The following is a 71,623-nucleotide window of genomic DNA, read 5'->3' as shown; positions in this document are numbered from 1 at the left end:
TGTGAGAAAATGTTCCACCGTAAGGATCACTTAAAGAATCACCTACATACTCATGACCCACACAAGGAGGCATTCACTTGTCAAGAGTGTGGCAAGAGCTACAACACCAAGCTGGGTTTCAAACGACACCTTGCCCTCCATGCTGCCAACAGCGGAGACCTTACCTGCCAAGTGTGCCTGCAGCCATTCCCCAGCACTGGGGTTCTCCTGGAACACCTCAAAACACATGCTGGCAAGTCCTCTGGCGGGACCAAAGAGAAAAAACATCGTTGTGAACATTGCGAACGGCGATTTTACACCCGTAAAGATGTGCGACGTCACATGGTAGTGCACACCGGACGCAAAGACTTCCTTTGTCAGTACTGTGCCCAGCGCTTTGGAAGGAAGGACCATCTAACACGTCACATGAAAAAGAGCCATGCTCGGGAGCTGCTGAGGGTGAAAACTGAGCCAGGTGATTTGCTGGAGCCTGTTGTTTACGACTTGGCATCTGGGAGTGTAAAGGGTGAGCTCCCCGGAATGCTGTCGCCAAGACCACACCAGCTCAACATGTACACAGGCCCCATCCTGGACAGAGAACCCTTCCCCAGCGCCGCACATCCTCTTCCTTTAAAGTACCCACTGGGCTCCAACTTTACCTCATACACCGTCTCCTCACAGGAGCGGGAGCAGAATCTTAAGGGAGAACTGGAGACCTACCTGATGGAGCTTCAGAGCAGCATGCCATCCTCGGCCTCTGAAATCCAAGAACCCCAACTCTCCTCTTCCAAACTTGAGTTGATGCCTCAAGTGGGTGTGCTGGAGGAAGTGAACGAGGAGGTGTCCCTGTCCAAAATGTCCACATCGGTAGCAGCGACCGCAGGAGACTCTCTGGCCTCAGCTTCCTCGCTAATGGATTTTTCACAACTTTTCAACTTCCTGCCACTCAATGGTCCTCCATACAATCAAGTAGGGGGCAGTGGGGGGCAGGGTGTCACTTTTCTACCCAATGAAGAGCCCACATCTCTAGTCCAGCTGCCCCCTCAGGCTCCCACAGGCCCAGAGGCTGCTGAGAGTCCACTTCAAGGGCTCCCCTCCTCCTTCATATCCAACCTGAGTACACCCACCACACTGCCCCGCTTCCACCAAGCTTTTCAATGACCCCAGTGTGTAATGCATCTGGCACATGTCATTCAGACATATACACCATGACACACGTGTAGAGCTGCATGCCCACATGAGATGCCAGTAACCCATGTTTAGAGATATAGGCACTTCTCTCCATTTAATGTAGTATCAGCACACACTAACCCTGCAGGAGACATATGAGCAGCACTGACAACATCATATACACACCTCAAAACAAGGTCTAATGACAAGCTTTTTTGTTTTTTTCTATGCCACCACTGTTCTTTAATGACATATAGATGGGGAAAATTGTCTTCTAGACTTGCCCTGTGCAAGTTGATGGCTTTTAATTTTTTATATATATATATATATAAAAATTTAAAACCATCATCTGTTTTAGATGAGCAAGAACATGATGCATGCTTGTTACTATATTTGTGTGAATCAAAAGCCTCCAGCCACATACTCACTCACAGTGAAATAAATTTAAGTGAAGCCATTCACTATGCATTGCAGTAATAAACCCATAACGTGAACATGGACTGCTGACACAGTCTTTAGTCTTTTGGGAGTTAGTTTTTATCCATGTGAAAATTTGCTAAGTCGAGTAATTTGATTGCAGTGGCATTTGCTTTACGTAAGCCCAGTGCTTTAGCATAGATTGACTTTCATATGCAATTTTTACATTGTGTATACAGTGGGGTTTTTTGATATAGCACTTTGAATTTTATGATGTTGCCAGCTAGTCTTTGTTAATGATCTTTATATGTGATAGGGTTTTAAAGGACCAATCTGTAGTTTTAGGATGTTTCCATCCATTTTTGTTTGTTAAAAGTAATTTCTAAGGAGCCATTTTCCAAAGTATAAAATACTGTTCCTGGCAGCAATTACATTTTAATCAGAGTAGAAATGAACTTGCTTGAGTCTAGTAACCCATTTGTGATCACATGTTCCTGTGTCGCTTTTTTTTTTTTAATTTATTTTTTACACAGTTGCCACACAAACCCCAGTTTCAGCCACAGACTAAATAAAACATGGACATAGCTTTCAGGTCTGAAAAGTGAAGCCAGTGTGGAAGTGCCTTAAACCTGCAATTTTTTTTTTTTTTAAGTGACCAACAGATAGTGATAGCTGTTGCACTAAGACTTCCCGTTCTATAGAAGTGAAATGGGGAAAAACCTCACTCTGATTTCACATCTGTAAAAACTTTCCTTCTCAGTTTATGTGCTCAGCTACTCATTTTAGGTCATTTTGAATAAAAAATGAAGTCAGATTTGTAAATCATGACCATACTATATTTCAAAATGGATAATTATTTGTGATATGCTCATTGGCTTGTTTTTCACAGTCAAATCTGCCCCTCTTGTCCAGTCTTTGAAACCAAGCTGGTGAGGGTAGCTATGTCCACCTTTTATACTGTCTATCATTTCAGTGCTTACCAAGTTTATTTTCAACATATTGTGAAGTTATGGTAATCAGTGGTCTCTTGGAAGGTGGGGGAAAACATCTCAAATTTTGAGAATAATTTATTCTCAGATTTATTTATCAGGAAGTTGGTAGAAAGCTAAAAGGCTAAAACATTGGTGTGGCGCTTTTGATTGAACCATAAAGTGGTGGTTCATTCACATTTTTATAGACATAGGAAAAAGTTGGAACTGCTGAGCAACAGTATTACAATTTTACAGTTAAATTTAGGGTTTCGTGTTACCTAAATTTTGCAGAAAAAAATTCTTTCTCACTGAGTTTCAGAGTTAATCCCCAAACCAAAGTATACCAAACAGGTCAGTATGGCTGCTAGCTGCTGAAATACCTTCAGCACCTACCTAGTGAGAGAGCAAAGATACGTCATTTATCTATGTAAACAATCAGCATTTCCTTGAGTTATCATTAAAATAGCTGTAGTCACTTGTTGACCTACCTTGCATAGACCTTTTTGACATAAAAAAAAAATATTTTTTCATTATTAATCTACTTCATTGATAAATTCAGAGTCTGACTACAGATTTCTGTGGACACTGGTGCATCTTAAAGGACTCAGGACTGGGAATGATGGCTCATTTTGCATTTCTAAGCCATGACCTGTTACGCATTTATATACAGAAAGTTTGTAAATCTTTTGGAATTACCAGGATTTCTGCATTGTTTACCTGTAATGTGGCCTGGTCGAAATTTCAGCACAACACAATCTCACTAAACCAATAACACCAGAAACTGCTGGAAAATTAAAAATCACTACCAATGACCACTGCTGAATAGGACACTTGTCCATCAATAAGTTGGAATTTTGAGTGAATTGGGATGGCATTCCCTATTAGAAAAATAGCCAAGAATACTGACACAGTAACCATGGTTTAACATGCCATCAATCCTCTGTCAGAGGCTACGTTCACACTGCAGCCTGAAGTGACCCAATTCCGATTTTTTGTGAAATCCGATTTTTTTGCATGGTCATTCACATTTCCAAATATATGCGACTTGGATGTGATCTGTGTGTGAACAGCAGACGAACCTGAAAGTGTCCCGCATGCGCAGTAGAGGACGTGCTAACGTCACATGTAGCGAGCGCGCTCAATGTTTGCGGAAGTTACGCGTTTTCCTTCCCACGTCCGCGTAACGTGACGCAGAATAGTGACGTTTGTCGAGTATCAATGACGTGCCGGTCGGATGAATGCGACCTGGCCGTACATACTCTGGTCGCATTTGAAAAGATCGGATACTTATCGGATTTAGGACCGCATATCCAAGTGGCCTGGGTCGCATTTGAAAAAATCCGATCTGTGTTGTTCGGACTGGCATGAAAAGATCGGATACAGGTCGCAACCAGGGAGAAAAAATCGTATTTGGGTCACTTCAGGCTGCAGTGTGAATGTAGCCTCTAACTGTGCTATCTTTGCTGGGATCTGTGGTGCTATTGTTACAGACTACTTTAGATTGTCTGAAAGGTGACCTGTCCAGGGTGTACCTGCCTCTTGCCTAAAGCCAGCTAGGATAGGCTTCAGTCCCCTGCAATCCTGATTGGATAAGTGGAAGTAAATGGATGGATGGATGGATAGATAGAGGGGGGGCTACTGGCCGTTGTGCACAAATAGGGTATTTAGTGGTGGAAATTTAGTAAAGTAGCCACTGTAAATGTTACTGGCACTTATGTACATTTAATAGATGCTTGAAGACGTTCAGTTTTCACAAATGCTCCCCAATGGAATGTGTCGTAGATGTTGTATCCAGCCCTTCAGTTGTCACTGTATGAAGATTTTTTTTTTTTTTTTTTAATGGATTTCCAACCTGACACTAGGCTGTGAAATTGTGATCTTTCCCTCAGTGATGGTTATCAAGGACCTAATTTAGCAAAGCAGCCCTAAACCATGATGATATGTCACTGAGGTATTTTCTGCAGCTCCTATATTTTCCAAAGGGTTGCCACAGCGGATGGATCCACATGTTTGATTTGAGACAAATTTTATGCTGCATCCATTTCTTGATGCAACCTATCCATTTATCTGGGGTTGGGACTGGTACTAGTGGTACACAACTGGTGACCCCCAGAGGCTGGATTTGTGTCTTCCCCAGTCTCAACCCAGGGATCTTTCACATGTAAGGAGAATGCGTTAACATGATTTGTCCATAATTATGATTTAAATAAGAGCTCAGACCACATTTTCAGTATTCAACACAGAAATTCTGCTAATACCAAATGCTACCATTGTATTTTATGTATCATAAAATAAAAAGTATATATGTACGACTGATATTTTTAAAAAAAACAGTGTAGACCTAATAATTTTGCTTTTAAAAAGATGGGAGTTTTTTTTGCTTATTAAATATTTTTTCACTGGAACGTCTCCCTTTGACAAAAATAGACAATATTCTTCCCAATATCTTAAAAATAATAAGGGATTAACAATTAAAGGTCCAATAAAGTCATTTAACATTTAAAACATCAATCTTTACACTGTGCACAATTTGTGGACACATTAAAGTGAAATTAGAAATTCCAGGATTAAATTGAAAGCTCTTTTTAATCAAGTAATCCAGCTTTCATTTTTGAACTATGAGCTAAACACAGGCTGTGTGTGTATATTGTGTGTTTATACGTATAAATATGTGTATGTGTGTGTATACTAGGGATGCAACGGTTCCTCGAATAACTAAAATAATTAGATTGCTTTTATTTTTTAAATATTCTACACAAATTGGTTCCTTTGATGCTTTGTTTAAACTCTGCAGGTCAGGTGTGTCCGCATAAATGCAGCATTTCACCCACATTAGTAGCATTTAAGCTCTCCGTCACTGCGATGGAGAGCTTTACACTGAGTGGATCATTGCTGACACATTTTTCCATGACTCCACTGCTCTCTGCACTCACATCTGTGCGCGTGTGTGTGTGTGTGTGTGTTTGTGTGTGTGTGTGTGTGTGTATAAATACACACACACAAACCCTCTGGTAGTGCAATCTCATCAGTTCTGACTACCTTTATTTGACTACCATTATTTGTTACCGTCTGACTACACTTCTCCAATCCGAATGACCTTCGGTGTGGATCAGTGAATTGATATCTCGTTCACTCCTGGAATACAGCTTGATGTCATCCATGTAGAGGAGATGGCTGATGGTTGCTCCATTTGTAGTCGGTATCTGTAGCCAGTCTTGTTGATGATCTGGCTGAGGGGGTTCTGGCCTATGTAGAACAGCATCTCCTTGGTAAATCCCACACTTGATGGTGACTTGTGCAATTTGCTTGAAGTTGGCCTCTAGTGGTGTTCTCTACATTCCCATTGAGTTCTTGATGAAGACTCTTAGGGTCCTGTTGATCTTATATAGTTCTAGGCATTCCAGGATCTGTGTCTGCAGCATCAAGTCATAGGCTTTCCTGTAATCTATCCAGGCAGTGCACAGGTTGGTCAGTCTCGAGTGACTGCTCTATCTACAAGTAGCTGGTGTTTTGCTCCCCTTGTATCGCTGCCAATTCCTTGCTGGGCCTCGCTCATGTATTGTGCCACATGCCTCCTCATCTTAGCTGCTATGATGCCTGACAGGAGTTTCCATGTTGTGCTGAGGCAGGTAGTTGGATTGGACCGGTCCCTTCTGGGGGTCCTTGGAGATCAGGACTGTTTGGCCTTTGGTCAGCCATTCTGGGTGTGTCTTAGCCTCTAGCAGCTGGTTCGTTTGTGCTGCCAGGTGCTTATGGAGTGCAGTTAGCTTCACTCTGCATATGATATGAATATGAATTGTCTGAGCATTAAAACACAACATGCTGGTAGACAGGACTGTGTTTACTATTACACAATATGTGAAAATGAAGCAATAATTATAATACTGTTTATAAGTGCAAAGGAAACTGTTTAGTAGTATTTCACTTTTATGCATAAAGGTAAAGAAGATGTAGTGCTTAATTCGTTAAACACTTGAAATCCAAAAACTTAGCAATTCTGTAGCATAGCAGTGCTTCCATGCAGTTTTAGGTATCAACAAAATGTTAAAAAATGCAGCCTAAAAATATATAATAATGTTCAGTACCATTCCTATTTAAAATTAAAGGATAATCTTACAGCACTGGTCTTTGCAGCCTAGACTGTGATAGGAAAATTTGTGTAAAAACACAAGCATGTAATACTTCCTGAACATAAATCCATAAAAATATAAATGGTTTTCATTTACACTATATTGCCAAATGTATTCACTCGTCTGCCTGCACATGAATATAAACTTGAGTGACATCCCATTCTTAATCTATAGGGTTTAATATGATGTTGTCCCACCCTTGGCACCTATAACAGCTTAAATTCTTCTGGGGAGACTTTCCACAATGTTTAGAAGTGTGTTTATAGTCATTTTTGACTAAGTTCTTCCACACCAAACTCAATCATACATGTCTTGATGGACCTGCTTTGTGCACTGGTCCACAGTCATGTTGGAAGGAACAGGAAGGGGCCATCCACAAACTTTTCCCACAGAGTTGGGAGCATGAAAATTGTCTAAAATATCTTGGTATCCTGAAGCATTAATTCAATTAAATTCTATTTATATAGCGCCAAATCACAACAAATAGTCGCCTCGAGGTGCTTTGTATTGTGGGTAAAGACCCTACAATAATACAGAGAAAACTCAACAGTCAAAACGACCCCCTATGAGCAAGCAAGAGTTCCTTTGACTGGAACTAAGGGACTGAGACCAACTCCTGAAAAACAACCCCACACCATAATCCCCCTCCACCAAACTTTACACTTGGCACAATTTTCAGTCAGTATTGTTCTCCTCGTAACTGCCAAACCCAGACTCATCCATTGGCTTGTCAGATGGAGAAGCGTGATTGGTTACTCCAGAGAACACATCTCCACTTCTCTAGAGTCCAGTGGCAGTGTGCTTTACACCACTGAATATGGCACTTTGCATTGCATTAAGGCTTGGATGCAGCTACTCGGCCATGGAAACCCATTCCACGAAGATGTCTGCACACTGTTCTTGAGCTAATCTGAATGCCACGAGAAGTTTGGAGATCTGTAGCGAGTGACTGCAGAAAGTTGGTGACCTCCGCTCACAATGCGCCTCAGCATTTGCTGACCCTGCTCTGATTTTATGTGGTCTGCCACTTCATGGCTGAGTTGCTGTCCCAATTGCTTCCACTTTGTTATAATACCAAAGCCAATACAGAACTGCTGCCTGTGGAATTTTTAGTAGTGAGGAAATTTCACAGCTGGACTTGTTGCACAGGTGTCATCCTATCACAGTACCACAGTGGAATTCACTGAGCACCTGAGAGCGACCCATTCTTTCACAAATGTTTATAGAAGCAGTCTGCATGCCTAGATGCTTGATCTTATAGACCTGTGGTCATGGAACTAATTGAATCACCTGAATTCAATGATTTGGATGGGTGAGTGAATACTTTTGGCAATGTATGTAGAAACCTCAAATGTTGGACAAATGAAACCCAAATTATCTTGAGGGGTACAGGTGACAGTACAGGTGAAACAATGTGTTTTTTTGATCTTTTATTTTAAAAAAATACAAAATTAAGAGCCTTTTTTTTTTTATAAAGGTCATCATGCGTTATTCAAATTCTGTGTTGTTTATTCATATTATTTCTGCTGCTTCCACCTCCAGGGTTGCTTCTCAAAGAACCTTGTCTGATAGTTGACTGATAACTAGGTGTGTAGTTGATGTTTGCTCAGAAGTAATGAAGGGAATCCGTGAATAGCAACTACACTTCACCTCAGACAGTTCCAGACAATGCTGAGTCCCATTGCCTGAATCAGGCCCCACAGATAACAATGCACCTTTAAAACCTTGTTCTTTATCAGCATGACATCCACATGCACTCAAGAAGTGTTCCAGTCATATAAATTAAACAGAAGTGATGCGTTATTGTTCATGCAGTACTTTAACATATTAACTGTTTGCTCTCGTTAATTATTACAATGACATCCACTAGCATCACTTTTCACTTAAAAACTTTTATATTTAATGAGTCCAAATTATAAAAAGATAAATGATGAAAAGATATTTGAATTAATTTGAATTTTCACCTTAATTTCTTGATAACCAGTAAAAAGCTTGTGTGTTTTGAGTATTAGACTGTAAATATTTTGCACCTTCAGCAAAACATGCCATCAGCAACTACCATTACCTCTGTTGGCTGTGTTGTATATTAAGATTTTCTATATTTGGTTGTGCTGCATTGAATACTGTCATTACTACAGCTGTTGCTGCTCAGTAATCACCTAGCTAGGGTTAGTCTCACATGTGGCCTTAGTACTCTGTTGCCTGTAGTAGCATTATCTTTGCATACATTAGAGGCAAATGTTCTTATTCTGGGCTAATAGAAAACATCTAAAAATCTGTTCTCCATATTAGTGGAAAAATCTCAATGTAAGAATTCTCCATAGAAGCTTGTGTGGCATATCAGAGTAGCAGAAATTTTGAGGTTAGATGGCAGCCTTTTTTTTTCTTTTTCTTTTTCTTTTTTTTTTTGTTTGATTGATTGTTTTTTGTCTTTTGCACCTTTTGCAATCTTATTATTGTAGTCTCTTTTCTTCACATTAGTGAAGAAAAGAGACTACTGTCCAAGAAAGCAGGGCTGGATAGTGACTGAAATTTTCAATTCAATTCAATTTTATTTATATAGCACCAAATCACAACAAACAGTCGCCTCAAGGCGCTTTGTATTGTGGGTAAAGACCCTACAATAATACAGAGAAAACCCAACAGTCAAAACGACCCCCTATGAGCAGCACTTGGCGACAGTGGAAAGGAAAAACTCCCTTTTAACAGGAAGAAACCAGAACCAGGCTCAGGGAGGGGCAGTCATCTGCCGCGACCGGTTGGACTGAGGGGAGAGAAAGACATGCTGTGGAAGAGAGCCAGAGATTAATATCAATTAATGATTAAATGCAGAGTGGAGTATAAACAAAGTAAATAAGGTGAATGAGAAACAGTGCATTATGGGAACCCCCCAGCAGACTAGGCCTATAGCAGCATAACTAAGGGATGGTTCAGAAATGAAACCTGAAATCTATACAAGCAGGTGACATAAAATGTCTGGGCAGATTTATAATCATATTTGACCTGTAATTCCTTATCTAATTAAGGAATAATTAATGTGTTACAAGAACTGTAAGAAAATGTATCTTGCATTAGAGATTTGCTGGCTGCAGGCATACATAAGAAACCTTTAGTTGAGATTGTTTTGTTAAACTGCAGTTCCCAAGGTCGGTAATGATGATTCCTGCTCATCATGTGAATAAATGATGAGCAGGAATCATTTTGTAAATTAAAAAGTATATAATCTGTAGTTTGATATTTTTCATAGCTGGATATGACTGGCTTCACATTTTTGTTCCTTTTTTTTTTTTTTTTTTAATTCTTATCCAAATTTTGGTATCAAATTGACACATTGAGAATTTCTAGTTACTACCCAGTCAACCAGCACCAACATAAGTGAAGAAAGAAATGTCCCAAAGGTGATGTTAGCTGGTGTATTTAATTCCATAAACCAGTGGTTCAAAAATGCATTAAGCATTCACAAGCTTAAAAAAAAGTCTATCACACCCCACTCATGAAAATGATTTAAACAGGGTCATCATTGAAGTTTAGTTACAAGTTTAAACAATGGTCATTGCAATAGCATCACTAAATTCTTGTTTAGTTTCATTGATTCAACTCAGTTTCACTCTGTATTTACTCACTCCTTATTCATGCCCCACCTGCAGTGGTTCTGCAACCCAACAGAGGACATGCTCCACAGTTTGAGAACCACTGCTATAAACAAAGATTACATATTTCATCCACTGAACAAACATCATTTTGGACACTTGCCTTTTGTTACTCTTTCAAGAGCTATTGGACTGCACACTATACAAAAAAATGTGAACTTTACAGCCTGCAGAACTTAAGTTTTCCCTTTCAACACATTACGTTATAACACCTTTTCCACACATCAAGTTCCATGACTTGTTTGATACATGTATAACCCAATAGTGTTATCATTTACCTCACTCTTATTGTGTTCTCTAAGATTCTGAAAATAATGAGAATAAGAAGTTCCCTTTTTCCTTCCTGAATGACAGGAGTTAACATGATGAAACATGAATGGAAACAGTATATTTTTTTTAGGTTATGTGAAATGTAGAACTGAATGTTTAATGTTTCAGAACCTTTATGGAAGTTTGCTATTTGAATCTTGTGAAGGTTTGTGGTTTTACAAGAAATGTTAGCAAGCCGCTATTTTTATTAGCACTTTTTGTAAATTGAATGTGTTTATTTCCTCCAATATCTTTTGCTTAAAACTTTTATCACAAATGTGTAGATGATATATTTAGCTCTTTTAGAGATCAGTAACATGTACATACAATATGAAATGTTTTATTTTTGCAGGTACAATTTTTTGACAGTGTTTTTCCTATAAAAGTGTCATTTTTGCTTTACTTGCACAATTGCTCTGTGTTTCTCATTGAGGGGTCTTTTAAAAAGTGATTTACCTTAAGTACAGATTTTTATGGATTTGACAATTCAGAAGGTCTTCTTTGATTGTTTATCCACTGGTTTACATGGGAGTACACCATAATGAAGCCGAAATGGAGTTGCATAGCACTTAAGGATATCACTGTGCCAAGATAGTGTATGTCCATGGGCGGGCTTGTTCTCTATCATTCTTTGATTTCAGTGTGATATTATGAAAGGGTGTGTGTGTGTGTGTGTGTGTATGTATGTATGTGTATATATATATATATATATATATATATATATATATATGCTTGACATATTGGAGAGTAGTTGAGGAGACCCAGCTAGTATGATAGACTAATTTCCTATCTCTAAACTGTCCTGTCATGGTGATGCAGGAGATGTTCTTCAATGAGAGGCACAGAACTTTAGCAATTCATGTCAAACTTCTTTATAAGCTTCAGTGGTACCAGTGAACTTTATTGAATGTTTATGAAAAAACACTGCAATACTGCAATATATTTTGGTATTGGATCAAGCTGCTAACATACTTCTAAAGCTCCTTAAGGTGCTACAGACCTCTTTTCTAGTTCTTAAATGTATCGTCTGTACAAAGTATCCTGTTTAGCTGAACAGTTGGCATGTGTGTGCCTGGTTGTACTATATAGCTACATATATTTTTATTGTACTGTGACTTTTGTAGTCTTTTTACAGACTTGCTTGTACTATAGTGCCCCACCCCCACCTGCCTTCACACTCACACCTGAGTGTGATGATATCGGGAAACTTTTTCTGATGTTGAGAAACACAACTCCATGTGATACCATTGAAAATGAGCTGAGGAAGTTCTGAACTGAACTGCATTCCAGCCATGTTAATTTTGTTATACATTGCATTTCAACAATGCCATTTGCATTTCCAATGCAATGGACTCATTGCAAATTTTTAATATTCTTAATTTTACTTATTTTCAAATTTATCTTACAAACTACTGTTATATTTGTATAAATATAGACAAAGTATCACTTAACACACACATACACACATATAAAAAATGAGTGTGTGTATATGTTTATAGGTTGTGTAAAATAAATATTAATGCTGCAGCTTTTAGCCATTTTTGAAAATTTGACATCATCCAAAGAAGCAGATTATTTATTGCCTGGCAGAATAACCTGGTTAGATTCACATATGTTGCTGCTATAAAAGAGAAGAGCTGCAGTCGACAACTCCAATGTTTTATTCAATGTAATAAAAAGAAATCAGTAAATATATGAGAAGGATCTAGTTTGTCTTTTTTTTTTTTACTATGTGATTCTGTATGCATGTTGTGCGTTTCACATTTAGTTTCACTTTTATTACTGTAAGGGATCGGGGACATATGCATTATAACTCAATACAATTCCTAAAATTTTTATTTTATCCAAACATTAATGTTGCTGTTAAACCAATTATGTTGTCCTCATGGTATGATGCGTGATGATGTGAGCCATCAAAATGGTGAAGCCTTTTTCACTGTTTCTCTAAAGCACTGCTGAAGATCTCTTTCAACATGACAAGTAGCTGCCCCTGTCTCTGCCCCTGATCATTTTCACATTGTTGGCTAACTAATTCTCATTCCTGCTCTCACTGTTCACTTTGTGTCTTTATATGCTTCTTCCACTGTTTCTATAACTTAAGATATTAATGGTGTCCAGGGGCTTCTCCCCCTGGTAGGGTCTCCCATGGCAAATTGGTGAAGAGCCAGACAAAGAGCGATTCCTAAGACCCCTATGGAAGAGTCACCAAGGGAACTGTTTACCCTGCCCAGGATAGGGTTACCGGGGCCCCACCCTGGAACCAGGCTTGGAGAGGGAGTTCAAGGGAAAGCATTTGGTGGCCAGGCATTAGCCCCTGGTGCCCGGCCAGGTGCAGCCCAAATAAAAGACGTGGGCCTGGCGTCCTTATAGGCCCACCACTGGCCGAAGGCATTGTAGGGGTCAGGTGCATTGTGTGTCGGAAGGTGGCCAATGGCGGAGGCCCTGGTGGACTAATCCCCGGCTATCAAGACTGGCTATTGGGACATAGAATGTCACCTCTTGTTCTAAGCTAAACCTGCATCCTGGAATAGTGCCATGAGAGCAGAAGTTCAAGAGTTTTGTTAGGTGAAAGGCAAGCACATTGATGAGCTTTCAGATGCAAAGTGGAAGGTAGATCATGTATTTGCTGTTGGCTGTCCTTCACATTTCCACCTGAGCCTAATTTTAATGCACTTGTTCAAGCCCAAAACTGACTAGAAGAAGAAACTGAAGAAGAAACATTAACAGAAAAACTGCCAATGAAGTAATTAAACTAAGCAAAATAGTAAAAGCAAATTGTATAAAGTCAAAAGTCTTAAAATCTTGCAAAAACATGCAGTTTTGTTCACAATTGTTTTTTGAGAATGTTCATAAATAGTGATAAAATGTTAGGCATAGTAAAAATGCCATTTCACATTTTCATTGCCTAAATGCAACCTCTACTCTTACCAGTAGCAGTTTATAAAGAGATAAAACTAATATTGAGCAGAATGAAGTTCAGCTTAGTTGTGCGCTCCCTCACAAAATTCCCAGTTTCTCAGGTGGGCCTTTGGGAAAATTAATTGCCCACCCCTAATCAAGCTGTTTCAAAAACCCAAAATTCAGAGTTCAACCTGACTGAAATGCTATGTGCCCAAACAAATGCTTACAAACCTTAATGCTGTAAAAAAGAATAGGCCAAAATTCCTTCACAACGATGTGAAAGACCAAGCCAGACAGAAAACCATTGTTTCTAGTTATTGCCGCTAAAGGTGGTTCTACGTGCTATTGAATCATTAGGTATACTTAGTTTTTTACAGGATTGCATAGGGTACTGTGCAATTTTTTTCACACAACTCCTTCATGTGAAATGAAAATGTAACCGTAGCAAAATTACCACCATGTTCCCAAGCTGTTCAAATCACAGAAAAAGACAAGAAATGGAGAGAAATCAGTAATTGCTCAATCTGCTTGCAACGCAGTGCAGAGAAGACTCAGTAAGCAGCAGTAAGCAGTTAAATTACTGTACATAACTTTACTACTGTTGCTTAACCTGCTTAACACAAGTATTGTACTTAATTGTTGTTAGGAGCACTGTCAGTGTTGTTTGAAAAAAAAATGTAACTGCAGGACTGAAATGAATCCTGCTAAACAGATTTCACGTCAACTGTGTTCCCTTAAAAACACTGAATGCATTATGCCACTGCCTACAGCATAATGTAATACATGGACCAGATCTTTTTACATACATCATCACCAGTTACACTGAACAAGCTGAATATGAGCATCTGTTTTTGCATGCTGGAAAAATCTCAGTGTGAGAAAGAATGAAAAGGACAGGCTGTAAGCTGAGTTCCATGCTCCTCAGTGGAGCTCCCTCCCCCAGTCTCACACGCCATCTACCATGTCAGTTCAGGCAGCGTTCACTATCCGAAGCATTAAACACTGCGCACTGATTACCAGTTAACACTGGGTAGCCGTGACATACACACAGCTACCCATAAATGTTACTGTGCTTTACTAACGCTGAATTAAAAAAAGAAATAAATAAATCATCGTTTTACCCTGGTGTCCCCTACGGTACAGAGTAAACTGAGTTGAACTATCGACATAAACCCATTGACCCCAAACAGAAAGTATTACATACTCCACAACACTAAGTGGCAGTGTGGCTCCCTATGTGTGTGTGAATGACAGGGAGAGCTGAAAACCTAGAGACCACAGAGGAGCTGTTCAGTCGGCAGCAACCTCAAGGTGTCGTAGAGGTGTTCTCCACAGGATGCCATGCCTTCTCCTATTCCGGTGACCCGACTGCTGCCTAAAGACCTCTGTCCCTCTCTGGACACAGGGACCTGCAGTAGCCCGCTGACTAAGCATTCATACGGCTCTACCTTACAAGTCCCCGCTCAGCGGCTCCGTGGCAAAGTCGCCGTTCGCCTGTGGTCCTCGGTTATCCACTGGAAGCATCTGTGCTCTGTCCAGCCTGTGGGCTCGGGAGGCTTTGGTTCAGTCTACAAGGCGGAGTACTTTGGGGAGACCGTAGCTCTGAAGAAGGTCAAGAAGTGCACTAAGAATAAACTGGCATCCCAGCAGAGCTTCTGGGCCGAGCTGAATTCAGCGCACCTCCGTCACAAAAATATAGTGCGCGTCATAGCCGCCACCACCTGCGTGCCAGCAGATTTTGGAGATGAAGGCAGCATCGGGACAATACTGATGGAGTTTGTGGGAAGAAGAAATCTGCAGCAGATCATTTATGGAGGAGCGGAAGCGCTGGGAGAGGACAGGTGGGTCAGGTACTCCTCGGACATTGTACACGGCTTGAGGTTTCTGCACTCCCACAGCGTTGTGCATCTGGACATAAAACCAGCTAACGTCTTGGTGACCAGTGAAGACGTCTGCAAAATTGCGGACTTCGGCTGTTCCCTCAAATTGGACCCTGGCTATGAGGTAAGCGCCATCAGGCACCAGCCGCTCGTGGGCGGCACGTACACCCACAGAGCCCCGGAGCTGCTCAAAGGCGAGGGGGTGTCTCCTAAAGCGGATATATTTTCTTTCGGAATCACTCTGTGGCAGCTGCTCACCAGAGAGCCGCCCTACACCGGCGACAGGGAGCACGTCCTCTATGCTGTGGTGGCATACAATCTGCGGCCTTCTGTTCAGGACCATCCGGTGTTCCGGTCGGAGTCCGGGAGACAGTTTAGGGGTCTCCTGAGCCAGTGCTGGAGCGGAGAGCCCCACTGCAGACCTAGTGCCCAGGAGCTCTTGTCTTACCTGGAGCAGCTGCGATCGAAGATCTGATTTGATTTTATAAGCTCGTGCACAGGTGTACTGACAGTCTGAGTTTTAGGAATATCTTATATGTTCTCTTCTGCAGTGGCAGTTTTACGGAACCAAGTACTGGATTTGATCACCTTCGTACCCAGTGTCAGTTCAAAAATAAGTAAACCATCAAGTGCCTTTCTTCATAACGATATTTATGTTTCTGGACTTCTGTGTAGAGCGGCTGTATTCTGTTCCTATTGTTCAGGTCATCTGAGATGATGCAAACGTCTGTAGCGAAATGTCAATTTTTACATACAGTACGAAAAACGATTACAAAGTAATTAGATTGTTGCATTAAAACCAAATGTATTCTTCCTTTTAGTTGTGACCTTTTCTATTGCAGAGTAATTGTATATTTCTGCCTGATGGGCAGATCAGTCCTGTAGGATCAAGAACAAAAGCTGGTTTTGATGGATGTGTAAGTTATCTCACTAGAAGTTCCTGTCGGGAGGCAGAGCACCCATGCTGTTAGCAACAGTCCACTGTGAGAGTTCTGACATTATTTTAAAATGTTTCTTAAATGTTTTGCAAATCTGTTTTGTGTACTACATCAATACTGTAATATGTTTAAGTGTGATGGGTTTTCATTAAAAAAATTTTTTTATGCTATATGTTTCTCAGCTCTTCATAACAGAGGTTGCCAGCTTGTTGAAGGCTTAGCATCTTATAGATAATCAAGATTCCAACAAATTAAATGTGCAGCAAAGAGGAAATGGACTACTACTTATATGGTAACCCTTAAGTTCTCAAACCACTTTTTACTACAAGCCTCATTCACCCAATCACACAAATATGCTGTGTGCACACATACTTCCATAGAAGGACCCTTTAACATGCAGTCTGGACAACCTGGGAAGTGAACCACCAGCCTTCCCATTGATAGGAGACACATTCTACTTTGACAGTCACCCCATTTAAAAAAAATATGTTTGTGTGAAATAAATTTTGGACTTCTTACTAAAGTTGGGAGGTACTCTAAAAATTTTGATTGCCATGCAAACTATTCAGGTTACCAGTCTTGCATTAATCATGTGAAAGACAAATATACACAGCTTTACTTCAATGCAATGTTCACATTTTCCTTGCTATGTAAAGATTGTGAGTATAAATGAAAACTAAAGATTGTTTTATGGCCTTATGTGATAGTCCTTGTGCATTCCTTTCACTTTTCTGTACCAAACAATGTTAACTTATTTCAAGCAGTTACTCTACCTGATAATCATCTTTTTACATCTTTAATAGCTTTAAAAACAACTGAGTGCACAAGCTTGAATTTATTTAGGAGTTTACACACCCAACTAATATTTGGTTAAATGTACCTTAGCAAGTTGCACCTTGATCAGAGGTGGGCATCGACTAACTTTTGGCATAGTTCTTCTTGGCAGAACTGGTAGAGTTCTTTTAAATGAGTTGGTTGCCTGATTCAAACCCAGCATTTAAGCACAGTCCAGAAATGTCCATTAAGGGTAAGGTCGGGGCTTTGAGAAGTCCATTCCAGAAGCTTAATAGGCCATTTCTAAACAGCTGCAGATTCCTAGCTCATCAGTTCAAACATTTGCACGTAAGTTATTCAAATGTGTCACCACTGTCCACAGTGAAACAACTTTGACATCATCACGGACTGAGAGAGTGATGACCAAGAAAGAAGCCCCTGCTCCAAAATCCATGCCTTCAAGCTTGACTGAAATTTGCAGCTGCCCACATGGACAATCCAAATGCTTTCTGGAGAAAAGTGTTATGGTCAGACAAGACAAACATTGAGCTATGTGGCCACACTGTCGAGGTTTGGAAGAGTAAAGCTGAGGCTTTCAAACCTAAAAACACTGGACCAGCTGTCAGGTATGGCGGTGATAGCATCATGCTCTGGGGCTGTTTTGCTGTCAGTGGTACTGATATATTGCACAAAGTGGTTAGAATAATGTCACCTCATCTCAACAGCTAGACATTTGAAACTTAGACACAACTGGGTGTCAGTTTTTGAGTTGCACATTTCTTAGGAGACCTACAGGAAAATGATCTCAAACACATCAAAACTGGTTTTGGAATGGATAAAACAGGCGAGCATTAAGCAGATGGAAAGGCCTTCTTAAAGCAGCTTATTTTGTCTTAAAGACAAAATAAGATGCTATAAGTGGATCCAAGGATGTAGCTGGGAAATGACCAGAGCCGAACTGAAGACACACATTTAAGCGACACATTCTTTCACTAATGTATGTAGAAGCAGTCTGCATGCCTAGGTGCTTGGTTTATACACCTGTGGCCATGGAAGTGATTGGAAAACTGGAATTCAATGAGATGCGTGAGGGAATACCTTTGGCAATACAGTGTATTTGAGACAGTCTGCCCGTTTATTTACTCATCAGATTTGCAAATCATAAAAATAACTTGGATCCTGCTGAAGCTGTTTGGGAGCTGCTTAACATTTTTAGATGTTTTTGCTGAGACCTGTAAGGATAAAGGATTCGGAGCTTGCGTGTAGAAATGATGAGATTCTGATCAAAATTGTGATTTTTACCTAAAACTCATCAGACTTACTTGTTTGGCTCATAAGCCAAAGTTTATTTTGAGAATACTCTGAAGTTACCAACAAGTTGGCTTAGGTCAGCATTTGATAGAGTATACATTTTTCAGAGGGAATAATTAGATTTTGTGCAAATATTAAGTGATCATTTCTTCTTTTCTACACTTCCAAAAACACATTATTTTCCATTTTAATATCATAACTTTCGTCCATGATTAATCGGCCCCATTCTCTAATGGTGTACATGTCCTTAATTCTTACAGTAACGCTGTAATGCAAACTACCTCACAAACTCAATGAAATATAGACAGAGGGAACATTTTCTGATCCCAGCTTTCATTCAGACAGCAGAGGTCACTGCTGCTTCAACAATCAGGGAATCCTTTATCACTTAACAACAGCTGAAGGTAATCTGCTGCAGATTAGACGTGTGAAACAGGCTGTGTGGGCCTATTCACTGTATAAAAATACAAAATAGATACTATAAACTAACAGTGTGAAATTGGAAAAAAGCACAGCTGTCACAAGAATAAATCTATTAAGCTGCACACATGTTCCAGTGCCGTGTTATGTAATGATCTTTTTAGCTCACATTCATGTTAAATGTTAAATGACAAAAAATACTGTCATAATAGTTTGTAAAAGAAGAAAATCTTTAATTCATAATCAAAGCCTTAGATTGTATTGCAGAGGTAAATGCAGTACTCAGTAGTGGTGGTACTGTACTATAATCAGAACAGACAGAAAAGGACGACACAGACACACTGCAGAGTCAACACGTGAAGCATTTCATAATTACTGTCACAACAGTATTTAAAATGATATTTTCCTGCAAAATTGTCAAAGATACTACAGTTCAGACTCTTACCTTTATACAGATGAAAAGATCACCCCGAGAATGCCTCATTTTAAAACTGACCTGCATACTATCAAAGTTATTTGCCATGTGACATCCTCTTTAGGGCCACAGAAGATGACAAAAGGCTTTTCTCAGAGGGTTTTTTTACCGTTATCAGTAAAATTGGAGTTCCCCTTTAAAGTAATGAAGAAAACACAGAGGAATTGAGTATTGATGAAATACTACAGGAAAAACATCAACTGGTATCATTTTAACAAACAGATCACACCATAGTGAACAGCAACACGTACACAGGTACATAATTAACCTGTCAGCAGAAACTGGTTACAGTAACCAAGAATATATGTCCTTTTAATTAGAATCACAAGAATAAACAGTCTTCATTTGTTTCAATAACACAGCTAACTGTAGCAATAAAGGAGCAGGCAGTTGATCACATGATAGTGACTCTCTCAGGTGAAATGTGGGCAGCTGAGCCCACTGGCTCCATGCGCTTGCACTTATACTGACTGCTTTCCTGGCCCCTGTGGATCTGGTGGAGCTTGCGGGACACACAGGGGAGCAGCATCAGCACCTTTCCCATTATGACGCACACCGGGAGTGCCAAGGCCACAACAAAGCTGGGGGGCAGGTAGAAACGATAGGCCTCCTCCTCAAAGGCTCGTTTCCAGCCAAACAACAGCCCATGTAAGGTTGCGATGAGCAGGGCAATGTAGCCCAGAGTGGACTGAAGTAAAGACAGAAACACTCATCATCTTACATACAGTGACTTGTTGTGATCACATAACATGACAGCAAAACCAATGAGTCAGACACACAACTGTCCTTAACTTTTTCATGTTCAATAGTGTGCAGAAGACACCACCTGCTACCACCTGTGTGTTTTTAAGTAAAGACACTGTGTGAGGTGAAAGGGACTCATGAATGCTGGTGTTCTAGAAGTTTGTGCAGTTTGGCTGCTGCTTTTACTTACTCACAATTGTGGCCACCCGCTGTGGCTATAACACACAGTCACTGCTGCTGTGTAGAGGCGATTAAGGACAATACAAGAGCTTGAAAAACAAAAAACAAAAAATGCCACTTTAACAGGGCAGCGGCACATCTGCACCTAAAGGATAAAGTCACTCTTTTGAGGATGCCAAAGTTCACATTTTGGACCAAAAAGACAGATCGTTTTGAAACAATAGTAACCGTCTATGTCCACTGTGAACGACCATCATTGAACAGAGGTGGTGGCTTGTGACACCAGCTGTCAGCCACCTGCAATGCAGTCTTGAGATCCCTTTCCAGGCACCTCAACCCCCACTCACACCTTACTTCACATGATCTCAATAGGTCGCATGATAAGGTCGGCCAAGGTCTCACACCCCTGGTGTTTTTTTGTTTTGTTTTGGGTTTTTTTCACATTTTAGCTCATGTGATGACATAATTAATAGTGGGTCAACGACCACCTCCAAAGGGGACAACCCCCACTAGGGTTTAAATACCTGGGACTCTCCACCATTTGGTTTTAGAACTAAAGAAGCCTCTTGGATGACAGGTGAAGCATCTTCAAAAAGGTTAAACAAGTCCAATCACCTTTCTTTTCAAGCTCTTCAAATCTGCCACGCAATCAAAGAAATAAATTCAGTGCATCCGCTGTTGTCCAAACAGGACTGATGTTATTTATGGCTCTGAAGTGTGTGATGAAGAAATGGTTTCCTCAGGGCAATCAAGAGCCACTGAACATGATCAATAAAGCATTATCAATGTTCATACAACTTGAATGAAACTGTTACAATATTTTGCTGAGAATTTTTTTCATTTACCCTTCTACAATGGATCATCTTTTCAGATGTGAGTAAATTAGCCGTTCCCATAAAGGAATGGTTAATCACCACATCTGGTGATTTGGCTCCTTGTGATATTTTGCTTAAAGCACTTGTCTACATGTGGCCATAAAGGTCAGAGTAACTTGATTATTTCTTAGGTTAGCTTCTCCAGTGTGAACTTGAATGGCATCTCTATTACTTCACACCTGCCCATCTGAGCTAGATGGGCAGGTGTGAAGTCATATAAAAGACACGCTGCTTGAGAATAACTTTAAATACACCTTTACAACACATTTATCCATGTTTAACCTTTTTCTCCTAAAACCAAGACTACAACATAAAACATTTACGCATGTCTGAGTCTTTTAGGGTGAATTTACAGTGAACTCTGATTGTCAAAGAAAGCGACGAGCATTATTCGGCTCACATTCATGATGTATCTTAATCTTAATCTGTGTACTTTTCTACTGAAAACTGCTGTTGGGTCCCTGATGACCCTTGATATTAGTCTGACACAGATGTTGATGTTTGCTCTCTGATTGAGGATCATGGTGAAGTCAGGAGTGCCAGGAGTGATGACACTATTCTCAACAAGACTACCTTAGAAGTCACAGCAGGCCGGCGGGTTTCAGGTACACCTCTAGACTTTTATAGGTGCAATCACAGGGTGTTTGATCACACCTTGTTTCATTACACACCACAACTTTTGTGTATACTAGGCTGCTCTGTCCTTAGTCAGCATCTTCTCCAAAGAGGAGAGGAGGAAAGGCACACTATCTGACTTGAAAAGCTCATGGATTGTGTTGGTACCTGTATGAAGCTGAATTCTCTCCAGCTGAGTGTGCTGTGGACAGAGGGGATGGAGGTGAGGGCCAGGAGAGACAGTAGCCCAAGACTCATGATCCCAAAGGACACATACATCTCCACCCTCCACACCTCCTCTTCATTCCATGTATTCTCCATGTTAGAGTGGACCTGTCATCACAGAAGAAGATGGAATCCATCCGTTATTATAATTCAGTTCTAACACTAACTCTGACCTCTATGTTTGATTTGCAAGAAGAGCCGCAGCAAATCTGATGCCTGACCCATATTTGCTGTCTGGTCATTTGAATAAACACAATCATTTGAAATATGCAACAAAAATGATATAGTAATACAATCAAAGAGCTGTAATAAAACCTGACCCAGCTTAAAGCATGCATAATGCCAGTGCACTGTATATAATATGCTTTGAAGTTTATATTCTCAGTAGTAACAGCAGCATACGTAATGCAGTTATGTATATGACTATGACTATATGGTTAAAGTCATATCTGCTGACACCCTGTGTAATGTCTGTCGATTATGTTCAGTATGTGTCTATTTTGGAGTTTTGGGCTATTTTTAGTGATTCACCAGCCACATGACATGTAAGCCTTTTTACATTGTTGCCAATCAGCTATCAGATTTGAAAAAATGGTTCCAATACAGTGCATGCACTAAAAAGTGAGCCTGGCATTTTATACATTAGTACATTCTGGCTCTCCATTAACGATGGATATCAGTCTCTGATCATTTTGTATCAGTTTAATAGAGAGGTTAGACACCTTAGACCTCTGCCAAGCATCTTTTCTTATTGTGTACACAAATGGAAATGTTAAAATCAAACCTCACATATTTTTTAGACTAACTCAGATGCAGGAAACATTTCCTGACAACACTGTGCCAACATCCACCTCATACTTCAGTGCTGCTGGTTACAGTGCAGGATGCTGGTGAGAATAGGCTTTAGTTTCATGTTTCAAACTTTACTGTGGTGATAAGAATCTAGCTGTGTCCTTCTCAGCTTTAAAGTATATTTGAAGGTAAGACTTTTCTGATGATGCCAGTCTTTTGCTAACATATGACTATAAAATCAAAGGCAAAATATGATATTAATCTTTTCTTTATAACAGTGCCAAACTACTCTTTTAATGTTGATTAAAACTATGTGTGGAAAGCCAGATTTGTCCCACTGACCTGTTGATAGGCAGTGTTAAGCAGCAGGTACCTCTCAGATCTTCTCAGGGGCAGGCAGACACTGTAGAGAACATGGATAGCAGCCAGGAAAAAACTGAGGAGACCCAGCTGTTTCCGGCTCTGCAGCCAGCCTTCCAGCCAGTGTGGGAAATGCCTGTACTTGGTACCATAGTAGAGTTGGTGTGCAGCTGCTAACTGCCCTGCCAGGTACACCAGGGCCAAGAGAGTGATGGCAACAGTAGGCAGTGTCCGATTCACTATCTCTATTGGGATCTTGTAAAAGTCACTCTGCTTGTATTTCACATATGGGTGAATTATATCTCTAACAAAAGAGTAAGCAAAAAAGAAGATGGAGAGGGCCACAGCAGCAAGGACAGGGCCCTTCCAGCCAGGGAATAATTGGATAGGTATGTTCTCAATATCACGGGAAGACGACAGAGTGCCCATATCCACTGGCTGGAAGTTGAGCTGCCGGGCTAATTCCACAATCAGCTGTCTGGCTTCTACTGAGTCACTGCAGATGAACACCTATAGGAGAAAGTGAAGGACTGATTAGAAGTGTGGTGAAAACAACAAGGATTGAGTGAACAGCACGGGGATGGGTGAAACATATCAGTGTGATTCTGTGTGGAATATTCTGTAAGATGAATGTTTTGATTGCAGCCCCAGAATTGCATGTTTTCTTATATCTCAGGAGTATCAGTAATAGTTTCATCAGAAAAGCTAGATATGCAAGAGTGATATAATGTTTTTATGTCTTCTTACACTGAATGCTTTAATGCATTTTTCTCCTCACTGAGTAAGTCATCCCATGAAGGCTATTCGGAATGCTGCCACTAGACTACGTCCCGAGTCAAACGGTTATTTATGTCTCTTCACTGATTTACTGTCATGTTCAGGTTTAAATTACATACAGAATATAATACAGTCAGGTTTATGTGCATGTGGCTGATGATCTCTTTCTTTCACCATATTACTATAGCTTGCTTGCTTAGGTTTAACACACTACCCCAAGAACATGCAGTGACAGCTTGTCAGTTTGTGGTACCTGACCTGTGGATAATTTTAAAAGTTAGCGAAAGTCACACGTTTTGAGACACAGATTTTGTTGATATTAATACGCCACATCTTCCTTTTGTAATTTACATTTGAAGTCTGAATCCTTGCACTGCTTTAACCCCAGTAAAAGTAGTTCACTATGTATTTTGCAGTTTTTATTGCAAAATCTGTTTTTCCTTTTAATTCTCTTTTAATTTATTTTTTTAAAGCCTGTCATGGCTGGCAGTTTTTGCAATCAGAATCATGATCCAAATGCACTGTTGTGCCAAACATATTTGCTTGTAATTTCTCGATTCCTTTAATTCCACTTTTCTTTCACGTTTTGGTCTGTGTTAAATTTATGTGCTTTTGTTTCTCAGTCGTTTATTTCATGGTAGTTTCAAGAACTTGACAAAGGCGACTAGACTTTTTTCAAGACATTTCACCTCTCATCCTAGAGACTTCTGCAGTTCTAAACCCAAAAGGGGGAGAGTCCCAGGTATATAAACCCTAGTCGGGGTTTTCCCCTTTGGAAGTGGTCTTTGGTTCAATATTAATCTATTAATCATGTGCATCATCACATGAGCCAAGGTATGAAAAAAAGACGTGGATTTCATCCAGGGGTTTGGGTGAAACCATGCAGCCTATTGAGGTGACCTGAAGTAAATTGTGAGTAGGAGTTAAAGTGCCTGGGAAGGGATCTCAAGACTTCATTGTAGGTGGCTGACAGTTGGTTCAATGATGGTTGTTTGCAGTGGATACAGATGGCTTCTTGTACTCTTTACTTTTTAGGAGAATTTTCTCCAAGCATGAGATCCCAGTATAGTTCAGACCGAGTCACAGTCTGAGACAAAAACTGGTTCATCCCAATGACAAAATTCCCAAGCACAAGCTGAGCAACATAATGTATGCTGTGGAGTGCAGTGAGGAGCATTAGAACCTCTCCACTGGAGAAACCAAACAGCCACTCTACCACGGCATGTTGCAACATAGAAGAGCCAACTCAGCAGGACAAGACTCAGCTGTACATGTGCACCTAAAGGATAAAGGACGTTCTTTCAAGGATGCCACAAAAAACAAGTTCAGTTGCTTTTTTCAAGCTCTTGAGACTTTTCTTTCAAACTACCCTGTCACTTAAATTATTGACATAATAGGTGGATATAAAACAATACCATCAGTTTGAGATTAGTCATGTGTGTGAAGTGCAGTGTACTTTGCTGTGGTCTGATGGGGGAGCAGCGTTGGAGTTGGTGACACCAACAGATTGGATCCAATTATTTGAAAGGCTGGCTCTTTGATGCTGCAAAGTGGACACTGAGACTATAAAGCAGAGAGGTGGTCAATGAACAGACTGTTCTCTCATGCTAACCATTTATTTCAACTTGTACTATTACACATTTAACACACATTAAGCTACTTTGTTACACTGCAATATCCACAACACTTTGCACTGTTACACTTAGCCACTACATTTAGCAAGCCATTCGAAATACTGTTTTTACTTTATTAATGTTGGAATATTTTATATAGGGTACAAATGTGGATTAGCCCTTTAAGCTTGTTACCAAGCCATGCCTCCTTGGAACAATGTGTCACAGTTTGTTTATGAGCTGGGAACAGTTAAATAATGAAAGAGATACTGCCCTCTCAGTCGTACAAAGAAGATGGAACTTCCGCTAGCAGATAGCTGGGGGATTATTTCTGGAATTATTTTAGTCAGGAGCTCTATTGTTTCTGTGTGAAAATTAATTTGCTCTGGCCAGCTCACTAGGATTTTTTCATCTTCCTGTTGGAAAGCACAGTGCACACAACAATCTAGCATACTCTAAGTGACAACATTTGAACATGAATGTTCATTCTTGACCTTTGGTCCAGAAATTTGAGCCAATAATTTTAACTCAGCACTGAACTGCAGCCTTTTTTGGAATTTTTGAGGCCTTAATCAGTGGAAGAGTTTGCTCCATCATCACAGCAGAAGTTTCACATCTGGACCTTCACTAACATGACCACATGTGGTAGTATATGTGTGTGGCTGTTCAGAAATGCCCTCTAGTGTCAGGTATGAATGTGAAAGTTAGAGATATTTTGGTCTAATTTTCTGACACCTGGTGCTCTCCTTCATCCTGTATCCTTGCTGTCTTACAGACAAGACTCCTGTCACCCCTTCTACCCACAGGCTCTCAGACATACACACTGTTTGTTTTTTAAGTTTGCCAAAAGCCAGTAAAGTCTCCAAAAATGCAGGCATTGTTTCAGTTTTTGTTTTATTGTACCTGTGTGCTGGCATCTTTAGGGCAGCTTTGTTGCATGGCCCAGGCTGAAATGACATTGAAGCCTTTGACCACAATGGAGTCTGGCAGTAGTGAAGCCAGATATTCAGCGTTGGACTCTGGATACTGGTTCACTCGCTTATTGTTACTCACATCCACCAGGATCTTCCCTGCAAAACGAACAGACATCAGACAAACCAAAGACCATCCTGCACTGGTGATAATGCCAGTGATTTCTTGGTGTGCTGCTACTAGACTGTGATTCACCGTTATATTTATACCATTAGGCAGAATGACACCTGTCCTGCTGTGACTGGTCATTACATGATCTTTATAAAAACTCACCCATCCACCTAAATATTTCACTGTCTGGAAATTTGCTTTTTTAAATTTTGGGCTATAGCTAGTCGCCATTTAAAAATACAAAAAATGTCTAATCTCAGATTGGGCACAAGCAGAGAGCTCTGCCAAGATCATCATGATTCAGTTCACCTCTTGTTGCTAATTAGTGATTTTGTCATTTAGAATTAGCAACTTGAAAATTTGCTAATCCCAAGTTTCTCTTTTCTTTTCTTGCCAAAGCCTGGAATCCACAAAATAATCACAGAAAGTAACTGCTCTGCAACAGAGCACAGCAACTGCACAACATGGAGAACCAGGAACAAATCTGTTGCTTCAACAGGACTGATGCAGTCCTGTGAAAAATTAAGTGTACCCTTACAGCTTTCATTGGAATTCAGACTGTAAGTAGCATCCAGGTGCTGCTAATCAAATCCAGTTAATTAGCAAGTGTGACCACCTCTTTACAAGCAGAAATTTTAGCGGTTTGCAGCTCTGGAGCATTTAGGTACGTGTTAACATAAAGCCCCAATCCTTCCAATAGGTAAAGACTGGATGATCTGTTATGGCAGGCAAAAATTCTTACTGTGTGAATGCAGCATTCACACAGTGGTTCCATGCCCAGCCCTTCCAGTCTGCATGTGTGTGTGCACTTAGATTGTGCCTCATGTATCAACTGAAATGTGAGTGTGTGTGATAGTTAGAAAGTTAGAAAGAAATAAAGTGCTGTGTGTGCGTGTGAATGAGTGAAAAAGTGTTTGTTGTAAAAAAGTACTCCGAGTGCTGAGTTAGACTAGAAAAGCTCTATATAAGTACCAGTGCATTTACCCTTTAATGTGTAAGAATTGCACCAGCCTCTCAGACTACACTGTCCTTTAAAAGACTATTCTTAAATTTGAGCCCTTTTAATAATAATCCCGCCGGCCACCTTCCTGTTTTGTGCAATAATACAATGATCTCGAGATAAAAAGGTGCTGCATGTTGCCACTCAAGTGCACGATTATATGAAGGGTGAAAGTGATGTGTAAGGAAGTTCTTGTTTGTGTATGTGTGATATGTACCTTCCAGTAGGTGTTTGAGGTCCCACAGAACAGAATAGTGCTCACGGCGGATTGCCAGGAACACAATGCTAGCTTTACTGACTGCGTCTTCATGGTGTGTCACATCCACCACATGTGGAAATGAATGGGCAGCTACTTTGGGATGGCGGCTGCCCACCACCACATGGAAGCCACAGCGTAGCAGGCGAATGGTCAGGCACTTGGAGAAGTCACCTGATCCCAGGATGGCCACAGTGGGCTGAGCAGGCAGACAGCAACTTCCTGCATCTGCAAATCGATTCTTCATACCATTGGCCAGCAAGTGGGCCTGGGCATGGTGGAGGTGTTGAGAGGATGAAGAGGCTGTTAGGAACAGAGGGCTCCTGTTTCCACCCATCATAGAGATAGAGTCCATCCTTTCTCCCTGACACTTCTGCAGTTTTCTGCTTATAATGTTTTCAGTTGGCCTAAAGGAAATAAGCAGGAGCAAAGCTAATGAGGGTTATTGCTACATATTACTGCACCACAATTTCTAAGATCTATCTTAAAACAGTCAGATGTCCCCTTAAACACTAAATGGATGTGGATTCCGTCACTCACTGCATACACCTGAGGATCCTAAGTACAATTTTTAATACATTTAGCACATTTGTCCCACATTTTTTTGGGGGGGCTAAAGAAAAGCTCGGGGTTTCCAAGCCGTCAACATCAGAGCAGCCATTAATTGTTTTCTATCGTTTCAGCAGCAGGATATTTAATTTCCCGTGTAACATATTCATTCATGAATGCATAGGCTCATATATGTGCGTCTGTATGTTGACGATATGGAGAACTGTTAAGTTCGAGCCCTGTGCTGACCTACACCAGCTACCCCGTTATCTGTTATAACTGCGCGCTGAACCGATCAGAGAACATCAAGTCTTCTCGCGACCTTCTGTCTGCAAAGACAGTGGTCTCGTGAAGGACGCGGTCGCGCGTGGGCTCGTGCAGCAGCCCGTGTGCACCTGTAGCGTTGCAGCATTCTACCAAGACATCATGGAACACACGCTGCATGATAACATGTTACCTACTTACCATCGAGACTCGCAGGGTGACGCTGTTGAAGGAGGGAGACCAGCTGCTAGCTGTCCATCCTGAGCCTACTGCTGCTCAACCTCTGCTGCCTCAGTATATGCTGCCTTCACGTCCACTGGCGAAGTTAGGATATACCAGCTTCCGTCCTAAAATGTGTAGTTTGCAGACTTCAGTGTGCCTTTTTTTAATGTTGTCTTTAATAAAAATAAATAAATAAATAAAACACAGAGCAGTTCCTTTTTATTTACATTGCACCAATTCACAACAGAAATCTCTGAGATAAAGAGAACAGCTCTGATCTGCCTGTCAATCTCCCACTCCTTTCTCCCGTCACTTGTGAAGAAGACCCTGAGATACTTAAAATCCTCTGCCTGGGTCAGCAACTCATCCCTGAGCTGGAGTGGGCACTCTACCCATTTCTGGCTGAGGACCATGGCCTCAGGTGCTAACTCCAGCCATTTCAGCTGGAGGCCACCACCTGATGAAGCCAACAGGACCACATCATCCACAAAAAGCAGATGAGAGGCCACCAAGGTGGATGCCTTCCGCCACTTGGCTATGCCTAAAAATTCTGTCCATAAAAATTAAGAACAGAATCAGTGACAAAGGGCAGCCCTGGTGGAGTCCAACTCCTACTGGAAATGAGTCCGACTTATTGCAGGCTATACGGCTCAAGCTCTTGCTGCGGTTGCACAGGGTCTCCCTTCTGAAAGATGGGTACCACCACCCCAGTCTGTGAATCCAGTAATACCGACCCAGATCTCCATGCAATATTGCAGCAGTGTCAACCAAGACAGCCCTACAACACCCAGGATGGTCAGGATTCTCATACAGTCCAGGGACCCTGCCACCAAGGAGTTGTTTAACACCTCGGTGACCTCACTCCCAGTGATGGGTGAATCATCCCCCTCATCCCTAGACTCTGCTGTTTGAAACTCTTTTTCCATGGCCTCACCTACAGGCAATTGATTCTAAATTGACAGTAGGTGTGAATATTTAGTCTGTCTCTCTGTGTTAGCCCTGTGACAGATTGGCAACCAGTCCAGGATGTACTCTGACTCTCGCCCTGTGAAGCTGGGATATGTTTCCCAGCTCCCTCATCCTGAATTAGGGAATTCAGAAATCTTAATTTCTAGACTAAATAGGAACTAATGTTGTCAGATAAACAGTGAAATAAAAGTTGGCTACAATATTTCCTCTGTAATATGGAGTAGGAGTACAATATTGTCTGAAAAGACTCGACTAAAGTTTAAGTAGGCTACCTCCATACTTGAGCAAATGTAGGCTACTTAGTCACATTCCACCACTGAACGTGTTAGAGTGTTAAAAGTCAAAAATCACTATCCAAATCAAACAACAGTGTGACACAGTAGGGACTTGGTGTGAAGAACACAAAAAACAGAAGAACAGTCATAGAATTAGCTCCTAATCTGAGCTGAAATAAGCCTTCTTTTTCTTTAACCTTGGTCTTCTAATGTTAAAAAAAAAAAAAAAAAAAAAAGAATTAGTGGTCATGGTTTTTAAGAATATTCTTACTAAAAACATGAAAGTAATGTCAATATTTATGTTTGGATAGTTTCCTGATTTCTCTGTAATTTAGTATAAGTAATCATCCATAGTATAGTATATCATCCTACCAACATATATATCAAATACATGGACTACTTACTGGGTTCTCTGGGAACCCCAAGAATAATTTACCACAAGAAGCAATTATAATAGAAAACTACTAATAGCAAAATGTATTTCTTCTCAAACCATTATTAATTATGTAATTCGTATAATCTAAAGAAAAAAATAGATATTCTTATCATTTTTGTAGAGTTACAATTAATTTGCATATTTTGTAAAAGGAAAACCTATAATTTTCTTAATAAAACACATCGTGCTTTTATTATGCAGCTTTTATCCCAAGTACAATCTATATTTTCACCTAATTAAGTATATTGCACTACAGTTAATGACACGTGTAATGCAGGAATTCTTAATTCATGTAAATGAAGCATCAACATAACAAGTTGAGAAGGAATTGCAAAACCAAAAACTGATGTTAAATGTAGCAAATTTGAACACCAAGTGTTCTTTTAACCCTCCTTGTCCATCTATAGCAGGAGGCTTAAGCTCAAGTGGAGGCTCTGCCTAACAGCCTGAACTCAGGGCTTTACTCTGTAAGTTACTGCGACAAATTTTGGTCCTACAGAGCTACCGTAGTCATCATGATGTTGCTGTTGGGAGCAGCGTTAACTGCTTTACCTCTATGTTTAGTTTTCATAATTCGCCTGTATATTGTTCTGAAGACGGGACCTAACCACAAGCCTGGAGCCAAAGGTCCGGTCGCTGTTCTCGTAGTTGCAGGATCAGGTAACAGAACGAACTTAAATCCACTGACTACGGTACTGCTGCTATAAGCTGTGTTCAGCTGTCATTGCAAAGCGTTACCTCAGTCATGTTCTCATTACATTAACAAATATTAGACTAAATATTTCGCACCAGTCCGAACACACTGAATACCGTTTGAAGTCCAGCCCTTGAGTAAGTCAGAGTCGCGTCATCTCCGTTCATGGACAATTTTTTTATTTACGGGAAAAGTGGATCAGGGAGCCTTCTTGGAAGTTAGCAGTATATGCTAGCCGCCCCTTAGAGGTATAAAAGCACACAAAGTTTGAGTTTTTTTTTTTTTTTTTTTTTAAATGGTAAGACGTTGAAAAACAACACTATGTTTTCAGCATAACTAAGATTATGCAGAAGAGCACCTTTCAACACAACACATCTATGGGCTCCAGCAGCAGAGGACCATATTGGGTGTCATTGTTGTCAGCGAAGAACAGGAAACTGAGGCTACATGTCACACATACTCACGAAAAATGGACATTTGAGTTGTGACATTTAGACTGTAGGGTCAGAATTTGGCATAAATGTTAACTTCTTATATAGCGCTTTTCGACTCTATTTGAGCACTCAAAGCGCATATATAACACGTTTTCATTTACCCCATTCACACACAAGCATTTCCATGATTAACTAAGCTAAGTGCTTTTATTATCTAACAGTCAAACACATTCATACTCCAACGCTTGCGTCGGAGAGCAACTTAGGGTTAAGTATCTTGCCCAAGGATACATTGGCATGCAGCCTGGAGTAGGCAGGAATTTAACTGCTGACCTTCCAAGCAGTAGGTGACCTGCTCTACCTCCTGAGCTACAGCCACCTCAATTGGAAAGCATGGATCCATCATTCCGTGTATCAAAATGTAATGGTGTGGGTACTGTATAGTTTTGGGACACTTTGGGCTCCTCAGCACCAACTGAGCACTGTGAAAACAACACGGCTTAACTGAGTATTCTTGTCAGGCGTGTCCATCCTTTTATGACCACAGTGTATTCATCTTCTGATGTCTGCTTCCTGCTGGCTGACACACATTGTAATTCATTTCATAATTCAAATAAAATATACATGTTTAATAAGTCATTTCAAGAATTGGCGCACTTTGTTTCGTTGTTGTTTACAAAGATAGTAAACATACTGTGCTGTCTGCAGTCATTCATTTTGACAACAAGTGTCATCATTTGGTTTAAAGACCCACTAAAGTGCCATACATACACACCTTTGCCTTATAAACAGAGCATAAAATTGTAGTTATTTGCACATTATGTCAGTTTAATGCCAGAATGAGCAGCTGTTTAAGTATGTACGGTAGGCGCTGCAGCGTTAAGGAGCTCCACACTCCCGTCAACCGCAATCAATTTCTGGCAGCCGATCACTTTTTTGGCACATGCGGTGCCGGCCAACAGAAACATAAATGCTGGGACTTTCTCCCTCCTGGGTCCTACTCTTTGCTGTGGTCAGTTTTTTTTTTAAGGCGCAAAACACATTTGTCCCTCTAGTTTTTTCGCTTCTTTGTACAAACTTGGGGGAAGTAGCCGGAAATGTATGCAAGGAAATGATGGTAGTCTGCATACAAATTAGATATAAGGTCTGCAAGTACAGTGTAGGTGCCCTGTTTTTGGGTCAGATATGACCGCTTACAGAACAATAAAACTTTTAAAGTTATTTGCTGCCAACAGAAAAAATTAAAAAAACAAAAACAAGAATAAATTAAGAATCTATGATTCATACTGATACTTCTCTGGGAAACACAAAGACTTTAGACATATTGAAAAATCCTCCTAGTCTCCCCACAGAGGTTCGAGGGATCTTCGAGGAATGGTGACACTATTTCTTGGATTTGGATTGGTCAGTAGGTAGTGATATCTTACCTGTTGATCACTAATCTGGAACCTAACCCGCTCCAAAGCAGGTTAGGGCCACAGTATAATTTACCATACCTATTTACCCTGGTAAAAAATGGGCCACCCTCGTGTTACAGAAAACTCAGGGTCAAACCCGAAATGACCTGGATAACCCAAAATCCTGCCTCTTAGTACAGACCCCAGATGGTGAGAGATGTGGTTGCAAAAAGACTTCCAGTGCTTTAGAAGTCTGTGAGAACAGCTTTCTGACTTGACCTCAGTAAACACTTTTCTGGTGAGTTTATTTATGCACCCTCATTTTGAGTCATGCTGAATAAAAAATTTAGTCTGATTTGTAAGGCTTGGTCATGCTGTATTTCAAAACCAGATGTTATGTATTCAGGGTATGTTAACTCGCTAATAATGTGTGATCAGCCTGTGAGCATGTGGTTTCACAGTCAGGCCTGCCCCCCCACCCCCCACCCCCGCCATTATGATGACTGCAGAAAAGCTCATCTTGAGGCTTCTAAATGAGGCCTTGGAAATTGGTGAATGGCATCACTGGAGTGATGTTGTACTGTCTGTGATATAAAAAAATATATGTGATGTAAATTGTATCATGGAAAATCCCCCATTAGCCTCAGCCTATAGTAGTATACTTAAGGAATGATTCAAGATCACCTGATCCAGCCCTAACTACAAGCTTTATCAAAAAGGAAAGTTTGAAGTCTAATCTTGAAAGCAGGGAGGGTGTCTGTCTCTTGAAGCTGGTACCAGAGGAAAAACTGTAGGAACCACAAGTAAGCCTGCAGCCTGAGAGCAAAGTGCTCTGTTGGGATAATATGAGAATACTAAGAGTTCTTTAAAATATGATGGGGCCTGATCTTTCAGGACTTTGTAGGCTATGTGAGAACAAGGATTTTAAGGCCTCTTAGAGTGGGCTGCTAATGGGAACCTGAGCAAAAACAACTTTGAGTCATTATCAAGGGGAGTGGTGGCCTAGGGGAGAAGAAGAGGGTTCATCACTGAGAGGACCCTGGTTCAAATCCTCGGGCTGGCATCACTGTGGGTCCCTGAGCAAGCCCACCCCCCCCAGGTTGCTCCCCGGGCACCCCTTGGCTACCCCCTGCTCCATGCTGTGCTGTGTGTACTACATACTCCATGTGTGTGATGGGTTAAATGCAGAGAATGAATCTCACTGCATGTATATGTGTGTGACAAATAAAGCTCTTTCTTCTTTCTTCTTCTTATGTACACAGTACTGGAACCAGCTGCCCGATAAGCTGAGAAATTCTCCGGCTAGACTGAAAACCTAACTGTTTTTAAACATTTTTCACTGAAAGTTGTCAGTGTAATATTATTATTATTATTATTATTATTATTATTATTATTATTATCAGTGATATTTGAATTATCTTATATTTTAATTCTCTTACCCTTTTGTCTAATTTTTTTAATTACATTATTCTGCTTTGTCTTAGCTTGTGTTAACTGTGTGATTTTAACTGATGTGTTTTCTCATTTTGTGATGTTTTGAATCTCTTTCTTTACTAAGAGTAAATCTGAAGATATGCATGAACATTTTACTGTTTAGAAGAGATGTTAGTCTATAATAACTGGAATCTGGAATAAGAAGTCTGTTCCATGCCAATATTTTCCTTTCCTCAAAGAGGATAGTCCTTTTGTTAATTTAACTGGTGCTGTGTTTTATCTGTTTTGTAGGTGGTCATACCACAGAGATCCTACGCCTTCTGGAGTATATGTCAGCAGCCTACACACCTCGACACTATGTCATTGCTGACACAGACAGAATGAGCGAGGAGAAAATTTGCACCTTTGAAAAGTTTAAACAACAGTCAGATTCTAAGTCACAGGTACACAGCCGTCAATAACAATTAATATGGATCTGTATAGTCATGTGCCACCTTCCAGTATTTTTAATATTTTAAGTGATTCTGTTATTTTATCTGTGCTCAGTGTAACTGAGAAGACCAGTGTGGTGTTGCCAAGTTTTTTGAACATGTAAGATAAGTTGCCCTTTAAGTTACATTTTAATTTAAAGATCATAAATAATTCTTTCAAATTACATCGACTACTAAACTATACATATAGAAACAAAATAGCTAAAAAAAAATAAAAACATAAAAAATGTACGTACAAGCGAGTAGTGCAAACCGCATTAATAAATAATATAATATGTAATATGGACTAGTTCTTAGATAGCACTTTTCTACTCAGTCTGAGCACTCAAAGTGCTTATACAGCATGTTTTTACATTTACCCATTCACACCAGCACTTCCATCAATAACTAAGCTAAGTGCTTTTATTATCTAACATTCACACACACTCACACTCTAATGCTTGCGTTGGAGAGCAACTTGGGGTTCAGTGTCTTGCCCAAGGATACTTTGGCATGCAGCCTGGAATCAAACCGCCGACCTTCTGATCAGTAGGTGACCTGCTCTACCTCCTGAGCTACAGCCATAGCCATATATACACAATAAATTAGTGTATGTACAAAAAGAATTTGGAAGACAGCAGCAAGAGGAAATAATACAAAATTTGTGTGTTGGAGCTTATGTCCTGACAGTTGTGTTCACTGTAAACAGTGGACTGACAGCCTTTAATCACTACAGATGTTTGTCCCTGAATTGGGAGGGGTAAACAAATAGAATTCAGTGGACTGCAGTCAACTGACATCTAGTAGTGAGATTTTATACACTGTACCTTTTAAGTGAGGGAAAACAACAAACTGTCACAACATTGTCACATTTAAGGAGGAATCAAACTAGTCAGTATGAACTGATGGTTGCATCTATGTGTGTTATGGTTTCAAGTCATATTGAAAACAATGTGACAACAAGTTTGTGCATTATAGTCCCATTTCAGTCAAAAAGGACATTAAAGTATCGTATGCTCTTTGGTGTGCCTACCTCATGATTGACAAGTTTCTATTTTATGAGTATGCAGGTTCCCTTGGTTTCTTAGTCAGATCAACTCTTTGTTTGTCATGCCTGGTTTGAAAGCAGCAAGATGGCAGTGAGGAAAACACTTTGAGGTCTTTGTAGGTTCACAGTCATCCAGGCCATGATGGTCTCTTGATGGGTGGTACTGTAAACCACCACTGTTCAACGATGGTCATTCACAAGGGATGTAAATGGCCTCCTTTACTCCTCTTTCAAACCATCTGTCTTCTCTGTCCAAAATGTGAACATAGGACACTTTTTCGAGGATGCCATTCTCCTCTAAATGCAGGTGTACAGCCAAGTCTTCTTCTGTGGAGGTGGCTCTCCAGTGGTGAGTTTGTGGAGTGTCTGTTTGGTTTCTCCTCTGTAGAGGTCCAAGCATTCCTCATTCCACTGCACGGTGCACACAATGTTGTTTAGCTTGTGTTTGGCTGTTTTGTCCCTAGTTTTGTGTGAGGATGTTGCTGGTTCTAAAATGCACTGGAATTTTATGTTTGGAGAAAATTCTTCAGATTTCCTCAGACATGCCTACTACATAAGGGATGACAGTGTTGTTTCGCCATGTTCCTCCCTGGTTGGTGTCTGACATTCTTTTCTGCGCATCTTTGCTGATTTAATGAAGGCTAAGTTAGGATAACAACATACTTTAAGAGCTGTCCATCCTCCTCAAAGCACAGCACACAGCACAGTCCAGGAATAGTAGACTATTTTCCTTGGTATCCTCTTAAGATGGCAAAGTGTTTGCCAATTTTGTAGGTGGCTGAGTTTTCTGAGTGGGATTCCTTTGTGAATCTTTGGATGTCCACGTATGCAGGGCGTAGTATCCCTGGGAGTCAGTATTAGGTCTAGAGTGGTCTTTTCCTTTCAAGTAGTTGTAGGCAATTAATGACTTCCTTCTTTTAGCTGTTTGTAGGATCTCGCCTCAAGCCATCATTGGTTTTGCTGTCACTAACAAGTATGGTCATTTTTTGGTTAGTTAGGTTGAGACCAACGGTTCACCTCCCCCTTGTCCGCTGGTAGTACTGTGAGATGCTTTGGTTTTTACTCAGGGATATGGTAGCCTTCTTTTCCTGAATGGTGAGGTTGGAAGGAGGTATTGTTGCAACTAGGGAGGGCCTCTGAAACCTTCATCCTGATTTGATCTGCTGCAGGCTGTGTCAGTTTATTATTAATCCTTATTTTCATTTCTGTGGCAGTGATGAGGTCTACTATGGGTAGCTATGATATGGCAAAACTGAACCCTTTGGAGAGAACATTCTTTTCTGGTCTGTGAGGTCTTCACCCACTTACCCTGGCTGTCTATAGTTGTGTTGTCTTTCTGTTTTAGTCTAGATGGTCTGGGTATTAACTTACAATAATAAGTCCTTGCTTGCAGCGCTTGGAATTTCTGAAACTGTTTTTCTTTGTCTTTCATTTGAAGAAGCCTCTTGGATGAGAGGCAAAATGTCTTCAAACCTAAAGAAGTCCAGTTGCTTTCAAGACTGCCACGACCTGGCAGTCGACGACTGAGAACCTAAACAGACATAGTAATGCCCTGCACTTTGGGAGAAAGACCCTTCAGTTGGAGTGGGAGTATGAAATGAAGCTAGCTGACTATAGGAACCACTTCCACTTTATCCTGAGAGACGGACAGACTGGTTCCCAAGTGTTAGAGCTGAGCAGATCTTACGGAGTGCGTCGAAGCAGCTCCTGAGTAGAAGGATACGACAGGTGCATTTCACTATAGATGCAGTCCAAAACAAGATCAATCAGACTCTGCAGGAACTTGCAACAGTTTTACCTTATTCCATCTTGGAGGACATTTCAAAATTTGCGGCACAGTTGGCACAACACTTAAAAGACAATTTTGGAAAGGACAAAACTAGGACAAAACACTCCCCAAAAAGCTAAACAGCATAGTGTAGTGAGGAATGCTTAGACTTCTACATATGAGAAACCAAACAGCCACTCCACAAATGCAGGACATGACACTGGAGAACCACCTTAACAGGATAAGACTTGGCTGTACACCTGCATTTAAAGGAGAAAGGACACTCTTGAGGATGTGAGTGTTCACTTTTTGACAGAGAAGACAGTTGGTTTGAAATAGGAGTAAAGGAGGCCATCTATGTTGCTTGTGAATTACCATTGTTGAACAGAGGTGGTGGTTTATGGCACCAGCTATCAGCTATCTACAATGCAGCCCTGAGATGCCTTCCCAGGCATTTCACCCACCAATCCTTAGGTGACCTCAATAACTTGTGTGATGGCAGGGTGGGGCAAAGTCTCAGAGGTTTTACCTGTCGGCTCTGGTGACGGGAGTGACCCACACTTTTCACACCTTGGCTCTTGTGACGACTCACATTATCAGTTCTGGGTTAACAACCCCAGGACCACCTCCAAGGGATCAGCCCCTGTAGGGTTTTATTACCTGGATTTTTCTAGAAATGAATGACATTTTGTTGCTCTTGGATGAGCAACAAAATGTCTTCAAACTCAAAGAAGTCCAGTTGCTTTCCTTTCAAGCTACATCTATCTTTTATATCTATGCTATAGATCTTACATGATACATTTTCTTTAACACAAAAAACAGCAGTTTATTTCCAGATGTAGAATACCAGTTCTGATGGACATGTGCTGTGTTCCATAGTTCACCATCTGTCGGATCCCACGGAGCCGGGAGGTGCATCAGTCATGGAGCTCCTCTGTTGTCAGTACCTTGAATGCGCTGTGGTATTCCCTCCCTTTGGTGTTTAGAATCAGACCTGACATGGTGAGTGGACTAATAGCAACGTACACCTATACCCTCACACATACCCTGTCCTGGCACTCTGCTACAGAGTGCTGTGTCCATATAAAGCAGGGCTCATCAACTACATTTGTCCAAGGGCCAGAATTTTTCTTGGCAGACACTGTGAGGGCCTGATGCTCTTGTAAAGTAAAATAAAAATCATATTGTATCCTAAGTGATATACTATCATTTCATATGTCAGTTTTCCTTTGAAATTTATACTATTTTTAATGATGTGATGTGCAAGTCTTTCACTTACATGTTCTTCTCTGTTACGTTGATGGTTATTATGGAGACACCGCAGTTGTGTGCAGCTCATTATAAACATGATGAACACAGAAACAATAAAATGTTACTTGAGAGCAATGAGTTTATCTCTGCTCTTTTCAGAAGCTGTTTTTATTTTTTTTTATTTTTAGTGAATATAAAAACATGAAGAGTTAAGATGCAAAACCATCTAAATCTACCTGGACACTTTAAAAAAAAAAAATCTCGATCTTATGGTAAATGTTAGTAATTTAATTTCACAAGCAAAGGTGAGGTGAACTTTTTTTAAAAATGTAAATATAGTAATTTACCTACTTTTTAATAAATAATATTTTGTTTTGAGCCAAAACCGGCAAAGTCTTCAGTCTGTCCTGCTGGACAGGCGAGAATGCTGGACAGGCCTGGTGCATCCAAACGGATAGTGAGGGTGTGCTAGGAGCATCTTTAGAGGCCTCAGTCCATGAGATCTTTAACTCCCAACTCTGGTGCTTGTTGTGGTGGAACCTCCAAACCACATGATGGATATTGGAGGTGAAGGGAGCCATCAAACTGAAGAACGAATCATGGTTCTTGAGCATGGTTCAATTTAATTCAGTTCAGGGTCACCTGATCCAGCCCTAACTTGAAGCCTTATCAAAAAGGAAAGTTTTAAGCCTAATCTTAAAAATAGAGAGGGTGTCTATCTCCTGAATCCAAGCTGGGAGCTGGTTCCACAGAAGAGGGTCCTGAAAGCTGAAGGCTCTGCCTCCCATTCTACTCTCAAGTATCCTAGGAACCACAAGTAAGCCAGAAGTCGGAGTGCTCTATTGGAGTGGTATGGTACTATGAGGTCTTTAAGATAATAGCTGGAGCAGGCTTCAATCCCCAGACTAATGGTTAGCCCTTTTTGGATAAGAAAATGGAAAAAGTGGAATGTGATATTCATGTGGTTTAGCCATTAGTATAGGTGTTTCCCAGGAATCCATTCTTGGATTTCTTTTATTCATCCTGAACACAAACAATACGTTCTCTTCATCCAAAATAAACATTTTTACACAAATTACATTAATTTAAATCCCTCTGGCTCTTCCCTTGAAGAAAAACTTTTTAAGCAGTGCATCCTAAAGCCCCTTGAGGTCATTATTGTTGTGATTTGGCACCATATAAATAAAACTGAATTGAATTGAGACTGAGCACTTTGTAGCTTTGTAGCTATGCGCACTGTTTCAGGAAACATTGCAAATGTACACATTTCATAAAACTCAAATATAAACTGACAAAACTAAATAAATGCTATTTGTGATGACCCCTCCCTCTCTGGTTGCTTGGTCTTTCCTCTTTCTTGTTTGTGTAGGAAACAGGCAGGGAGAGGCAGGGCCTATGAAGATGCACAGCTCTTGCCATTCAGTTAATTATCAGTTAGTATGTGGCCTGCTTGTGTTTGGTTTAATTTACTTTCTTTAAAATATAACACATTTAGCTACTCCGCAATTCATCTCAGTGTGAGGAAACAGTGAAAAGTACATTTTCATTCATATAGCGCATTTCAAGATAAAGGTAACAAATTCCTTCACAAAAAAATACTAAAAAGACATAGAGACAAAAAGTCACCCAAAAACAAAGTTTTGTTCTCCCAGAACTCATATATCTGTATGGACTCTTATTTTTTGTCAGAACTTTAAGGCAGTTCATAACATAAACCTTTTATGGTCAGTCTTTTGGTGCTCTCACAGTGCCACCCTTCTTTGTCATACATATGCTCACAGTGCTGTTTATGTATATATGTGGCAATGAAGGATTTTCTAGTATTATTACAGCAGTGCTAAATGGCTGTCTAATATTTCTGCTGTAAGAAATTCACTTTCTATAAGGAAATGGAAAGTAGCCCAATAATATACTTTAAGTGTATATAAATCCAGTGTCTATCTCTGGGTAGGGAAAACACAATTTCCATCTCATAGTTCTCAGATTACTGCAGTGACAAATAGAGATTAAGATTGAGAGAATTTTCATTTTCATATACTGCAGTGCACAGATTTAGAAACTGACAACCTAATTTTACCAGCTAACCAATGAAAGCTTTGTAATCTTAACACAACACCTGCTGCAGCATGAACCATGTCATTGTCTGGCTGTAAACTGACTCTTCTATGTCTATTGTTGAGCTGTAAGAATGGCACAACAGTCATGCTTTGTGAGTGCAGAGAGCAGGCGAGCTTGTTGCAGTGTCTGACCAGTGTGGAGAGGATTATAGTACTGCTGTGGAGCTGTATGATGACTTCTCCAGACTCCACAGCAGCTCTGTCTGGTTTCCTGTGAACCCAAACTCCCTCAGCCTCTTTCAGTCCTGGGGCCACTTATTCATCCCCTCCCCTTCTGCTTTTATGTCTGAACAGCCTTCATTGGTGAGTCACAAACATAAGGCAAATTTCTGCTCTCTTTGCTTTGTTAATGTATCTATTTAAAACATTTTGTTTCTGTTCTGCTTTGAGGCAGTTCAGTTCAGTAGTGTTTGGCTCAAAATGTTCCATAAGCCTCTAAATATCAAGATACACTATATTGCCAAAAGTATTCGCTAATATTCCTTCACACACACATCAACTTGAGTGGCATCCCATACTTTATCCATAGGGTATTATCATGTCGGCCCACCCTTTGCAGCTATGACAGCTACAACGTTCCGGGAAGGCTTTCCAGAAGGTTTAGGAGTGTTTATGGGAATTTTGGACCATTCTTCAAGAAACGCATTTGTGAGGTCAGACACTGATGGAAGGCCTGGCTCGCAGTCTCTGCTCTAATTCATCCTAAAGGTGTTCTATCAGGTTGAGGTCAGGACTCTGTGCAGGCCAGTCAAGTTCTTGCACACCAAACTCGCTCATCCATGTCTTTATGGATCTGCTTTGTGTACTGGTCATGTTGGGACAGGAAGGGGCCATCCCCAAACTGTTCCCACAAAGCTGGAAGCATGAAATTGTCCCAAATGTCTTCTTGATATGCTGAAGCATTAAGAATTCCTTCCACTGGAACTAAGGGGCTGAACCCAACTGCTGAAAAACACCCTCACACCATAATGCTCCCTCCACCAAACATTACACTTGGCACAGTGCAGTCAGGCAAGTACCGTTCTCCTGGAAACTGCCAAACCCAGACTCATCCATCGGATTGCCAGACAGAGAAGCGTGATTCATCAGAGAGCTCACATCTCCACTGCTCTAGAGTTCAGTGGCAGTGTGCTTTACACCACAGCATCCAATGCTTTGCATTGTGCTTAGTGATGTAAGGCTTGGATGCAGCTGCTCGTCCATGGAAACCCATTCCATGAAGCTCTCTATGCCCTGTTCTTGAGCTAATCTGAAGTCCACATGAAGTTTGGAGGTCTGTAGTGATTGACTCTGCAGAAAGTTGGTGACCTCTGCACACTATGAGCCTCAGCATCCACTGACCTTGCTCTGTGATTTTACGTTGCCTACCACCACACGGCTGAGTTACTGTTGTTCCCAACCACTTCCACTTTTTTATAATCCCACTAACAGTTGACTGTGGAATATTTAGTAGTGAGGAACTTTCACGACTGGACTTGTTGCACAGGCATCATCCTATTATGGTACCACACTGGAATTCACTGAGCTCCTGAGAGCGACCCATTCTTTGACAGATGTTTGTAGAAGCAGTCTGCATGCCTAGGTGCTTGGTTTTATACATTTGTGGTCTTGGACGTGATTGGAACACCTGAATTCAATGATTTGGATGGATGAGTGAATACTGTTTCTACTGAAGGATTTTTAAAAAGGTGAGACTAGTCACTGTTTCAAGAGACAAAAGCAGAAGTTAGAGAGGTTGCAGTACTGTGTAATACTTTATGTCCGAGTCATCCTATGGCTCCTTAGATTCATTGTGGGAACTTTTGGGGGGAGTTGTGCCTCTCTGGACTGGTCACAGCTTTAGCTCTGTGTGCTAGCAGCTACTGTGCATGCTTGCAGGATTTTAATACACAACCTGTAATGTTATTGTTTTTATGTATGATCAAATTTTCTGACAGACTTTGATCCCAGAAACAGATATCTGGTAAGAATATCTGTTGAGATTAATTTGTGAATTGTGGACACTGATTTCCAAACTAGGAGAAAAGTGGAAATAACTGAGACAGATGTTATTCAGAATGCCCCCTCAGACAGTCGTTGTCATTGATGTCCCAAATAGCCTTAGATGCTGCTTTCCATGTGTCTCTTTCTGGAAGTGTGCTCACCCCTCCCCTGTCTGTGTTATTTCAGGTGCTGTGTAATGGCCCGGGAACATGCATTCCCCTTTGTGTGGCAGGACTCCTGCTTGGAATTCTGGGAATGAAGAAAGTCCTAATAGTTTATGTTGAAAGCATTTGCCGTGTCCAGACACTGTCACTCACGGGGAAGATCCTGTATCCGTTATCAGACTACTTCTTTGTGCAGTGGTCATCTCTGAGGGACAAATACCCCAAATCAATTTTCCTTGGAAGAATAGTGTAAAAGGATCTGATTCAATGTTACATACACAAACATAAGATCATTCATGTTGTTATTTTGTGATTGAATAAATGTTTTTGTTCTTGTTATCCTTTATTTCCTGTCATTACTATTAAACTACCAGATACAGTTTAATTTCAGGGGGATTTACCGAAAGGAATAATGTAGAAAAAGATTAGTTTGATGAAATGAGTGAAATGTGAAAATGTTACCTCTATATCATCTTTAGAACAGCTTAATTTTTTTTTAATTGTCCAGAAGAACTGAAGTGGTGCATGACATTTGATAGCCATCCTTTCCTTTAGCCACTGAACAGATCAGAGGTCACTGAGCAGGAGTCAGTGGATGACAGTAGAAAGAGGGACATTCACCATGGACATCTAACATGAAAAACCTTCTTTGAACAATGACACATGTTCCATCTACACCCCCACAGTACAGGATGGCATTGTTAGAGTACATTTACTTATGATTTAACTGTGAATTGGCATTGCTTACCTAATTGGCTAATCATAAAATCATATTAAATTGACGATGGTGGGCAACTCCTGTATTTACACATGCATTACTTGATATATGATATGATTTGTACCTTGTTTTATTCTCAAAAGTTAGACTGAATATAATGGACTATCTTTAAATGACAGTCCATTATATTCAGCCGGTCCTTCTTGGGTCTTTATAATCTACCTGTCTGAGTAGGAACTCTGTAAACAGGCATGCCTACTGATTTAACGCCTGTTGAAAGAAGACTGTACAGAGTCCACATCAGTTTTCTTCTATGTGAATGGACTAGCATTTATATAGTCCTTTCCTAGTCTTCTAACAAAAAGCCACAATCTCACATATTGGTCTAACACTTTATTCTGTGCTCCTATGCATTCTGCCTTGCATTCACACCTACAGACAGTTCACGCATTAACCTAAACTGCATGTCTTTACCAGGAGTATTCAACTCCAGGCCTCGAGGTCCAGTGTCCTGCAGGTTTTAGACGTGTCCCTGATCCAACACACCTGAATCAAATGGCTGAATTACCTCCTCAGTATGCAGTCAAGTTCTCCAGAGTCCTGCTAATGACTTCTATATTTGACTCAGGTGTGTTGAAGTAGAGACACATCTAAAACCTGCAGGACACTGGCCCTCGAGGCCTGGAGTTGAAGAGCCCTCCTTTAGACTGTGGGAGGAAACTGGAGTATATACCGATGGACACACAAGAAGCACATGCTGACCTGAACATGATTAATAAAAATCATACAGTTATGTTTTGGATGGATAGAAAGTTTTGCTCATTGGTTGGTTTAAAATGCAGGGGTTCTAAATTATTTCGGGATGCAGCTGTGACTGCGCAGTAAAGCAGGTTACTTCTACAAACAGAAGACAGAAATGAACCCTGATAGCAGGCCGAAAAATTAATCCCTTGATCAACTGGCGGCCCACGGGCCACATCCGGCCCACCGGAGCTTTCCATCCGGCCCCCAAATAGTACTGCCGCAAGTACTATACGCCAATCAATCGTCATAACCCGTTAAATACTAGTCTGGATTATTAAAATCCTCCAAACGCCACTTCCCATTGCCGGTAAATGCCTCCATGTTCCTAGAACCAATCAGAATGCAAGGTCGGACCATGTGACTTCAAGCATTTAATGGCAGTACTGAGGAGCCGAGTTTCTTTAATGGTGATCAGTTTGTAAAAACAGCGGAAGGTGAATCTAGCCTTGTTTTGTTGTGTAACTAAAGGAAGTAAAAGTCGTAATGAGATCTCCGTAGGTGAACCTGCAGAAGGATCGTTACTGGCTGCCTACCGGCCTGCTCCGGGCTCTGCCTCTTGATTTGAGGGTCCCTCACACATGTGTAGGTGGCTCGGTATACACACATTACGGCTGTACTGTGTGAATCTATGTCGAAATCTTTGTATCATGGTCTGATATTTGCACTTTTTTTTTTTTTTTGCCTTCATTCACACTGGGCAGAGGACGGACTGAAGATTTTGCTGGTTTTGCGTCGAAAACAAAATATTTACTAAAAAGTAGCTAAATTACTGTATTCACATTTAAAAAAAATAAGGGCACCTCACCTTTGCCTGTGAAATTAAATTAGCAATATCTGGATCTTACGTATTTAGTAAAAATACCATAAGATCCAGATAATAGAAAAAAAAACTATTTTAAAAGAAAAAGAGTAGTAGTATTCATTTAAAAAACGGCTTCAGAGAAGCAGATTGTGCAGAGATAAACTCGTTGCTCTCATTTAACATTTTATTGTTTCCACGCTGATCATATCTATATTGAGCTGCACACAATTGCGGTGTGTCATAACAATCCTCAACACAGAAGAACATGTATCATTAAATAGTATAAATTTGAAAGGAAAAGTGATATATCAAATGATAATATATTACTTAGGACACAATCTGAATTTTATTTTACTCTATCAGAGCATCTGGCCTTCACAATGTCTGCAGAGAAAAATTCCGGCGTTTTATTTATATATATTTATTTATATATATATACATATAAATAATATATATATATATATATATATATATATATATATATATATATATATATATATATATATATATATATATATATAAATAAAATATATACATATATATATATATATGTATATATATAAATAATTTGGCTGAGTTTTGTTTTTGATATACAAAAATGATAATGACACTACAAATAATGTCTGAACGCCCATGAAACTAAAAAAACTGCCATATTAGTAGCTGGAGGAGGGGGGGGGGGGGGGCTGTTAACTGAGACAGTGGAGTTCGCGGTACTCTGCTCTGTGCAGCCTTACGGATACTTAACCTCCTGTTGTGGGTGTTGAACGGGGCCGAAGTAGCTGCTGTTTATCGCAATTTTTAAACAAGACTCTGCGGGACTTTGCAGCTGAGAATATTCTTTGATTTTAAAGCGACAAAATGACACATTTTAATAAAGGACCAGCCTACGGACTGTCTGCTGAAGTGAGAAGCAAAGTAAGTGCTTTGGTCCCGTCTTTACCTTTGTCTTAAGAGGGAAGAAAGTACACATTTCAGTCGTTTTATAACAAAGACTTAGCCATCTATTTTGTATCAGTGCTTTACTGTCAGTGTGTTCTAAAAACTACTTTTAAGACACTCTGTGTTTATCTCACTGAGAGAGAGAGAGAGAAATAAAAAACAGGCGAAGATCAGGCTGTTTAAAAAAAGTCCTCATGTTTGTAGTCGAGTCTGCCTGAACACCGAAGTTTCCCGAATTTCTTTCCAGCTCTCTTCTGCTGCATGAACTTTTAACTTTTAGTCCACAGAGGCAGAGAAAACAAATAAGAACCACGCTTGAAGCCTGAAGCTTACTGTGGTTACTAAGAGTTTTGTCACCAGAGCCGACTGGAATGTGAATGACTTTAAGCTTACGCTGCTTTTCCCCCCTCAGTGATGGGAAACGCTTTTTCTTTCCATGCCTCTCGCAGGAGCGCCTTTTAAAAACAGTCATGGAGTTAAAGCAGTTCGCTGAACTTAATGTGAAGATTAGATGTCTGTGAAGTTGCTGGCATAGTAAAGATCTTTAATAACAAGAACCGAAATCGGATTTATTGTTTGTGTTGGGAGGAGCCAGGTCCCTGCCACACAATACTCATTCAGTTACTCTGATGCCCCTGCTTCCATAATGCTTTTTAAAAATCCGATAGCCGTCGTCTTACTACACTGAAGTAAGCTGGTGGCATATATTCAGTGATGTAACCAGATAATCTATGTATTTAATGACAAACGTTGGCATTTCAGTTTCTTTACTCTGTCAGTTTTTGCACAGTCTGTAAAGGTTGTAGGAAATGTCTGAAGAATTACGTCATCAGATGCAGCGCACAAACGCACTCTGAACACACACAGCCTCTCCATGAAGTTCACATATCTTCTGTCTTCTTCTCAGAATGCTTCTCTCTGTGTATCCATTAGTGCATATTTGATGCTCATTTGAAAAGAACTGTCAAAACACTCATGATACCCTCTGAGGTTCACATCCCCTCAGCCTAAAGTCTGTTGGCTTCTCCATCCTGGTTATTATTGACAGGTTTTTAAAAATGATTGACCTGAAGTGAAAAACAAAGAGAATATAAAAGGTGGTGGTAGCTACCACGATGACACAATAAATGGCTGAAGTTCTGTTTTGAAGCCTTTGCTGCTCAAGTTTGTGGGGAAGAACAAACAAACACAAAAACGGATGTTATAAAGAGGGGCTGATCTGACTGTAAAACTGCACACTCATTTGCTAATGAATAATATGATTGACAACCCATTAGACAATGAACATATTGTTTCATACCACAGATAATTCTCCAGTTTGAAACATAGTATGACCAAGATTTACAAAATAAACCTAATTTGATTCAGGATGATTCCAAATCAGTGACAGAATCCATAAACTCGGGAGAAAAGTTTGTACAGAGATCAAGACAGAAAGCTGTTTACCCTCAGACTTCTATAGGACTCATAATCTGTTTTGCATCCACAGCTATCACCATCTGGTGGCTTTCATATAGAATGCAGGTTTAAGGCACTTCTGCGCTGGCTTCATTTTTCCAGCTTGGAAGCTACATGTATTTATCATTAATCATCCATAATCATTATACTGTCTATGGTGGATAATGTACTTTGCCACTCAGTGAAGTTTCTGAACCCTCAGAATAGTGTCCCCAGATTTCATTATTGGAGGGTGAACTTGAGTCTCTGTGATGATGTCAGTGCAGATACTTACATACAAAGACATCGACTATGTGTATGTCTTTGATGTGTACTTGAAAATATTTTAATAAGAACAATCACTCCTCCTGTAGCTGACAAATATAATGCCAACTTAAAAGTGTTGCTCAGAAGGTAGAGCAGATCACCTACTAAGTTTGATCTCCGGCTTCTCCAGTCTGCATGCCGAGACACTGAACCCCAAGCTGCTCTCCGATGCAGCCGTCAGAGTACGAATGTGTGTGGATGTTAGACAGAAAGCTGTGGAAAAGGTGTTCGTATGAATGTGTTGTATAAAGTGCTTTGAGTGCTCAAAGTAAAGTAGAAAAGCGCTATATAAGAACCACTCCATTTACCATTTTTCTCCTCAGAACTTAAGTTAGAGCTTGGGTCAACAACTGAATATGCAGGTAGAAAATCTCCTGAAGGTTCATCATGGTACCTTTCCAGTAGAGAGAGATGGCGGGTTTGACAGTAGCACCTCACAGCTGGTTAGCTTTGACTAATGGCTCTACATTGCTGTTTATGCCACAGTCATAGTACAGACTGTAATCAAGTCAAATGGACTTATGTGCTGTGCCTAAACACCAGGTTTACAGCAAAGGGGATGGCATTGTGTTGAAATAGTATCCTCGTATACTGCTGCAACTAGCATGGCTGGAGTGATAATAGAGGTCCTCAGAGTTGTCAGCTATTCAGCATTTTACTGTAATTTACTTCTGTTGCTCTCCCTGCACATGCACTCAGACTAGGATCTTTCTTTGGTGAATTTGTTGACCGAGAGATTTGTCTTTGTAAATCTGGTTAGACGATGGTCAGCCTTCTGATTTTGTGTGAAATTTCAGTTTAGTCAGTTCGCAGCTGAAAGCGAATGTGTCTGCTCCTCGGATGTATTACACATATTACACAGACCTGGTGTACAGTTTTAACTGTTCAATATGACTCTCAGTGTTAGTCACAATTTTTTTGTGCAATGGAAAAATGTATAGAACATAACCTTTTTTTGCTCTTCACATTGAAACAAAGATACACAAAGTGAACATAAAGCACTGTATTTAAAGTAAGACAAAGAAATATCCAGAACTCCCACAGATACATCCTGTCGGTCAACAATAAAAAATAGCTGAAATAGGGGGCTAACCATTCTGCTAACAGGGTGAAGTAAAGCAAACAGCATGCCAGAATATCAGTCAGTATAGTATCTAGCTAGAGTTAGAAAGTGTAGACACGGTGTAGCGAGTTATATCATTTAGTGTCATGAAGCAATCTCAAAAAGCCTTTCCATTATGTTGTGAATTCTCTTTGCTATAACAAGTCTGTTCTATCATAGCAACAGAAAGCATGAGAAGTGTGCGTGCTGCAGCATACTTTATCTGCAACAAGTCCCCCTTCAGGAGCCCGTGTGTGATGGAAGGTCCATTGTCCTGTCAGTGTGGCCAGGCATTGCCAAATTGCAATCTACATAAATGACATTTCCATAATGTTTTGAAGCAGATAAATACCTCACACTAGAAATTAAAACCTAAGTACAGTGATCCTTCACTGGTTCCAAGCTCACCAAGGAGAGCAGAACAAGGACTACCCCACTACAAGTATAATTGGACTCACTGAAGAATCAGCTGATTATAACTGTTTGTTTGGTTTTTTTTAATTGTCAATTATTTGGAAAATAGAAACATTCACAGCAGGATATTTGAGGGGAAACTTGTGAATGGCAGTACTTAAAATTGACTTTTAAAAAGCCTGTGATCTTTGCAGGAGCTGCATGTGCATGTATATCAGAAAGAGATTCTCAATCTGTGTATGGGGGGGGCTGTTATTTAAAAAATGTAAACATGAAAGAGTCCACTTGGAAATACTTACTGTAACAACTAGGGACCACAAATGCTGCAAACTTTTATAAATACAATAAATAATGCTATTTGCAGCCTATAATGCAGCTGTTTTCTTGTTCTTTTTTTGTCAACACTGTGGCTATGCCATCTTGTTTGAAAAAACTTTGCACAAACTGTGAAGCAGCCTGGTATATTTAACTTCAGTGTGATCTGAACACGGTAGATTTTTGACTATCCTGTACAGTGTGAGCAGAGAAGATGCAGATTCTGGCCGTGCAGGAAGACCAAGTGTTTGTTCATCTTTTAAGACTAATCCTGATACCACGCTGTAGCTAATACAAGGTAACTTGTGCGCTGCCAGAACATTTCCAGGTGGAACTCAACCCTGGAATTTTGACTCTGTGAATAGTAGTAAATTATTACCTGGGTATATCCAACAGAGCAGTTTGAGTTGAGTACACTCAGCCTTATTACCACCCTATTCATCCAAGCTTGTGCTATTGCACAAAATTTCCTTGCTGCTCCAATGAAGCTTTTGTCTATTGACATTACAAAACAAACATCTCTAAAACAACAGGCCATTAAAAAAAATGCTCTTTCTGCTTTAAAGCCATGAATGCTTCATATTGGAAAACTTTCCCAGAGCCTATAAATGTCTAGATATTTTAAATGCTTTCTGTCATCACAATGTAAAATTGCCAATGGGGAAACATTAGTGCAGCTGTATAGTGGAAATTCAATATGGATGCATTCATGGCCCATGTACTGTGTGAGATATTTTTATTTTTGTATTGTGGCTACCTTGAGCCTGGTTTTATAGTTTCCTTGCAGTTTCAGCTCATTCCATACAAACATGAATGGAGGGCACATTTTTTTAATGTTTTTTCATATATGCTGAGAGGAGAGCAGACTTCCTTTGCATGCACTTGTGACAAGCATGCAACTGCACAAGCTTCCCAGTGAACTGATGGCTTTTGCTGCTCATCTGTGCCTTCAGTGCACCATTGGCTAATGTTTCAAAGTTTGATCTGAACCACAAACAAAGGCTGGATCAGAGACAGGAGAATGATGCATGTGACACAGCGGGCTAGCCGTCTTTGTGCGTATCCCATTTCAATCTCAGGCATGTGTCAGGTGTATGTGGAAAATCTTCACAGGAAATGACTATTCTGAACTTTCAGGAGCAGAAGTTCCATTTTAATAAATAAGCTGTTTGATATCTAAATACAGAAAGTAAAATACAGTGTCAAAGCCATCTTTCTGTTTGTGCAAACCTTTTGTCCTGGATCTTTCACTAATTGTAGGATAAAGATATACATTGTGTTGTGCTTTTTGTGAGTTAAATGTGTGACCCTACTGCTCTTGCCAAAGTGTCTAGTCAGTTTAAATGGTTGTTTTTTCTTATTCTTTGCATCAGATCTGAACTTTACAAAGTTATAAATCAAAATTAGTTTAGTTTAGTTTTTGCAGTCATCCACTGAATTATGCCACAAATCAGTCCTCATCAGTTTGCTCTGTTAGTGCAGGTAATGTTTTTAACCTTATTTCACCTTTTGAAATAATGTAGGCAAAATCATAAAAATACTAAATATCATTCACATACACAATATCATTCAAAAGCTAGAGCCAAACAGAGGATACTGGGACATTCCCAGTAAATAGACTGATGCTTATATAGTGTTTTCCTGCTCTGAGCACTCACAGTGGCTTCATGCTGCAGTAAAAGCTAATCTGGTGTCATGCTGATGAATATCACGTGATACAGTCGAAGATTTCAAAAAACTTTTAAATTAACCTCCAAGACCAAAAGTAAATGTACATCATGTTGCTCAGATTGATAGTGGACTTTTTAGGATGCTGTCACACTGCTGTGTGCTCTGCGAGTGTTGCCGGTGCAGGAGTTGAGCCATCTGCCTTCTAAATCTGTCTGTAAAGTATATGACTTTGGTTCTTGCACAGCAGACATGAGAGCTCAGCTCACTGCAGTTTAGCCTCCTCTGTGAGTGTGCATGCCAGCAAAAAGAAAGCAGGCAGGGCCCCATCTCAGCTCCACTGCATAAGGTGTGATCAGTAGTCCATGCTCTTCTCTTAACAGCGTACATCACATTCCTGAGATTCTTCATTACAAATGCCTTGATAGGGACGCCGTCCTGCAGGCCCTCGGCGCACTACTTCTCACTCTGCTTCATTGGCATTTTCCAGTCTAACCAGTAGACATGCCATATGTTTCATGTAGAAGTCAGACATCACTCTTTTTCTAATGTTTAGTGAAGGTTCAATTAATGTGACATGCATTCAGTTACTGAATACAATTATGCAGCAACTGATTTAATTAGAAATAAAATCCACTGGATTCTAAGTAGCCTAAGATGAATACATTTGGATTTAAAATCGAACAAATAACACATCCTTGAAAAAAATGTATGCAGGCTCAGAATTTTGAGTTCTACAAATATATTTTTTTCTTCATCCTCTCAAATGACTTACAATGTAAATCCTGCTAAGTTTCAAAATATGGCAATTCTGAAAATAAACATGACAATAATGCCTTTAGGTTGTGTCCAAGTGTGTCTGACATGGTCTCTTAAAAAAACACTGCCTTGTGCTGAGGTGTACAACCATGAGAGAAGGTTCAAGCTCTGTTTAAGGGGAAAGGCGACATGTTGAGTTGAAATTCAGATTTGCACAAATTAAACTATTTTGGTTTAAATGGTTTTATAGATCTCTGATTCTAGAGATGTAAAATAAGTAATTAATATCACAGTGCGGACAAAACATTACACGCATAAATCTATTGCATCATCAGGCCATGAAGTAAATTGATATGAGTGAGTTTTCTCTAATTTTATTAACAGTTTGCATCTCAGACTTTTTCCTAACTGGTCTGTTGTGCCATCCACAAATGTAAACCCTCTGGGTATAAATTCAGCTCACAGGGTGAAGTTGCTCTGTGGACAAAATAAAGTTGAAACCTTAAACCATGGCACATTCCACTCATTTCAGGCCGCTCAGATCCACTGTGACCTTTATATTTTTGCCATCGTCACACATACTGTAACTTCTGTTGATCTAAAGTCTGACTGGTCTGGCAGCATGAGTGTCTGTTTGCATTGTCACCAGAGTCATGAACTCTGTGCCGACTGACTCATCAGGTTCTGCCAGTTTTTGACTTCTTCTCTAAAAAGGAAGCATTCATTGATGTGTTTTTCTAAATAGAAAAAATGATCTATACCGAAAGTCAAACTTGAAGTATCATTGACATACTGTATGTAGATTACACGTCAGATACATTATCCTGAACTATTAGAGAGAACTATTAGAGAACTATTAGAACTGCTGAGAAAATCATTGGTGCTCCTCTGCCCAATCTTCAGGACTTGTTCACTTCTAGAACCAGGAAACGGGCAAAGAAAACCATCACAGACTCCTCACACCCTGGACACACTTTATTTCAGCTCCTTCCCTCAGGCAGGAGATACAGATCACTGTACACAAAAACCACCAGACACTCTAACAGTTTCTTTCCTCATGCCATCACACTCATTAACAGCTGATCAATAACATTGATTTCTACACAATTGCCTAAATGTTACAAACTTTGTTGTTACACTACAACGCACACTACACTTTATTTCAGTTTATTATTTATTAGATTTTGGATAGTGTATATTTCTTAAATTACACTGCACCTTCCCTTCCCAGACCTTATTGTATATTGTGTATTTTATATTGTATAGCATTTAAGTTAAATTATAGGACACTGTATAATACTAGAGAAACACCATCAACCGGAACCAAATTCCTTGTGTGTGTAAATATACTTGGCCAAAATAAACCTGATTCTGATTCTGTAAAGCAGATACTGTTGTAGAAGGGAGATCTGATATCTTAGCCTAATAACTTTCATAGATTACATAACTAAAATCTTCATTTATGTCACATTTTTTAGGCTTTGTAATGGGGTAATGTAGGAAGAAGGACTTCTCAGTTTTTATCAATCTCCCACCTGGCAGCTTTTATTTGTTTTCACCCACTGTATGTCCAATTTGTCTGTGGTTGGGGGTCTGGCTGTTGTATTAAACAAGCACATTAATTAGTTTGTGTGTGTGAAGAGCTAAAGGTTTTACTGCAAAGCAAGATTATTAGGCTAGTGAACTATCTTGAGCTTAAAACCAAGAGTTTTCAGTCTCATGAAGGTGGCTCTCTTTTATGATGGCCACATAACTTCAGCTGGAATCAGCTGGAAGAACCCATTTTCACTGATTCTTTTCCTTACAATATTCTAAATGCAATATAGATTCTCTTCTTAAAGAATATGTTTTGTATATATGAGCTCTATCTTACTAAAAATGATGAATGAACCCCAGCTGTAATGCTAGCTAGCTTTTTGCACTTGGGAGGGGTAACAGCACAGAATTCAGATCACAAAAATCTGATGTTGAGCAGTGATTTTTTTTTTTTTTAACACACTGCACCTTTTAAATGTATATATTTTTTTCAACTTGGTGTGCTTATGGTAAACCTGAATTCACAAGATTATGATTTTCTTCCATCATTATTCTCTTCTTTTGTTTGCAGTGGTACCGGTACATTTTACTGTTGTGTTTTTATGTTCTTTTTATTCAATGATTTATTCAAAGCTTTGATTTTATTTGAGTTTGCACAGGAAACCTGTGTTAACAAAGAACGTTGATAACCACCATCATGGTGCCCATTATCTCTGACTGGGGTTTCACGTTTTGTCAAGGCAGCTAACCAAAGATATTGTGGCTATGTTGAACTTGCATACCAGATATACCAGGTTGTCAGACAGTTCCCTTGCCGCTGGTAAAATTACAGTTCATGAATGATTTGTCAAACGGGCCTTCTCCTAGCAGCTCAACAGTCATTTTGCTTTTTAATGTCTCATTTGTGACTCATAATCAAGATGAGTTTTTGTTACTTCATGACAGGCTGGTCTCCCACTGACCGAATAACAGACCAATCTCATTTTGAAATGCAGACACATTTGTTAACTAAATGCACAGTGTTGAATGGGGATGTAAATATAAGGATTGTTTTACAACTGTTTGTAGTCAATGACTACCTAAAATCTTGAACCCATGGACATCACCAAATGTTGCATTTCCTCTCTTGAGATGCTTTGCCAAGCCTTTACTGGAGACGCCTAGCTGCCGCTAAAGTATGCTCTATTGTAGGGATCCTCACATCCAGGCCTCGAGGGCCGGTGTCCTGCAGGTTTTAGATGTGTCCCTGATCAATCACACCTGAATCAAATGGCTGAATTACCTCCTCAGTATGCAGTCAAGTTCTCCAGTCCTGCTAATGACTTCTATATTTGACTCAGGTGTGTTGAAGCAGAGACACATGTAAAACCTGCAGGACACCAGCTCTCGAGGCCTGGATGTGAGGATCCCTGCTCTATTGGGTTTCCTCCGGTTTCCTCCCACATTCCAAAGACATGCACTTACTGGGGTTAGGTTAATTTGCTACACTAAATTGCCCAAAGGTGTGAATGAGAGCATGAATGTGAGTGTGAATGGTTGTTTGTCTCTCTGTTGGCCCTGCGACAGGCTGGCGACCTGTTCAGGGTGTACCCTGCCTCTCGCCCTATGAGATGAGCGGAAGCGAATGGATGGATGGATGTTGTGAACACAATGTAGTTTTTACGTGAACCTTAAAAATGACAAATATAGGACTCTGAATTGCAGTTAATTTCTGTGCAGTGAGATTCTTTGGAAATGCAATGACTGCTATATTTTTTTTTCTTTCTAAGATGAGGGAAAGATGCATGGAAAAAATGGGAAATAAAATAAAACTTGGCTTTGTACTACTGGATTCTCCTAAAAAAGGAATGCGGAATATTGTCAGAACTGTGCTTCGTAATAGCACCTAGTTTGGTAATTGGCAATTTGTGAAGCGTAATCAACACTAATGACATATATCATGCTTTTGAACTTTTAATTCTATTGGCTAGCTGTGCCGTAGCAGCTGCCTCTTCCCTCACAATCAAAAACTCTTTCTGGATCAGAAAAAGACAAAATGCACTATACTGATCTTAATCTTTGCATATTAGAAACAGAGCTGTTAAGGTAATCCATCAAATGAATTCCCAGTTTTCTCATTTTTGAGTGTATGAAGATGACCCTTTTAGCGACTGTCTCCTCTGGCAGATGATTCCAGTGTGTGACTGCCTAATTACAGTTCTACTTTACTTCTGTTCAAGTAGAATTTGGCCCATAGGGTTGTGCAATGTCTAGATTTACATACCCCATCTGTGAATGTCTAATAAGTACTGTCTTATGGGAAAGCATAGCAGTTCTAGGTAACGTGCCTACAGCAGAGTTGATCTGTATTGTTGTGAGTGGTGACCTATAATTACCCCGTCTGTACTGTCAGTGTGACACTTTCAATTTTAGGCTCACAGGAAAGATTCTCTTCCTGAAGCTATTGTTTAGCTTCAGGAAGATAACACCCTTTTCTTGGTCATGCAGTGCAGCTCTTGTTATGAGACAGCATAGGGAATCATGTGAGGGAAAACCCACAACTAGGGAAATATCGAACATTGACCAGTGCTATTGTGGCTCCTTTGGGTGAAACAACAGAAGACTGTGGTGGTATTTACAGAACTGTGAGTAGATTTTTTAAAATCTGTAAAAATAACCAAATTACTAAAACATTGTACACAAACAGTCTCTAGAAATAATTTATATTGAAAATGTGCACAATTGGTCAGGCCTCAACTCGACCATCATACTCAACCATACTGTTAACATGCCCACCACCACCCCCCCCGAAAAAAACCCAAGAATAAAAGCCATGGATGCTCTGAAAGTTCTAATGTTGATGGACAAGTGGACACAACAGAGAGAACTATTCTGAAATTGTGCTTTTAAGTGTTAAGTGTCATCATCAAATAAGATAATCAACAACATTAACTTTTTGAAAAAGAAAACAGTTAAAGTAAACACATTTGATGTATTTAATTACTTTGAGCATTTGGGTTTAAAAAAAAACAAAGTTTAATGCAGAAGTGTGCACACACAAAAATACTTCTTAGTTTGTAGTTGAACTCTACAAATATTCATTAACTGTAACTTTTATTAAAACCGAGACTGCAGAATAATATTTCTTATGGCTGTATTTTTTATGTGTGCAGCAAGGTTTAATCAAACTACATATTCTTGTGTCTTTTATCTTACAACAATAATTCATAGTTGATTGATGAAACAGGATACACTGAATAATAAGGATTGGACTACTTTAACTTGTGTGTTGCTATTTTCTATTTTTCACCTCCAAAATGGAGGTGTATGGATCACTTTATGTACAGGGATGCACATTTCCTGTCAAATCACATAGCAAAACTGCATTTACCTGTGTAACACTGTTATTTTCCCTGAGAATAATTTTGTGTGTATATATATATATATATATATATATATATATATATATATATATATATATATATATATATATATATATATATATATATACACTTTTTATGATAATCAAAATATGATCTCAGTAATTATATTATTTGGAGCATATATATTTATTTCAATTGCTGTTAAAAAGTATTTTCTCCCCCCTTGATTTTTTGCATATTGTCACACTTTTATATGGAACATATTTGTCACAGAAATTCTGACAGATCATCAAATAAAAAAAAGCTATCCAGCCTCTATGTGAAAAAGTTTTTGGATACAAGAAATGTAGTCAAGTGTTTTTGATAACTGGCATTGAGCTTTTCATGTCTGTATGGAGGAATTTTGGTCCACTTGTCTTTGCAGAATTGTTTTAATTCAGCCACATTGGCAGGTTTATCAAGCATGAACAGATTGTTTAAGGTCAGGCCAAAGCATGCCAGTAGGGTTTAAGTTTGGACTAGGCCACTCAAAAATCTTTAAAATATAAAAAGCTGCAATTTTGTTAACAAACATCCATCCATTTTCTTCTGCTTATCCGGGGCCGGGTTGTGAGGGCAACAGCCTAAGCAGAGAAGCCCAGACCTCGCTCTCCCCAGCCACCTCCTTCAGCTTGTCCAGTGGGACCCCAAGGCATGTCCTACTGGGAACATGCCCAGAACACCTCACCCAAGAGGCATCCAGAAGGCATCCCAAACCACCTCAGCTGGGTTCTTTGGATGTGGAAGAGCAGCAGCTCTACTTTGAACCTGTCTCGAATGGCTGCACTCCTCACCCTATCTCTAAGGGAGAGGCCAGCCGTTGTTTGAAGGAAGCTCATTTCTGCCACTTTTATTCGCGATTTCACTACTTAAAGCTCATGACCATAGGTGAGGGTAGGGACACAGATTGACTGGTAAATTGACAGCTTTACTGTCACACTCAGCTCCATCTTTACTGTGACAGACCAGTGCAGCGTCCACATCACTGGGTTAAGGACCTTCTACACCCCTGTCCAGCTCTGCTAGAGTAACTGTCTGTCTCCTGGAATCTTCTCTATGCTACTGAGACTGTGCTGGGAGACACAGCAAGCTACTGGGCAATAGCTTGATGTGCCATCCTGGAGGAGTTGAACTACCTATGTAACCTCTGTAGGGTCCAGGTATGGCCTCATACTACCAATAGTGACACTGACCTTATCCAAATGCAAAACGAATGAACAAACAGTCAGAAAAGATGATGAGGGGAAAAAATGCCAGTGGCCTCCACTTGTAGAACCCTTCCTGTTTTGGGGGTTGTCTCATTGTTGCCCCTCTAGGGCACCTGTTGTTAATTTCATTGACACTAATGCAGCTGAAACTGATTAAAAGCCCCCTCTGATACTTAACTGACCAGATGAGTATCCCAGAAGTTTAACTGACTTGATGTTGAACTCTGATTAAAAAGTGCTCCTTTCATTTTTTTGAGCAGTTATCCATAGAGATAGAGTGAGAGATCACTTGACTATAATCATTTTTCTTTATGTCAGTATGTTATGTAAAGCAATAACATACAGGGCATTTAGTAATTTAGTAATTTATTTTTATATATATATATATATATATATATATATATATATATATATATATATATATATATATATATATATATATATATATATATATATATGATGCATATAATATTGCTGCAGACACAAGGATAAATTATGTTACAGGCTTGTGTATTGCATATTGCAGGCTGTAGTGTTCCTTACAATAAATGACATTCACCATAGAACTTGTATAAACCACATTGCATAAATGAGAAACAGTTTTATGTGTTTTACTCAATTATGTCATATTTAAAAAATAAATTATTTTAAAAATACAAATAAATTGATATTCAGGAAATTGTCACTTATTAGCATGTACTTGTTTTCAATAAAATGTTATCCAGAAACAGTCATGAAACTAGACTATAATAGGCCTTAATTTTTTGTCAGTAACAAACAACTTTTAGATATTTTACTGTGGAGAACAGTTTGTTTTTACAAATCCAAATGCTTTCACAGGAAGTGCAATGATTGGAGTTATTCTAATATTTGGGGGGCTTTCACTGCAGCTGCCTAAAGAGCAACATTTTCCCCACTTAACAGGAAATGCCTACATGCAGTGGGCAAAATGCCAGGAAATGTCCAGTGTACAATCATGTCCTCTAGCAAATAGACTTTTTGGAAACAAACCTCATCTGAACTTTTTTTTTTATATCCACTACTTTTTGGACCATGTCTAAAGTCTGTTTCTATGCTTCATCACAATAAGGAAAGGTTTGCCACAACAACTCAAAGCTATGCTAGGTAAATTGCAACTTGTGAGGACATTGGACTGGCGTGGCCAATTGGAGTGGCAAGAGGAAGCGGTGTGCCGGAAGCAGAAGCGGGGCAAGCAGGGCAGCCTGCTAGCTAGGCTAAAAGGTAATGCTAGCAGACCACTGATCCCGTCCCTGGACCTTCTGCAGCTGAGGCAGTGTGTTTCCCGTGAGATGAGGACTTTGTGCTGTACTTTGCCACAATCTGTGAGGATCCATGATGTCTCCTCCTCTCCCATCATCCTCAGCACATGGTCCCCCTAGGGCTGTGTGCTGAGCCCTAGGGGGCTAAGTCATAGGGGGCCCTAGGGGGCTCAGCACACAGTGTGTATATATATATATATATATTTATATAAAATTTTTTTTTTTCCTCCCATACACATGCACCCACTCACAATCCTGCTGTATTATGTTGTTGTGTGTGTGTGTGTGTGTGTGTGTGTGTGTGTGTGTGTGTGTGTGTGTGTGTGTGTGTGTGTGTGTGTGTGTGTGTGTGTGTGTGTGTCTCTGTCATGAAACATACTGAATAATGAGGGCAAGAAGGTGCAACAACGCCTCCCGGAATCCATAGGCAGACAGAGAAAGACCCCGGGGACCCAGACCATCCACAGCCCACCAGAAGCTCAGAAGACCTGACTGTGCCACATGCCTGCCAAAAGACCAAATCTTTATGGCATCTGTATGCATACCCCAGAGGAGGAAGGAGGGAGGCCCCAGATGGTGCTCCCAAGGCCAAAGGGCAAGAGGCTCAGAGAGCCAGAGGCAATGAGCAGCCCTCCCCGCCAAAGGCTGGCCCAACAGCCAGGCTAAGTCATCTGGTCATGCACCCCAGAACCAACAGGCACCCACATCCCAGGGGAGGCAGCAGTGATCAGCCAGGAGCGGTAACTCCCACCCTTCACAACCATGTCCCACAGCAGCCAAGACTCAGCAAGCCCCAGACCCAGGCCCAGCTGTGCACATACACACACGTCAATACACACAGACCACACACTCACACACACAAACACACATATAGCCCAGTCACGTACTCCCTTACACACACCCATTCCTCATCAACCCCCCACAAAGTCTGGGTGAATGAGTACCCCCACAGAGCTAGAGGCACACTGGGGAAGCAGCTGATCCAGCCCTGAACTACTAGCCAGCCCCCACCCCAGGCAGGATGCTGGAAACAGCATCCCTTCTCCCACTTGAAGTGTTTGGTGTGATGTATTGGGTGTATGTAAATGTATGCAGTGGAAATAATGTGTATGAAATGGTACTATTAAAATTGAAGGGACAAATGTCACATGAACATTGATCAACACTGCTCATCCAAAACAGTTCAGGAGGCCACTGGGGCCAAGGGGCTAAACGGCAAAGTCCAGACAGTTCAGGAGGTTGCTCAGGCCAAGGGACCAGACCTAAGGGTCGGGGGCCACCATGGAGGTGAAACGGATCAGGGGGCTGACCGCAGTGCCAACAGTGTCAACGAGGTGAGAAAGGAGGCCGGCCATGTTCCAAGCGGCGGCAACTCCCAGGAGGCTTAGCAGATGGCGGAGCAAGGAGGTGACCGAACACCTCTCATGCAGGTGACCTAGGACTCCTGGACTCTGGCTCAGGCTAAGAATACTCTGGTAGAGCATAACCCATCCGGACCCTTGGGACGTTCGGACAGAGGGAAACCCTCTGGCTCGGGATGCTGGGACTGAGCCGGACCTTCTGGCATGGGATGCTCAGACTGAGACAGAACCTCAGAATGCTTGGATTGAGCTAGACCCTCTGGCTCAGGACACTTCTCTCAGACGGAGTAGGACCCTCTGGACGTGGCTCTGGATGCTCGGACTGAGCGGGACCCTCCGGCTCAGGCTCTGGTGACTGAAGAAGAGCTGCAGGCTGTGACGCTGAAGGCTGCGGTGCAGACTGAGACGCTACAGGTTGTTCATGAATGCTGATTGCTGACTCCTGAAACCAATGTCCAGGAGTCGCCCTCACCGAGGAACAGTCGTGGTTGCAGAGTGCAGAGACACAGAGGAATCCTTGACAGGAGCAGGGGGTCAACCCCAGGTGTGAAAAACACACAGTCTCTGGAGGGGCTAATGCCGTAGCCACAGTCTTTAAGGGAGCAACAACGGGGGGAGCAAAGGTGCAAAGTGTTCAATAAGAAGTTTTTTACTAGTCCATGTAATGAGTCCATCAGCCAGGGTAGGCTGGAAACAAGTCTTTGGAGCCTGGAAGCGACAGCCTTCTTGGACTCTTCACAGGGACACATTAAACATAGATTACACAAAACAGCTACTGTGAATTTATGTCCCTTCTCAGCTCATCTGAGGCATTTTAAGCTGCTGCGACTTTTACAGGAAAGTGATTAACTGAACCAGAACTGGCAGACAATGGAACACAAGCATTTACATTCTGAAACCCAGGTCTTAACAGTCTTAGGACTGTCAGATGCAAACGCCAAAGAAACAGAAAAGTCAGGGTTAGAGTCATGACCTGGAGTGGCAATATAACTTGCTGGTCTGAAATTTGAACTAGTAGTGTTTGTTTTTTTCATACGTGAAGGCGCAGTTATTAACGTCATTTTCAGAAGCTGGCTTGAAAACAGAGTCCACAATCTTGTTGTCCATGGAATCAGAAAAACTGTCTTTGTAAGGATGTGGTTGAACAGTCTGAGCAATGAGACAGACACACACAATCCAGAAAACTGAAGGCTGGGTGCCGCAGATAAGGAGGAAAAAGGATCTGCACACCAGCAAAGCTCCCAAAAAGTAGCATATGATACAAAAACCTCAAAGACAGTGACGTTCCTCAGTCTGAGGAAGGGCAACTGCAGCCCGAAACATCACTCTCTTTGAGGTTTTTGTATTATTATTATTGTTTAGATTAGGTTATCAGCCATACCTCATCAGTACTGCAATTAAAATCTCCCCCAGCATTACCTGGCTTATAGTATTAGATTGAATGAGTCATTCAGGACATGAGCTTTTCCTAATAGGACTAAGGTTCCAAGATTACCGGATATTAAAGCATTGTATCTTCTGTTTTTTTTGTGTTTGTATTTATATGTTCAGATTTCATGAAAGCTGTGAAACTGTTTTGATGTTGAATATTCTTACTGTAAATTTTGGATATAAAAGCACACTTTGAATGAACTGAGAGAGAGAGCAAATTAATGTTTTTCTTGGTACTTCTGACTAGAGGCTACAACAGAGTCTTTGTCTTGCTGTGGATGAGCAGTATCTGTGGCATAATTAATTACTGTCAGTCACCACAAAGACTTTGTTCACACTGTTGAAAGTTAATCGGAGGAGACTTACTGAACACTAAGATTTACTGAATTGTTTTAGAGTGACCAATGTGTCTGAGAAGCTTTCAGCTTGTTGCTGTTGTAGAGCTCCATGTGAGCTGCTTTTTCTGTTTGCAGGAGTTTGTTCATAACATGACCGCTAAGAGAAAATGGATCAAATCATAGAATGTGTTTACCATGAATCACTGTCATTTTGACATAGTGATCAGCAGGAGTGTGTCCCTTCTTCCAAAAACTGTTGATTCTGGAGATTTTGTGATCTTTCACATAGAACCACTTTAAAACCATATCTGTCTACTACATCATAATGGTCACCGGTGACTGAATGATTATTTAGCATCTTGAAACAATCAGCAGTAGTTTGTATACCATGCTTGTACCTGTTCTGAATCCACATTGAAAATCCCTTGCTGGCTGCATTTCATTGCTTCCCTGACCTCTTTCTAGGAACTGCTTTTTTCAGTGTCCTGTAGTCTTGATGGGATTAATGGAGAGCTTGAAAGAAAATGGTAAAAAAAAAAAAAAAAAACACAGAAAAACTTTGAGTGCAATGTGACAACCCCACCATTTGAAGTACAGCATAGAAAGACCCTTGCACCTTGTCCAAAGATATTGTTGTTTAATTGGTGATGACTTAAGACAGTTACCAACCAAGAATCTATTAAGAGTATTTTTATTATAAAGGAATTATCCCATGAAAACATTGTGTCTCTCGTGGTAATGAAACTACTGAGAAAGAGCTCTAAAAAGCATCTGTTCACCACATGCACAGGTGTAGACAGACAAAGTTAGAGATGAGCTGGGAAGCACAGTGGAATATTTAGCAGCTAAAGTGGCTTATATTTTTCTCAGGAGGCAGAACTCAAAGACAATTTATAGTGGACCTGTGTCAGGAGGACAGACATAACTCCAGATGATAACACTGCTGTCTAACATGTGGAAATAAGTAACCTTTTGTTTACACTATCATGTAATTTCAGTCTTATGTTCACAATCTGTTACTGTTGCAAGTGGCCCAAAATCAGTTATTGCAAAGTACCACTAACCTTACAACACCTTTGTTGGTGAAATACTTCTACTGTTACTTTAAAAAAAAAAATCTTTAAAAATGTATGTTGTGTGGGTATAAAGTCCAAAAGGTTCTGATTAGATAAAACATGTTTGGTCATTTACACTTTGAAAGGATAAAAGCTTATCCTGACCTTATCCTTACCCTGACATGTTTACATTGTAAAGGTTTAGCATGTTCTTTTGGGTCTTGGGTACTGGTAATGACAGGTGTATTTACTTTCATATACCAAAACATGACTTACAACACAAGAGCATACAAACAACTAGAGGTCTGAGTCCTATCATGGACTCAGTAGTGACTGGCTGGTGAAATTTAGCTGTATCTCTTAAGAATCCTTGGAGCATCCAGGTCTAACAGCTGGTTTCACAAATATGTTAGTGGTATAGCTGACATGGTGATATCAGATTTAGTTTTGCCATCACAACATTTGATTCTATTTTTTTTTGTCTCTCCAGATTGCTCAAAAATATGACCCACAGAAAGAGGAGGAGCTCCGCTTCTGGATTGAAGAGGTAACAGGAATGTCTATTGGAGAGAACTTCCAGAAAGGCTTGAAAGATGGAGTCATCCTCTGCGAGTAAGTTCTGTTTATACTTGTATTACTGATATTGTGGGGCCACATTATTAGGTCTTGATTTTTCTAATGGAGAGAAAAAGCAAATTTTAGGTAACATTAACTGTGTAATGTAATTTTTTTTTTTAATTTATGTAATATAAAATTGAAATTGAATTTTACTGTGTATACTTGATTTAATGATAGGTTAAGAGTTATGGTGAAGGTAAAACAGGAACTGAATGTAAGTGCTGCAGGGGACACCCGTTATATATTGTAGCAATGAGTATAAAGTTAATGTTGTGTTTTTCTCTTTCTCACAGGCTGATTAATAAGCTGCAGCCTGGTTCAGTAAAGAAAATCAACCTTTCACAGCTTAACTGGCACAAGGTAATATCTTTTCTAACCCAGAAACATTGCAGGACTTTCACAGCATCTGCCAATCACAAAAAGTCTTTTAAAGAAAGCAACTCTAAAGTGAGCATCATAAAGAGATTATTCAGTTGTTATTACTTTGATATTGATTTTTTTTTTTTTTTTTTTTTTTTTTTTTTTTACTGTCACATATTATCACCAATTATGTTAGTATGTTCTCTGTCTCTTTGCTTCTCTCTTCTCTCTCCCTCTCTCTGTCTGTCTGTGTGTGTGTATCCTACTCTTAGTGCTGTTACTGTCTGTTTTGGTTTTTGTCTGTGTTTTGTGTAACCAATATGTCTAAGAAACAGCTTGCACCGGAACCTGTTCATCCCAGTGATTTTTTTTTTTTTTTTTTTTTTTTTTGAAACTTTGGTTTTAATTGAGTTTGAATTTTCGGCCAAAAGGAATATGGGGGCCCCTAAAAATACAACCAACACAGTCAAAGCACATTCTGAGGAGAAGCAGACTCATTCATAATCAAGCAATTTTATTTGTGCTCTATCCTAGTTCCTATCACTCCATTTTTTTCTAATACTCTCTGTAGCTGGAAAACCTTGGAAATTTCATCAAAGCTATTCTAGCATATGGCCTAAAGCCCAATGACATCTTTGAGGCCAACGACCTGTTTGAAAATGGAAACATGACACAAGTCCAGACCACACTACTCGCACTGGCTAGCATGGTGAGTGAATACACAGTACAGAGGGTCATTGTCTACTGAGGAACTCATTTTTTTCTGTTATAGAACACAAATCCAGTCTCTTGACTAGCATGTCCTCTCTGACAGGCAAAAACTAAGGGCATAGACACAAAGATTGATATTGGGGTGAAATATGCAGACAAACAAGCTCGACATTTTGATGATGAGAAGATCAAGGCTGGACAGTGTGTCATTGGACTGCAGGTAAATATTGACTGATGAATAAGTGTGTATATGTCTCTCTGTCTCTCTTTTTTTTAAAGATGACACAGGAACTGAGATTGCTACTGAAACTGATATAAGTTTAGCTGTCATTTAAAATTAATACTTTGAAATAGGATCAACTGATAGGTGAGTGTATGTGTTAAGCTTGTGTCTTTGGCTTTTCTTTCTGAGATGGGAACAAACAAGTGTGCAAGTCAGGCTGGAATGACTGCTTATGGAACCAGAAGACATCTGTATGATCCAAAGACTCAGACTGACAAACCCTATGACCAGACCACCATCAGTCTACAGATGGGAACCAACAAAGGAGCTAGCCAGGTGAAACCCAGCGCTGCTTTAATTGTGCTCTTTCTTTTTAGTTTTAGAAAATCCCTAAATCAGATCAGATCAGACCAGGATCAACAACTTATCTCATGACTAACATATTCAACAAACCTTGTGGACACAATTCAGTCCTGACTTCACCTGGTGAAAAAGCGATTATTTGATATCCAGAAGCACTAAGCCTTTGAATTACTGAAAGCTTCCGAAGACTGACTGAGTTAGGGAAATTCTAATGTGGGTCACTTTCGACTTTATATAGGGATTGTAGTGAAATTTGGGTTTCCATGAATGTTGGGTAGCACCCGTATACATTAATACCTGATTTATAAAATGTTTGTATGTACTCAGATATTGATGGAATTGTTTTTGGAAGCATAACACTTAATTCAGTGATAGTGATAAAGTGATGCAAACTCTCAGCAATCTCAGTCATATTTCCCTGAATGTTCACAGCGCCATCTTGCAGCAGCCACCAATGTCTAAATTGGTGGCTGACACCAGATCCACGGTCTAAAATCGAGTCCAAATATGCATACAGGGATTGTAAGTACGAAACAAAGGCACTGATTCAGTGAAGAAAACATCTTAAAAAAAAAAGTACTTTCTACCGTTAAAAACTGACTTTATTAGCACCTTACCTTTTTGAATTCCACAGTTTGACACTTCATTGCCTGTTTATACTCAATGAGAAATTGATGAAACCTGTGGAAATAGCACTTTTTGTCAGCAATGTGATTGAACTTTTGTAACTGGTAGCGAAACTGATCATAGTACGTCTGCAGGAGTTGTGAAATGGGAAATCTTAAATGCTATGTGTTCCTGGTGGGGTTGCATAAATTGCTGTGGTCAAAATTCTCTCTGGCACAGTGGCGAACCTTGCAGATTTGTGGGTAACTACTGCTGTGGTGGGTGTTGTCAATATTATTCAGCTGGTTGAGTCTCTTGTGTCACTGTCTGACATACTCCAACTCTGTACACGTGAACTGCAGCTAATGATAATAGTCCTTTTGTTCTGCTCTAGAGATATGCTTTGAGCTACAGGGCCACTGTATAAACTGTATCTGACAATTACCCTGATTACATCAAGCTGGCCAGGGCTTCAGAGTGGAAGAGAGATTATGCCACGTCATAGCATCATTCGGAATCTGGAGCGAGAAATTAATTGGAGAAGCAGTTATAATATTCAGTCATGTATTTTTCACAAATTACTTGGTATGTGCCACCTCTCAAGCTGACATGCCACAAGCTGAATACACATCTGTGGGAAATGCTGAATATTTGTGCTTTTCACAACATTGAACATATAGGAATTCAAGAACCGTTTCTCTATTCAGAAAGAATTTGACACAGTTTGTCCAAACAATTTCCGGCCTGTGAGGCAATTGCAATGAAATTTTTTGTTTATGGTGATTGGCAATAACTGAGACTTGTGTTGAATTTAGTTCCGGTTGACCTTTTTGCTGGAGCCCTATGTGTTGGCTGATTTCACCCGAAAGGCCTAATTCAAAGGAATCAGATGGCTGGCTTGATATAGAGCTAAAGTCGGTGTGAACATTGCCTAACTGGAATATTGTTCTGGGGAAGAGATTTTCAAAGCTCTGAGCATAAAATGCTATAGACTGAAGGCAAAAATCTAAGTGATGAATATCAAAATGTAGACATTAACAACCTTAATTTTGCAACCTTGATTTTAATGCATATAATTATTGCAGAGACGAAAATGATGGGCCAAGTCCTATCCTGTGTAACATATTTATTTTTTCCAGAAGCTGTGGAAATAAATACATTTTATTGTCGGAATACACTTGGTGTAAAGTCTGCCATTACTACTGACTAGCTTTTTTTTGGCATCAGATACTTTAACCAGAACACAATACACAATAATCACATTGTTGTATCTGTACCCACAAAGTTTTATAACTTTGTGGATTCACAAAATCATAATATCCATTTAACTCTAGAAGCATATGCTTTTAGTAACTTAAACCACAATTTTATATTGTTTTTACACTTCTTGAAATAAACCTCAGCCATGTTACATTTTAGCAGAACATGCTAAACATGGCCTGGTGGGGAAGGAGCCTGAGCTAGTGCGTGAGGTTGAGAGATACTGGCTAGATATAGTCGGGCTCGCCTCAGTGCATGGCCTGGGCTCTGGAACCAGCCCCTCTCCAGGAGACTTTTCCAGAGCCCAGGCCATGTGCTGAGGCTGGGGTGGGTATTCGGTCTACCCCCTCGGCTTGCTGCCTATACATTGGAGTTTTCATCAGATCATCATTGTATCATCATCTATGTTCTGGAAACTCAGGTGAAGAGAGGAGTTGAGCTGTCAACTGGTCACCACCTGGTGGTAGGTTGGATTAGGCTGCGGGGAAGAATGCTGGATAGACCCAATGCACCTAAACGTATCATGAAGGTGCGCTGGGAACGCCTGGCAGAGGCCCCAGCCTGTGAGATTTTCAACTCTCACCTCTGGGAGAACTTCAACAGCATTCCGAGAGAGGCTGAGGACATTGAGTTCGAATGGACCATGTTCCGCACCTCCATTGTTGAGGCTGCTGCTCAGAGATGTGGCTGCAAGGGGGTTGGTGCCTGTCATGGTGGTAATCCCCAAACCAGATGGTGAAGGGAGCCATCAAGCTGAAGAAGGAGTTCTATTGGGCTTGGTTAGCCTGTGTGCCTCCGGAGGCAGCTCCAGAGACTGCGTTCCGTGGCACGGACAGTGGCGGGAGCAAATACTCGGGTTTGGGAGGAATTTGGCCACTGGAAAAGACTTTCGGATGGCTTTGAAGCGATTTTGGCAAACCATCAGGCAACTCAGGAGGGGAAAGTGGTGCTCTACTCACATGGTCATATGTGCCCTTTTTGCAGAGTAAAAATTAAATGGGGGGCATCTATTTCACTGCCTCCATCTGTATTGTAGTGCTGCATAATGAACAGATGAAAGTAAAAAATGTTCCAGTTAGCAATGCTTCCGGTGCTTTGGTGATAATTTACACTGTGAATATTTTAAACTGTACAATTTTTTTCTAAGAATGTATAGTGTTGTGAAAAAGTATTTGCCCCTGTCCTAATTTCTCATTATTTTTTTTGCCACACTTACATGTTTGTTTGATCTGAACCATTTAAGTGTGACAAATATGCAAAAACAAAACAAAACAAAACAAGGAAATCCTTTTTTTTTTTTTTCACAGCGCTGTAGATTAATCATTAAGATTCAGTCCACCCAAATTATTTTAGATCATTATCTGTTTGAACTGATTTAAATATATTACTCTACAAGAGTTCAATTAGAACAGAGTGTTTTTCAATAGGTCAGTAGATGTATTGTGTCTTTATGATGTTGCATTGTTGTTTCATGCAGGCGGGCATGCCAGCCCCTGGTACTCGAAGAGACATCTTTGATCAGAAGGTGGCCCTGCAGCCACTGGATAACTCTACCATCTCCCTTCAGATGGGTACCAACAAAGTGGCATCTCAGAAGGGTATGAGTGTATATGGTCTGGGCCGACAGGTTTACGACCCAAAGTATTGTGTCCCCCCAACCGAGCCAGTTATCCATACCAATGGCAGCCAGGGCACCGGCACCAATGGTTCCGACATCAGTGACACTGACTATCAGGCTGAGTTCCATGAGGACGAATACCATGGAGGTTACCACAACGATTACAGCTCCCATTACAATGATCAGAACATTGACTATTAGTGAGGCTTTCCACCTCCAGAGCAGTATTAACAAGTGCATTTTATCAGTACACAACAGAGCAAGTTTTTTGCTATCCGCACTAGTCTTTCTATTCTCTTGAACATGAAATGTTGCCTTGAGTGCTTTCCTTCTTCACCTAGACTCTTTGATCTCAACTCCAAAGGTTGTAAGAAGTTATAGTAGCACACAATAATGATATGCAGAGATGGAGTAACAGATGGTATTTTCTGTGCTTAAAAGCAGTCTTTTTAATACCCACGTTTGTAAAAGAAGTCTTAATGATGGAACATTGATGTAGTGATTACACTGCTGATGAATAGTGTAGTATCAGCTGACGTTTCTGCATTCCACTCTTTGTATTCCATGTGAAAGGAATTCCCATGTGTATTCTCCAACATGTACCTCCCATTGGCATTTGTTTTATTCAGTCTTTCTTTCTTTGATAGGCATGCTGATGGCTAAACTTGAGCTGACACTATTTTATAGCTAAACTTCCTTTGTTATTGTTTTTTCATTTCTTGTATTCCCAAGCTGTATTTATTGCAGTGTCTCCCAAAGTAAAGCAGTCTGCTGCTCTATGTTCCAGAAAGAAAATGACATGTTATAAATAAAGTCTTAAATTCTTCAACACTGAAAGCCTGTCTGTGCACTGATGCCAGCCTGTCACTTGTGCAACCATGGATAAGATATCACTAATCCTAACATGGAAAATCATTTCATGCTGCACACCATGTGGGGTGGAAAGATTCAAGCTCTAAGATGTAAGTATGCAGTCCAGTGGTTAGTTCACAACAACCAGCATTAATATGGAGACTGATAACAGGCTGTCATTAGTCCTCATACTGTTATTTCGAGAACAGGCAAAGGAAATGCCAGGCTCTTATAAAACATACTGTTGGTGACGAGAACGATTTAAAGGACAAATCTGTTGTTTTGTATTTTTTTTTTAATAGGCAACCACTCCCAGTATAAAGTTGTACCAAAAAGATACTAAAAAGTGCAGTCTTTGGAGAAAAAAAAAAGTGTGTGCCCAGAAATGTAATAATCTATTAATCCTAAAAGGAATTATTCAAAGTAACAATATGATGGTGATAATAGCAGTGGTGGCCAAAGTACTGACATTCTGTACTTAAGTAGAAGTACAAGTACTTGTGTTAAAAACTACACTGGTAAAAGTTGAAGTACTGGTTCAACTTCTGTACTCAAGTAAAAGTAAATAAGTACAGGCTCTGAAATCTACTCAAAGTAAGAAAGTAAAAGTAGCTCCTTGAAGGACATTTCTACATCTTTCTCCATCTGAGTGAAGTTATCGCTCATTCTTTGCTGTCCCTTAAAATACAACAGCTGTTCTTTTAGCTGGCAGACACACTGTGTGACAAACTGCAAACAATTTTTTTGTCCTCTACGTTTTCTGTCATTTATTTTCCTCACCGTTCCGGCGTGCA

The 71,623-nt window shown here is 40.2% G+C and overlaps 5 protein-coding genes across 5 annotated transcripts in view; 4 read left to right on the top strand and 1 right to left on the bottom strand.

The window, feature by feature from the left end:
- Positions 1 to 1,406, top strand: part of plag1 (pleiomorphic adenoma gene 1) — a 6,217-nt gene extending 4,811 nt beyond the window's left edge. The window contains exon 3 of the mRNA XM_030756787.1: positions 1 to 1,406. This exon is cut by the window's left edge and continues 46 nt beyond it. Coding sequence (XP_030612647.1) covers positions 1 to 1,140 — 1,140 coding nt within the window. The 3' untranslated portion in view covers positions 1,141 to 1,406.
- Positions 1,407 to 14,833: 13,427 nt separating this feature from the next.
- On the top strand, positions 14,834 to 16,482 carry mos (v-mos Moloney murine sarcoma viral oncogene homolog). Its single transcript, XM_030756931.1, has one exon. It carries the CDS (start codon positions 14,869 to 14,871, stop codon positions 15,880 to 15,882), a length of 1,014 nt encoding a protein of 337 aa, XP_030612791.1. The 5' UTR covers positions 14,834 to 14,868; the 3' UTR covers positions 15,883 to 16,482.
- Positions 16,483 to 19,106: 2,624 nt separating this feature from the next.
- Positions 19,107 to 28,963, bottom strand: steap2 (STEAP family member 2, metalloreductase). Its single transcript, XM_030756724.1, has 6 exons — positions 28,860 to 28,963; positions 27,807 to 28,252; positions 26,410 to 26,576; positions 23,099 to 23,626; positions 21,908 to 22,072; positions 19,107 to 20,013 (listed from the first exon to the last, which is right to left on the bottom strand). The coding sequence occupies exons 2-6, from the start codon at positions 28,198 to 28,200 to the stop codon at positions 19,720 to 19,722; spliced, it is 1,548 nt and encodes a 515-aa protein (XP_030612584.1). The 5' UTR covers positions 28,201 to 28,252; positions 28,860 to 28,963; the 3' UTR covers positions 19,107 to 19,719.
- A 2,108-nt stretch (positions 28,964 to 31,071) lies between these two features.
- alg14 (ALG14 UDP-N-acetylglucosaminyltransferase subunit) lies at positions 31,072 to 43,659 on the top strand. Its single transcript, XM_030756998.1, has 4 exons — positions 31,072 to 31,220; positions 34,811 to 34,962; positions 38,685 to 38,807; positions 43,343 to 43,659. Exons 1-4 carry the CDS (start codon positions 31,076 to 31,078, stop codon positions 43,571 to 43,573), a joined length of 651 nt encoding a protein of 216 aa, XP_030612858.1. The 5' UTR covers positions 31,072 to 31,075; the 3' UTR covers positions 43,574 to 43,659.
- A 2,692-nt stretch (positions 43,660 to 46,351) lies between these two features.
- cnn3a (calponin 3, acidic a) lies at positions 46,352 to 70,803 on the top strand. The gene is made up of 7 exons (XM_030756997.1): positions 46,352 to 46,562; positions 64,709 to 64,830; positions 65,130 to 65,196; positions 65,768 to 65,905; positions 66,011 to 66,127; positions 66,320 to 66,466; positions 69,837 to 70,803. The coding sequence occupies exons 1-7, from the start codon at positions 46,506 to 46,508 to the stop codon at positions 70,176 to 70,178; spliced, it is 990 nt and encodes a 329-aa protein (XP_030612857.1). The 5' UTR covers positions 46,352 to 46,505; the 3' UTR covers positions 70,179 to 70,803.
- The last annotated feature ends 820 nt before the right edge of the window (positions 70,804 to 71,623 follow it).

This window comes from Archocentrus centrarchus, chromosome 20 (genome assembly GCF_007364275.1).
Source record: "Archocentrus centrarchus isolate MPI-CPG fArcCen1 chromosome 20, fArcCen1, whole genome shotgun sequence".
Taxonomy (NCBI): domain Eukaryota; kingdom Metazoa; phylum Chordata; class Actinopteri; order Cichliformes; family Cichlidae; genus Archocentrus; species Archocentrus centrarchus.
This window is presented reverse-complemented; position numbering and strand designations above follow the sequence as displayed.

What these genes read in the sequence shown, in the direction of transcription:
- alg14 (XM_030756998.1), top strand. Translation starts at nt 31,076, where the DNA reads ATGATGTTGCTGTTGGGAGCAGCGTTAACTGCTTTACCTCTATGTTTA. An exon ending in TCTCGTAGTTGCAGGATCAG is followed by an intron (nt 31,221 to 34,810) that starts GTAACAGAACGA and finishes TCTGTTTTGTAG; the next exon opens with GTGGTCATACCACAGAGATC. An exon ending in AGTCAGATTCTAAGTCACAG is followed by an intron (nt 34,963 to 38,684) that starts GTACACAGCCGT and finishes TGTGTTCCATAG; the next exon opens with TTCACCATCTGTCGGATCCC.
- mos (XM_030756931.1), top strand. Translation starts at nt 14,869, where the DNA reads ATGCCTTCTCCTATTCCGGTGACCCGACTGCTGCCTAAAGACCTCTGT.
- steap2 (XM_030756724.1), bottom strand. Translation starts at nt 28,200, where the DNA reads ATGGACTCTATCTCTATGATGGGTGGAAACAGGAGCCCTCTGTTCCTA. An exon ending in CCTCAAACACCTACTGGAAG is followed by an intron (nt 26,577 to 27,806) that starts GTACATATCACA and finishes TTCGTTTTGCAG; the next exon opens with GGAAGATCCTGGTGGATGTG. An exon ending in CTAAAGATGCCAGCACACAG is followed by an intron (nt 23,627 to 26,409) that starts GTACAATAAAAC and finishes TTTCTCCTATAG; the next exon opens with GTGTTCATCTGCAGTGACTC.
- cnn3a (XM_030756997.1), top strand. Translation starts at nt 46,506, where the DNA reads ATGACACATTTTAATAAAGGACCAGCCTACGGACTGTCTGCTGAAGTG. An exon ending in CACAGCTTAACTGGCACAAG is followed by an intron (nt 65,197 to 65,767) that starts GTAATATCTTTT and finishes TACTCTCTGTAG; the next exon opens with CTGGAAAACCTTGGAAATTT. An exon ending in CCAACAAAGGAGCTAGCCAG is followed by an intron (nt 66,467 to 69,836) that starts GTGAAACCCAGC and finishes TGTTTCATGCAG; the next exon opens with GCGGGCATGCCAGCCCCTGG.